Source organism: Mchenga conophoros, linkage group LG13, assembly GCF_057382185.1.
Source record: "Mchenga conophoros isolate Kocher_MC1m ecotype Shallow Benthic linkage group LG13, M_conophoros_male_GT1.1, whole genome shotgun sequence".
In the NCBI taxonomy this organism is placed as follows: domain Eukaryota; kingdom Metazoa; phylum Chordata; class Actinopteri; order Cichliformes; family Cichlidae; genus Mchenga; species Mchenga conophoros.
This window is the reverse complement of record NC_140538.1, coordinates 26,138,433-26,210,521: the sequence shown is the minus strand read 5'-3', so window position 1 is coordinate 26,210,521 and position 72,089 is coordinate 26,138,433. Positions and strand designations below refer to the sequence as shown.

Genomic DNA, 72,089 nt, shown 5'->3' with positions numbered 1-72,089 from the left:
GCAAAGGACTGCATGGAGAGGTAATGACTGATGTCCTGTTCTTTCAGGCTGTTGCTTCAACACTGCTGGCTCAAGGTTTGCCTGAAGGTTGTAAGATTGTGTTTCACAGCCTTATATCTCTGTACACTCTGGCTGATAGACAGTGCCCCCCCCCCCCCCTTTTTACTCGGAACAGCTGATTTATGTCTGGTCCTGGACACTTGTGCTCTTTGGCTGGAATGCAAAGAATTTCAAAGACCCCCCTCCTCTGCCTGTCCCATCCTCACGCAAACAAATGGAGCAGGCGCCTGCCTGGGCAGATGAAAGCCCACCAGTGCTCCCACAGCGGGGCAGGGAGGGAGAATGTAAGGAATGGAAGAGGCAAGAAGAGAGATCCATTCGGTTCAGTCAGTCTGCCTGTTTTTCTTGGATTTTCAGACTTGATTTATCAGTTGACCTTTATTTTAAGATAAAGAAGACGTAAGAAGCTGTACTACAACAGATCTACCCACATTACAACAGTTCTGTTCTGTTATAATGTGTCACATACTCTAAGAACGTCTAATGATATTAGACTACTTGGGTCGGACAGGTCGCTAGCCTGTTGCAACCATCCATACTCACGTTCACGTCTATGACCAATTCTGAATCACCAGTTAACCTAAACCCATCCATGTCTTTGGGTTGTGGAAGTGCATACTCCAAAAATAAAAGGCCTGGATTTGAACTTAGGACCTCTTTGCTGTGAGGCAGCCCTGCCTGTCTTTAATTTACCCAGTAACTTCAATTTACAGTAAGGCATTACTCAATGGGGATAAACTACCTTGTAATAAAATAAAACTATATATTTATAGAAGGCCCCAGTAAATGTATGCTCCTCTGAGCTCAGTGTTTTGTGTCATAATTATAAAGGCTCAAATAATTTTGCCTAATGATACTGAATCTAATTGCACTGCATGTGGTTTCTAATTAGTCCATATTTAATTGTTGTTTGTTTTATGGGCATAGCTGTCTTTGCTCATTAAGTCATGAGAAATATAATTTTTCTAGAATAGTTTTTCTTTTGGTTTTTGATACAAAGGCTTTGTCAGTACATCATGAAATGTACCTTATCTAATCATCTTGGGACTCTACTCTTATTCCTGCTGCTGCACACATTCCCTGTAAGAAAAGATAGCCAGATTACGGGGAAAATGAATTTATTTGTGTTAAAGATTTAAAAACACAAATATGCATAGTGTTTGGTTGTTTGAAATGTGGCAAATGAGTTATGTGACAAACGAAACCGTGCTTTGTTTAACAAACTTGAAGTCACAAAATGCAGTATGTTCTTAGAGAGTGTGAGAATCGAGAGTGAGTGTAAAAAAAGGACCTAAAAGCTGTCATATTTTCAACATAAGAGCGTCAGTCTATCATGTAGCGTTGTTACAGTCATTTAAAATCAAAGACAGAATGGCTGTTTTAGCTGTAACTCAAAAAGCACATGCATCTTAAGCATGCTAATGGCATGGCAAACAAAACAAAGAAGAAGACTCAACACTCCATAGAAGCTAGAATTTAAGAATGCTTAAATGTTTTGACAATAAAAACATAAGCAGCTTTGTCTATTGTAGCTGGTTTTCATCTCAATGATATATCCAGACACCATTTTGATTGCTTTATGAGTCTTTCTCTCCGCGTGGCTATATTTTAATAATTCCCATTCTCCTCTTGGGGACTCAGTGCAGCTCAAGGCCTGCTCTTTGCTGCGGGTTTATCCATTATGTTGAGCACATCGTCCAGGATGGATGGGCCCAGATCGAGTTCGAGGGAGAGGAATGACCCTGTGATCTGGGCTAGGGAATCCTGTGATGTGCTCTTCTCTTTGGTAAACTCAAACTCGAAATCACAAATGCGGCCATCTTCCACCCCACTGTCCCTGTCCACCCACTCTCCATTGTACTTGGAAAGCTCCTGCTTAAAACCAATTGTAATGTCATCGTTAAAGTGTCCGTAACTGTTGCAGTTACCGTTGCCGATGAGACTCCCGCTCCCATCGTAGCTCTTGCCCTGGAAGTCTCCTTTCCCGCTCAAGCTGTCAAAGCTGCTTGTGTTGCTGTTCAAGCTTCCATTAGCTTTACAGATGCTGTTGCTGTGACCATTGATATAATAGGATGATGGATTGTCAAATCTGCTTTCACTCTTGTTTATTTTGTTAGCTTTGGCAACCTCCTTAGAAGGGGACTTATCTGTGTTCTCAAGCAGATCCAAGAGCACGTCAGGCTTTGACTGGAAATCTGTGGAGGGTGATGAGGGCTCATTGTTGAAGATGTTCATGGAGCGCAACAGAGCATCCATCTGCAAGATCTCCACATCTTCAGCTGTGTCAGGTTTCGTGGAAGGTGCCGGTCCCATGATGTCCTCCAATGGCCCTGGTTGCATGGAGAACACGGCAGAAGAGATCACTGGAAGGGTGAGGGCCTGGCAGCCACCGATAGCTGGGAGGGAGATTGCGTTCTTGAGTACTGGTGAGGGAGTCTCGACGAAGGAAGCGTCGCCTGTGCTGTTCGCTCGCAGAAACTCACTCTGGACGCTGTATTGTGGGTGGACGTCTCTTTTTCCCGGTAGGAGCTCATACTGTCCCTGGAGGAAGGACATGTCTCCGAAGGCATCTCTTTCCCCGCCCTTGCCAATGTGGATGGTGTGGCGAAAATCCCCGAGAGGTGGACTGATCATATCAGGTGACAAAATATCTCTCAGGCGACATTTTTTTCCCTTCTTATTATTGGTGGGTTTAAGATATATAGGTGCTTTCGCTGGCATGGCTGTCTCTAAAGAGGAAATCTCAGATATGCAGGTTAGAACAGTTGGAAGTCCTCTATAAGTTCTTGATGTTGCAGTTCCCCCAGGGGAGAAGCTCAAGTTACATTCTCAGTTGCACGCCTCCACACAGGACTCCAAAAATGATCGCAGCATTGATCAGCAACTGGCTTTGCGAGCAGGGCTGGTGATGTTCAGCAATATAGAAAGGTCGAATGGGCGCTTTCCTGAAATCAGAGACAAAAGCAGAATGCGTCAGCATTTTTCTAAAACTTGACCTCAGCAATGAAAGGAAGTTGTTTGATGAGAACTGCAGCTGATACAAAACCTCTACTCAAGAAAAAGAAGTCAACACCGGTTCCAGAAATAAACTCTAATACCAAATACTACAAGAAAATAAGACCCTCATCCACACTTTGCATCTAGCAAGCTAGCACAAAGAAGAGGAGGGCTGGGTCTCTAGGCTTTTTTACTCCTCTATTTGCATTTCCACACGTGAGCCAGCTTTGGCCTCCGCAGATCTGGACGTGCTAATGTGGAACAGCTGGACCGCAGATTGAGAGAGAAGAGGCAAAGGAAGGCTTTAGAAGGATAACAGTCTTTTTTTAGGAGCGAGCTACTGCTCAGACATGCACAGAGTGATGGGAGAAGGTGGAGACCCAGAAGAGGGAGTGGGGGGCGATGAAGGGGTTTAGGGGGGATTGTGTGAATGAGGGAGAGAGCGAGGGATTACACTGTAAGTGGATGTTAAGAAAGAAGATGGTGCACACTGTGAATTGATTTGGCTTTGATGAGGTTGGCTCTGATTAATAAGTGGGAGATAGCAGTTAGGTTGCAGCACATCAGACTGAGTAGAAACTATTAAAGAGATTTTGGATTGGTTACAAAGTGCCTGATTGCATGCCGCCGTTTCGAGAATATCACCACGTTGCCTATCATGTAGTTTGGTGTAGGTAAAAAGAACATTTGAAATGACGCAGGAACCAAGGAGAAAGGGAAAGGAGTATAAAGGAAGGGTGCGTGGGTGATGAGGGGGGTGGGAGGGAGCACCAGTGAGAAGAGAGCTTGCCCATTTATAGACATATTTACTTATGAGAGGTCTGTCAGCAGTGACTGTCTGACAGAGAGCACCGCTGCACAAAAGTGCCTGGGCGGTCAAGTCCACCCCCACTAAAAAAAGAGAAAGAGAAAAAAAGAAACGTCTCACTGACAAAACATCCACATTCCTGCTGCTACCGACGCATACAGACACCCTGCAACAGCCTTATCACAGCCACTTTAAGTAGGCTGTGATTATTCAGGAGGCAAATCAGCGTGCAGCCAGAGAGGCAGACACTTGCTGTGAATTTGAATCCAAACCGCAGCCTGGAAATCACCCGTTTTGACCATGACTTCCTGTGTCTCCAACCTGTTTTGCTGGGTGCAGCATCAAAATCTTTCCACTACATCTTTAATAAAATGTATTTGGAGTACAAGCTTAAATCTTCTTACTGTAGAAGCTGTAATTGGAAGACAAATATATCTATCATCATCTGCAAAACGCTGGTGAGCTATACACAGCTATGACATGTGTGAGTGTGTTAAATGGCAGCTCTGCTCTCTGAGGGTTCTTGTCTTATTTGAGTGCCGGTGTGAGAGTGAGTGTTTGCGCGAGGTGCCTGAGATAGCATTTTTGAATGCATGCCATGTGTTTGAAGAGCGTGTTTGTTTGCTAATAGTGAAGGGGGAGAAAGGGAAGGACAAGAGAGGAGGGAGTAGAGGATGTGCTGCAGTATTTAATGGGGGTGTCGGTGTAGGGGGAGCATGGCAAAATCCTGTACTTGTTTAGCTCAAGCATTTCTCATACTGTATCTTGTTTTCTTCCTTTTCTCTTTTTTCCAGTTTTTTTTAAGCATCTCTCCTCTGTTCGTTCTGACCTTGACAGCTGATGCTCACTGCAGTGGGAAGCTGGGCTCGGGTAGGAAGCGGAACAAATACAGCACCAAGCCAAAAGGCTTCCTGTGCACTCCAAGTGCACAGCACATCCACATGTGTTATACATTTTTTTTACTGCTCTTCCCAAGAGCAGGAGGTCACAGCTGCCCTCCTGGATGAAAACCTTCCTCTCGTACATCCTTATTGATTATTGCACTGTTCTGATTAAATGATTCCAAATGCCTGGCTGTGCTATTCTCTGGACAGCCCGTGCATTGCAGCAGATGATGATGTCGGCCTAAATCAATAGTATGGACAGAAACGGTCTAGCCACAGAGCGGCTCAACACTTGCAACTCTCACAAGGAGACATATGCTTTACATTCTAGTCAAGGTCAACACTTGTGGCCTGTAAGAAGTCAGCTGGTACGGTGAAAGCCTGAAGGTCTGACCTTCACATCAGTCATCCTGCTGGTGGCTCAGTTGGCTTATATGGCAAATATGACTGGAATTTCAAAGGCCACCAGCAAAGTACGAGGAAAAAAATGTCCTCATGTTGGTCTTTCAAGTATTGGTTGCCTGTGCATGCCTACAGTGGAAACTCTATATGGACGTTAACTTAATGAGAAATTGACTAATTTACTATTGATTTGTGTGTATGTGGGGAATCACAGCAATGGTAGGCTAAGCTTGTGTTGGCCCAAGTGGTAATCAATCAATTGCAGCTCCTCAGGGTGTTCCAGGATGGACCCTCATGGGCTCCCAACCTAATGAATCCATTTGTGACTCTGCAGGCTGTTAATAGTTGAGCAGGTATATTCTAGTGTATCTCACAGCCAAGTCTAGATTTGCACCCTCATTTTGGAGCTACTCCAAAAACAGGCTGCAAGGCAAGCATGTGCTGAGAGGTCTGACAACCTTCTGGCGCCACTGCTGCAGAATGCCGACCAGAGCATTTGCACTGCCCAGGAAGTGAGGCTACGATGGCACCTTCCTTTCAGAATAGCTTGCCCCAGCAGCCGGTCATTCAGCTGCTGGATAAAACGACTGTGTCATTGGGTCAGCAACAGCTATCTGTCTGGGCATGAAGTGATCTGGAGCCACTCCAGCCTCTTTAAAAGTAGAGCTTTGCCTCATCAGTTCAAGCGCAGAGGCTTAGATACAAACAAGGGGGCAGCAGAAGGAGCGAGGTGATGAAAATGGGGTTGGCATCTGGTAATTAAACTAACAGCTCGTGATTTGTCTGGTTATTTCTGGACATCTAAAAGTCACGTGCAGTATAACTGGGCCAGTATATTTAGAGAGGCTGTGTAACTTTACTGTGGCCTATATAAATGCTACAGTTTGATGACACTTTAGGGTTCACCGGTGCTCTAAAAAAAGCGGGTGCAGCTGCTTAAAATATGACCGGTATATGACTTCACCTGTTTTTAAAATAGAAACTTGGCATCCCCAAAAATATCCCTCCAGTGATGGGATTACTGTGCTGGCATATCATCAGTGCTGCTTAAAAATAAATAGCATGCTATTAGCAGTTGTAGCTGGTCTCAGTTCCTCCCACTGTCTCTACAAAGCAACTTCATGAAAGTTTGAAGTCTCCACATACTCCTCTGACATCTAACCATGGCCTTGACTTCTATTACGCCTTTGAATAGCAGAAAGACCCTCATTTTGGGGCTGTTATAAAAAGCAAATGCACATACCACACAGGGTAATGGTAGCCTTACAAAATAGCCCGAACTCTTTGTTACATAAAAAAAACACCAAAAAAAACACCCTCAATTATAGGCAAAGGCCTTACTTTCGAGGGGCCTGGTGGTGGTGCTGGGAGTCGGCTGAATAGCAGGGTGGAGTATTTGCTCTGCCCCTCTTTTTCACTCCCCTTGTGCCACCCGCAAGCATGGCCAACACTTGCTAGAGTTATCCTTGGCAGAGATGAGCAGGAAAAGTATGAAACATGAAGAGAAAATAAACACATACTGGCAAAGAAGAGGTGTTTTTTTCCCTTCCTCTTCAATATAACCATAAAAACCTCCTCAAGAATCTGCGTCCCTAGACAGATGAGGGCTAAGCCAGCTCTGCGTTTCACAGGAACATGCCTTAAGCGTGTAGTCGGACTAAAAATGTCTCTCTTGGAAAGCGGCAAGGGTATCATGTTGCTCTGAACAGTTCAGCTCTTGTGTTACATGTATGCCAGACAAATGCTTAACTTACCATGCACGCTTTTACTGTTACCAAGCAATATTTCATTCTGCTACAATTACTCACTCAGACCCCAAAAAACTCACATCCCATTATTGTTCTCCAATTCAGATTACAGTACAGCAAGAGAGTGAGAAATGAAAGTTGAAGTTCCTTCTGTCACTCACCTCAGATGCTTTGTCGGGGGAGATCTGGAGTCTCCTTGATGTCGCTGCGATTCTCCTGAAAGCTGCAGCTCCTGGTTGATATGCGTGCTTGTATGTGTGTGTGTGAGAGAGCTCAGCGGCTGCTGTGCTGCTCCTGTGGCTTGTTGACACTGCCCTAACGTCTCTGCCTCGAGGCTGCACTTCTGTCGACTGGGACGTCTGCCGGACAGCTGTTTTGGAATTGCTCTCCGATTTCTCACTGAAACAAGTCAAGTCTCCTCCCCTGACTCCCACTGCTTCTTCCTCTCTCTCTCTCTCCTCTCGCTGTCTCTCTCCCTCTAGCAGCACCTGTGCATGTCTGTCCTCTCTCCTCCCCCGAGCTGGGATTTTTTAGGCTGCTCTGCGGTGTTTGAGGATCATCCTTGCTTCCTGTTTCTTGGTGGAGCTGCGGTGCTGAGCGAGCGCAAGCTCTGGTCTCGCAGTCCCAAAAAAATTAGCACTGCGTGGAGAAGAGCAAATTCCTTAGGGGATGTCTGGCTGTCTCCTTTCTAAATTAGTCCTCCGTGATATACGCTGGGAGTTTGCGTTCCCCTCACTGCTTTTCTGTCTCTCCATATCTGATAAGAACTCCTCTGTTAACATAGCCGGCAGACACGCTGGCTGTCTCCAGAGCCTCTCTAACCTTATCTGTCTATCACATGTGCACACCCATACTCTCCAATTTTTTCTCTCAAGCTGAAAGCCTGCACTCCAGTGCCATTTTAAAAAAAATTTGTTTATGTTGTGCATAGACATTTTGAAAAAAAAATTGCAGCAGGCTGAGGCAACACCGTGTGACTGAACTAATTACTGCAGAGTGCTGCAACACTGCAGCACGTCCAGGGGACATTTACAGTCAGACTTACAGGAAGCACAAGGACAGCTCTTTTTCCCTACAAAGGTTTTAAATGTGCATAGACAGAGACATGAGGCAGTGTATGATCATTTTCTAACATTATGCCCTAAAGTCAAGGTATTGTTGCCTGTGCTTCCATTTCTTTTAGGTTTTACTCATGTATGGGATAAAACCCCTATCACCTTGGTAACTGGCACAGCTTAGAGGTGGAGAGGTGTGCATCTCTGCTTGTATTACAAAAGAAAAACGAGTGAAGGTAGAGGAGGGAAGGGGTGCTGAAGGCTCAGACAGTGCTTGTGTGTGTCTGATGTTGTCTTCAAATCTCATCATAGCACTTAAAAAACAATTCCAGTCTTGTCTGGAATATAAAGCAGCACATCCTTCTGCAAACAGTCCACTTGTGGTTCCTGGTTAATTTGACTTGGGTAGCTCATTACTCCTTAATCTGCTTTCTCCCTGCTGCTATATTATAAATGATTGATGGAGCATTTTAATAACTAGCCTTGTATACTTCTTTGCAAAGTCTCACACTGAACTAAATGCAGATGGGTTGCGTCTGCTAGCGACCAGCTCACGGTTTGAAAGACACCCTCTATTTAACTTACACAGGCGTTATTTAGCACCAGTTAAACCGCAGTTGTGAATGGAGCCCTGTTAGCGTCATGCTGTCATGTCGCCCCAGGGTGATGTCATCGCGGCATCCGTGTGGCCTGCACATGATCTGTAAGTAGAACACACAACCCTGTCTTTTCATTAAACCATGCTGAAAAAGGAAACAGTAAGTAATTTCCCATAAAAGATAAGTTTCTTATTGGCAAAGAGATGGGAAATTCAGCCTCTGGCAAGACATCCCAAAGACTTTTTTTTCAACAGCAGACATTAAAACTTCAACAAAGGCTTCGGTGTACTAAAATGCCTCTTCCTGCAAGTCATGACAGTGGGACACAGGCAACCATGGTTAATACCAGGACCAATAAACCTAACCAGATAAATAAATGTAGCCAAATATATAGTTTTCATATATAGTCCAAGGATACTGTAACAATTGGTCAAAGAGACTTGAAAAGACTGCACAACACAACGCTGTATTCTACCCCTCTACCTTTCTCAAATAGTCTTCTTCCAAACCAGTGGCAGCATCACAAGCACACAGTGTGCTCTACAGCGTGCTCTGTTGAGTATACAGCATTTGCCAGGAAGATGCATGTCATTTTATTTTTGCTTTTCCATCACAAGTTATGTTTTGGGTTACCCTGTGGGTGGAATTAGGCTTTTAAGAAATTCCAGTTCAAGACTAATTTTCCTCGGTCTGCTTTGGCTCGTGTCTCGGCCTCTTCAACAAGAAGGCTCTGTGAGGTGAAACCTGTTTGGTTTCTCCGTCTGTGTTTAGCTGTCCTCTCTGAACGGTTACACTGATGTCACTTTCCTCCAACGGACACACCACGTACTGATCGTAAGTCAGGTAAACAAGCCTGTTCTTGTCTGCCGAATGAAGGTTTAAAGACGAATACAGAATATTAACATATCTGCCGCTCTGCTGCTTGTAGTACCTCACAAGGAGTAAGACGTTCAACACTGGGTGTGTTTGATGAATTTCTTCCATCTTACAGCTTAAGATTGTTAACACATCACTCTGTTGACACATCCACTGGCTTCACCCTTCCTCCTCTAGCTGCTATGTGACTCGTTTTCACACCCATTATGGTAAATGCAACAGCGTTATCTCTTGCTTAATAAGGGAGGGTAAGCTTCTAAGGCATGCAATTCGAAACACTGACACTAAAGTGATGCTACAGCTGCCAAACAAGCGTGTGAACCCTTTGAGATGTTCTATATTTAAATATGATCGAAAACATAAAGTCTTAACACAATCCCTAAGGTTAAGAGTTCAACAAATTAAATAAAATTAATACAATAAAACATTTATTAAGGAAAAAATATTATAATATCACGATCAGAATTATATCTGAAGGTGACATTCAGGTGCTCTTCAGCATCAGGTGTAAGTGGGCAACCTGGTTTTTAAGAGCACGTGTTTAAGGACGGGAGAAAAAAAATGGAGTTTCTGAGGACTTAAAATGAGAATTGTTTATGTCCACTGGCCTACAAAAAGTACAAAACTATGAGTTTGGATTCCATTAATACGCAGTTAGGCAGATTGTGTTTAAATAAGGGACACAGAAGATTACAGTAAACCTCCTTAATAGTGGACGACAATACAAATATCACTTAATGAGAGTGTAATAACTTTTGAGATGCCATCAAGAGGATAGTAAATTACAATGGTGGGCATGGATTGCAAGGAGAAAGCCACTGTTCTCTAATTTGATTTTAGCTGTATAACGTAGTATCACATATGCCTTCACACTGAAGTCCATCTCATCCCAAACCATCTCGACTGGGTTTAGGTCAGGTGACTGTGGAGGCCAGGCAGCCTGGCACTGCACTCCATCACTCTCCTTCTTGGTCAAATAGCTCTTACACATCCTGGAGGCATGTTTGGGGTCATTGTCCTGTTGAAAAATTAATGATGGTCTAATTAAACACAAACTGGATGGGATGACATGTTGCTGCGGGATGCTATGGGAGCCATGCTGGTTCAGTGTGCCTTCAGTTTTGACTACATCCCCAACAGTGTCAACACCCCACACCATCACACCATCACACCTCCTCCTACATGCTTCACAGTGGGAACCATGCATGCAGAGACGATGCAGTCACCTTTTCTTTGTCGCACAAAGACATGGCGGGTGGAACCAAGGATTTCAAATTTGAACTCATCAGAACAAAGCACAGATTTCCACTGGCCTAGTGTCCATTTCTTGTGTTTCTTGGCCCAAGTGAATCTCTTCTGTTTGTTGCTTTTCTTAGCAGCTATTTGACCATAAAGGCCTGAGTCACGCAGTCTCCTCTGAACAGTGTATGTGTCTGCTACTGGAGCTCTGAGGCTGGTGACTCAGATGAATTTATCCTCAGCAGCAGAGGTGACTCTTGGTCTTCCTTTCCTGGGGCAGTCTTCATGTGAGCCAGTTTTGTCGTAGCGCTTGATGGGTTTGGCTGCACTTGGGGACATTTGGGACAACTTTTAGCAATTTTCCGGACTGACTGATCTTTAGCTCTCAAACCAATGATGGACTGTAGTGTCTCTTTACTTAGTTGATTGGTTCTTGCCATAATATGAATTCTAACAGTTGTCAAATAGTGCTTTTGGCTGTGTACCAACCTGACTTCCCCATTAAGAAGGCAAGAAACTATTTAAACAAGCAACCCATTACAGATATATACATAATACATAAGTAAAAATAAATCATACAGAAACACAAACAGAGAAAGATGAAAAAAAAATGACAATCTTGGATGTAACAGAAGCAAAGGGGCAATATTAATGAAGAAGATTTGCATATGGTGAGAGTGGCATTACAGGGGAATGAGTTTCTTTATTGATCATCAGAGTTTTGGGTGAAAAATTTTCATCAAGGATATGTGATTGAAACAATTCAAGGACAACTCAGTGCTCCAGATGGTGAATGAGTCTTTCACGATCTGTCATATCAAAGGCTGCACTTCAGTAAAATAGGACAGAAACCTTATTAGCATCATAATCGTCCAATTTAGCTGTGAGTTTGAAGGTTTGCACTGCCTTACAATGCCACAAAGGTCAGGAGATAGAGAAACAATGCTGCTGCCCATCTGCAGTTTGCTAAAGATCACATGGACAAGCCAAAAGGCCTAAATAGTCCAAAGTAGAACGTCTCGGTTTAAATGCAAAGTGTTGTCTTTAGAGAAGGGAAAAATAATGCATTTGAGCATCAGCACTTTATCTCGTCTGTGAAGCGTGGTGGTAGCGTAACTGTTTGTTTGGCTAAATCTAGGCCAAAAGGGTTCACCAAGTCACCTGCAGGTGTACTGAATTTAAAGAACATGTTTTTCAGCCCACCAATCAAAGAATAGTTTAAAAAAAAAGCATAAAGTTAACACTGAGAATGGCAAAGTGAAAATCTTCATGAAGGCCAATAGTTCATGTCAAGAAAGCACCAGCATTTAAGGGGTGAAGCTGCTCTGATCTGCAGGGCTGATGAAGTAGTTCACATTAGGTCATGTTTATTCACATATGTTTCTGCTCCTTTTGTGCAGATAACTTGACATATTATTTGAAATGGAAACATATATTGTGGGTAAGATAATAATCCAAACCATGAGAGACATATGATATACGGTTTCCAGGGCCAACTTGAAAGTCTGCTTTTTCCTGATTAAATATAAGGACCACTCAGATAGTTTCCAAAAGGAACAACTCTGAAATAGCAGAAATATTTCTCTAGAACAATATCATTCATCCTTCTGTCCTCGAGGGGGGTCTCAGAGGCATTTGTCAACACATTTCACAACTGTTAATACCAGAACTATGAGCAAAATCTTTTGCAAACAAATCCAAACATGTACTTATCATAGTTTTCCTCAGAAGTGCAGAGGTGCTCATGTCCTCATTATTTTCATCTTGACAGAGAACATTTCGCAATGTTTTCGGCCTCACAGGCAGGACACAGGGAGGGACCCAGTCCTGAGGGCACTGGCCAGCGTTCCAACTGCAGAAGATGTGCAGTCGAGCGGAGGAGAGGATGGGATTGTGGGTAGTCTAAACACTGTCTTGCTCTGTGGCCAGCTCCCAAAATGTTTTTCTGAGTGTGCGTGGGTGACGTGCAATCCTGAATTACAGCAGACCACACACACCAGAGGTAGCTTTTGTGTCTATTTTAGCAACTGTACAAACTTTGCTTAAGGTGAAAGGTGGAATGCAACAGGTCAGAGCTGGAGGTGTCTGACTCATTTTCAGGCTATTTTCAAAAAATAACCTTCTGTAGATGTAAAACACACCTACAGAAACCATCGTTCATGTTCATCACAGTGATAAGAAGCGGCATTGTATTTCTATCGATCATCTTGTGTTTTATAATAATATACTAATCAATGTTTTTGGTTCAACAATAAGTGAAATGACTATGTCCAATAAGTCAAGGCTCAAACAACTAGCCTACAATGAGTCTCAGTCAATCTTCCCCACAGCTCTAATTAGGTGCTCCTTGCTTCGGTTTTACACCCTGCACCTTTAATAAGGTTAATAAGGCTTCATAGTGTGGTGGTTTACACCAAGGTCCCTTTTTAAAAACCTGCCAAATCCTTGGTTCGGTTAGCAAGGTGAGGCACATATTAAGAGGTAATTACACGCTACTTAAAATAGTGCAATCTGTGTCTTCTTTGCTGTAAAATATCTGAAGCTATGCACTACCTAAACGTACTTACAGTAACTATTTCTTTGTATCTGGTAAAAAACCTTTGAACAGACCATAATTTTTGTCTTTGTCCAACGAAGACAACAGCGTAGTTCAGAGGTCCAGATCAGTGACTGGAATTAGCAATGCAATAAAAATTAAAAAGGTAATCTATGGAAAAAAACAAACCATACAAATAGAAGAGCAGTCACATTTTTGATGACTTATAGAGACAAAAATGTTTTTAATATGTAACATGTTTTTTTAAGTTGTGAAGGTAAGCATTTTTAAAATGGATAACAATTTAAGTCTCATCACCCCAGGTTTACAGAATTTTTTTTTCTGGCCTACTGGTGCTAAAATAGTAGCGCATAAACAGACCACTGCACAATGCAACTTCAGTCATGCTGCATTTGGAGTAAAGGGCATGACTGTTTTATTTTCTAGCTGGGTTGCCAACACTCTGAAATTAATGTTATTTTCTCCGGTCATTACTTTTATGCATCTCTCCACCAGCACAATGTCCTACAAACCGCAGCAGAGTGAAGGATAGCTTTCAGGAGATGGAAACAAGAAAACACTCTGGGGGAAAATGTACGAGTAATTTAACTTTCATGTAACAGTTCATCACAAAGTAACTCCAGGAATGCACTGAACATGTCAGATTAATGATAGCGTAGGAGTAGTTGAAGAGCTTTTTTTCCCTCTTTTTCCTCTTAACTTTGCAGAGACATATTCTCTCTTCTACAATTAGGCTATCTGACCGCGTCCACGCTAGCGTGTTGATGTCTGGATCGAATCCGTGGAAAGAGAGCAAGCGATACATCACAGGGCAAGGAGTGAGTCTTCCCACTGGAATTCCAGTAGCTGTGCCACAGGCAACCCTCTTGCAATCAGATTGTGGTTGTCCGTTTCCACCACCATACATCCTGGTCCATCCACAGCCAAAGGACTATTAAGTCTATGAGAACTGGCAGGCTGCCCTCGCCCATATGATATAGGGTTGAGCTGAATAGAATACCAGCTAAAGTCAAGCTGAGGCCAGCAAAGGTCCGACCTGTTTTGGTGAGGGGTTGGGAGGAGTATGCCAGCACTAACAAAACTCACTGTATGTCTCATGTTGTGTTGTTAGAGATCTTTAGATAGGTTAGGAGACACGATGTCCTCAGCAGATCTTTATTCTTTTGCTCCTGGCAGATTCTGGGAAAGTCTTGGAATTTGGAGCATGCTCTCAGCAGTGGTTATATAATTCTAATGTGATTAAATAATATCAGTAAACTGATGTTTGGATGCAATTATGTGGCATCAACCCAGACAGTGAAGCTTTAGTGTTATGGGTCACAAGGGAAACAGGAAAAACTTCAGCATTTCTGTAAGATAACAAGTGAATAGCTGCTTAGTTCTGTTTCTGAACCTGGAGTGTATTACATGATCGACTTTGAGAGTGTCCTCAGCTGAAACCCAACATTGCTGGGCTACCTCCGATCTGATGGAATGATTGCTTCCTGTTTTTCTTCACGCTTCTTCGGATGCCTGCTGGGAATCCATTTGTCGCTTGAGTTTGATTTATAAAACTCTTATCTGCTCACTCAGTAAATAACATTCCCTGATTGAAGAGCAAAATGCTTCGGTTTAAAGCTGACACATTAAATTTATTTGTTGCTACTGGAAGCATCAACTGATGAGATGAATCACTGATCCATAATTATGTTTTTCATTACATTTAGCAAAAGTTATAACACAGATGATTATAATGAGTTTTTATGATGTCTAAAAGCTTTCTTCTGAACTTTACATTATCAGAATAACTGCATGTGTGTGTGTGTGTGTGTGTGTGTGTGTGTGTGTGTGTGTGTGTGTGTGTGTGTGTGTGTGTTGGCCACTTTTCATCAGCTTTACATAGAAGCATGTGTGGTTTCATTTCCAGCAACAGAAATGTGCTTCGTAACATCTGGTGAGATTATCTCCAAAAGCTCGGTTCATTACAGGCGTTGGAGGTTTCCAGCTGCCGACTTAGAATCACTTTGATTGCGCTGATTGCATCCATGCTTCTTTTAGAATTGCTTTATTGTTATTTAAAAATAAGAAACACATTCCTGTGAGATTTTTTAGGGGGGGGGGGCGATGCATTTGGTGATCATTTTAGCGGCAGCTCCGCATACGGCGCACATCCCGCAGCAAAGCACACGACTGGCTCCAAACTAGCGCTGAGCACGGAAAGCCAGAAAGGCATGGGAAGATGTGAGCCAGGACTCCATCTGCTGTACTTATTATCTAAATAGGTTTAATTTGACAATTTCATTCTTTTAAACAGCGAATTTAAGTCAGCGTGGAACTCCTGTCTCTCCTAATAGGCCTAATTTATCACTGTAGTTTATTTTTATTTTTTCCAGAACCCATCAGATAAAGTCATTCACTGCATGTCATGGCCACATGCTACAGTAATTCTTAACATGTTAGCAGACAACTTTACATTTATACAGAGCAGAATATTCTTATCAAGATGTGGAGTCACGGCGTGTTTGGTCATCTGATAATGGATCCAGTATTCCACTGTCCTCTTAGCTTTTCCTTGGTTTCCATTTAACTCTGGAAGAAAATGTCTGAATTCCAAGAAACCACAAAATCACATTGTATAAATAGCATAGCATGAAAATACCATGAGCAAGTTACTCGGCACATCATCATTATAAATTGTGTTTAAGAAGTCAAAGCAACAAAATCTGGTGCTAAACAAAGAAAAGAGAGATGACAGGAAGAAGGATGACTAAACCCCCAGGACTTTGGATTCAAGCAGTGTTGCTTGTTATGGTGACCCTGTGCAGTCAGGCTTCTCTCATTTTTCTCCTTCCAACTTTAGAGATGTTACAGTTGTCCTTATGTTACTTTGCCAAGGATAAATCTCTTTTGGGCTCTTGGTAGCCTAGTTGAAGGAGATGGTGTGAGCTTAACATAATCTTGTTCCCCTTGTCTGCTCCCCTGACCTCTGACGGTGGTTATTGTAGTTGGTGCTGATCTTATTGATTGTTTGTTGAATTGAGAAAACATGCAGTGATGAGTATTTTGTCTATGTTCAAACTGTGTTTCTGAAATGCTACCTGCTGTAACTCTTAGGTAACGTCGACTCTGTAGTTTAAGCGCTGAGTCTGGTGATAGATGCGGCTGCCTGCCCAAACCTGTTGCCAGAAGGCAGGAACACCGCAGGTATTTCAACTTGACACCTAAACACCAAATGAATCCCTCTGACTGACATTCCACTCCACCTCTATTTAGGTGTCCCTTTACTTTATGTAACAATACATGCCGCACAGAGTATCATACTCTGCGTTTCTCAGCTTAAAGACAGAAATTAGCTCAGAAAGGATTGTCTGGAGGCCTGTAATAACGGCTCGCGCCTCAGAAACTCTAGTATGTGTCAAAAGGAGGCAGAGAGGGAGCTGATGTGGGGGCTGCACAAATGCCAGGGATACCTCAGCCTTTATTGTATTCAGAGCCAGTGAGCGTGTGCAGAAGGTTTGAGACACCGAGCGTGTGCAGTCAAACTGAGTGTGTGCCAACAGCCGTGACACAGAGGCCAGAAAAGAGCTGGAAGGGCATTTGATCATTTGGATACAGGAACGTGTGTGGTATCAACTGAGACCATCAAAGAGGACTCTGATTGGAAGGTGCGCTGATAATTAACTCACAATTGCATCTTTCCAGTTAACAAATCAGTAGTTTCTGACCCATTTGACTGATCTAATTATGATCTAATGTTGCCTGTAAGCATCCAATATTCTCGATTAAAGGTTTAGTTAATGAATGTCCTGGAATGATCTGAGTGCTCAGAGCCAGAAGAATACCTAAACATAAAGTCGGTTCTTGTAGTAATGAAATAAAGGACCTTATGTTGCTGTAATTTAGCAATGATCATAGCAGGACAGCATATTTCAGTGAAAAGCTGCTAATAATAACTGAATTGTTTGATTCTTTTGAAGGGTTGATATAACTGAACTAATCAAGATTAAACTTTGGTATCCAAAAAAAAAGAAGATTTTCTGCTGTGTACTTTGGCTAATGTGCTAAAGATCTGCCTGTTAGCACTGAAACATTAGCATTTAGCTGCTACATCTGACTATAACAGCAGTTTTGTGCTGGTAGCATCTGTTTTCAAAACAAATCAGATGAGGTTAGAGGTTGACAGTCCTCAGTAAACTTGCCATCAGAGCAGATTTCTTTTCCCTCTTTAAACCACGTGACTCTCAGCTGAAAATAGTTTACCTTTTGGAATAATGTCAGAGGAGAAAAGTTGGAAAAGATAAGGGTTGTTGCAACATAGTAACAAGCACCAGATAAAAACACTCATTGGGCCTTAAAATGCAACAAACCTGATGGAACCAACTAGCAGAGACGTGGCAGTGACATTCAGTGACTTCAAGTGAAAGTGGGCGAATTAGTGGTGATATAAAGTTGGTGAGTCCCCAGTTTTTCTCAACTTTGAAGCAAGTGATTGAAACAACTGCCAATGAGAGTGAAGGATAGCAGATGGTTAGCCCCCAGCCATACAGGCCTAGAGACTGCTTGGTAACCACCTGACAACGACCGGTATTTAGGTAAAAACAAGTGTTACTTGACTGCTTGCAAGTTGTTGCTTGAGGTTACTGGTGGTGTGAAATGTATTGCTAAAGCTCTAGTTTTACAGGCCTAGAGACCAGTCAGCGTCCTGCTAGTGATCACTGGTCACTAGAGAAAAATATATATTCCCCAACTGGTTGGCGAGTGGTTGCTGGCTATTGGTAAGTGAAACTAGTTGCGATTGCTTTGGTCACTGGTAGATTTCTGCAGTTGCCTATAGTTTGTTGCCAGCTACTACAGCTGTAGTGAAACTAAAAAGAGTATAACATAAACTGAAAATAGAGACCATTTGCCTTCAAAATAAAAGTTGCAAATTTTTGGATTCATGGTAAGGGACAATTTTACTTTGATATCAAATTCCTTGGATTTTTTTAGCTTTCAGTACTGCTTAGCAGTCAGTTAGCAAGTGTTTGCAGACAAGTCAGTGTTCTGACCAGTTACACCCAGCAACAGCTTGTAACCTCCTGCAGTCGGTTAACCGGTCAGAGAATACACCTTTGTCCCTGGCAATCCGAGGTTCCCAGTGTTGCTGTAGGATCAAAGCCTTATAAAGGAAACTGCTGTCTGGACTGTCCACCAATGAACAGCCATCAGCTACAAATCAATGGGTGATGAGCAGATTGTTTCACAACAGTTATGCATATATCCTCATTCAACGGGAACTATGACGTGCCTTTGATGTATAATCCTGGCCTTAGTCATGTAAAGCACTTACTGACTTATTTACTTACTACTAAGTTTGTCTTTGGTGATAAATTGCACTTCTTTTTCCTCTTTGGTACTTTTCCCACCTTTGAGCGACTCACACATTAAAACGACTCATAATCACTTCAAACTGTAATAGTAGTTTACAGGATTTTTGGCATGAACACCTTAAAGACTAATTAGGCTGAAAGCTACTGGAGAAGTAAAGACTTTTGTTCTGTTAAAGAGCTTTTGAGGTAGACATGATAGATGAGTGAGGCTTATCGGTAAGGCTTATGCAATATACTGTACTACAGCATTTGCCCTATACAATGTTGCTTTGATTTAGAAGGCAATAAATTATAGTGATATTAGAGATAGCTGCATACAGTACAGTCTGGGATTTCTTTTATCAAATCAGACTCCAGTCTTCTGTCTCCGGACAGACAGTGACTTTGTATCTATTACAGTTTATTGCAAAACAATGGATGATGATGAAGTAACCTTTTATTCAGCCAGGGCAGAGAGAAACATTTATTTTCACATGCATCTGTTACCATTGCTCAGCCACTCTTTATGTTCTTCTGCTATGATTAGCAGGGATTTTTCATCCTGCTTTGTTCCACTGCAGCACCTTCCTAACCTTACAAGTCAGATCAGTCATGGAAAACCAAACTCTAAAAGGATGAGAGTCAGGCTCAAGTCCAAGCCAACAGCTTTCTTCTGCCCATGGTAGCTGGGTCATACAAAGGCTGAAGACAGAGAAACACCCCATCCCCATCTGGGAATCAAATCCCCCCACAGGGCTGATCAAACGGATATCTACACTTCTCCCATGTGGTATGTATTTGACATGGGGGGGGGTGCAAGGTCAGTGTTGGTCCCCGCCATCCCAATATCAGGGCTGAATCATGTGGGAAGACATATCTGACCTGCCCCATCTGTGCTTGGTTATCACCAAGTTTCTGGAGCCAGGGCTTGTCATCAAATCCAAATCTACGGCCACTGATATACAGAAGTGTCTGAACTGACCATGTGTTTCTCTCAGTGAAAATCAATTTTGGCGGCTCTGTACGTCGCTATAAATGGAAATCTTTTTGTGACTATGAGTCATTCAAAATGTTTGGCCCATTTAAACAAAAATTGTCCAAAAACAATCCAAAAAAAGACCTCAATGCTATTTAGAAAATAAAATATTGATTTAAACATATTTTTGGAGAGCATGTTGGAAAGATTCTGAAGCTCAAACAAATAAATGTTGCCTTGTATGTTGCTCACATCCAACATCTTTCTGAAAATATCATTTTTTTAGAATCAATTCATTTTTATCTATATAGCGCCAAATCACAAAAAGAGCGGCCTTAAGGTGTTTTATATTGTCAGTTAAAGACCTTACAATAATACAAAGAAAGCAGAGAGCCCCAACATTCATGTAACCCCCTATAAGAAAGTGCTTTGGTGACAGTGGGAACGAAAAGCTAAACTTTAACAGGAAGAAACCTCCTGCAGAACCAGACTCAATGAGGGGCAATCATCTGTCGCGACCGGTTGGGTGTGAGGAGCGGAAGACACAACAAAGACATGCTGTGGAAGAGAGCCAGAGGTTAAAATCATTAATAAATAAATGCAAAGTGGTGATTAAATACATAATAAATGCTCACTCTCAGTTAAATCTGAATCTATCAAACAGCTCGATGACTTTATTTTGTGTCATCCTCAGTTTTTAAGGCAAGTGAAGGCTTTTCCAATGTTTGTTGAAGATTCTCTTTTACATTGGTTGTAAGGCCCTATCTACCATAAAAGATCTCCCAGCTGGTCTCTGAATATTCAGCTTCCCTCTAAACAAGAAGAATCTCACAGTCCTTTGGTCTTTTTTTCTTTGGCAGCCTCTTCTCCCCACATTAAAGAAGTGTGGATTAAGGATACTGGTGAGGCGATTATGGATGAGTTCTTGGCAAAAGGACTATAAGGGATAAAACTATGTTCTACGATTGGGTTCAACTCAGTGTCGTATGTTTCTCTTTTTGTTCTGCTACCTGTGAAAAGTCTCTGCTTTTGCTGCAAGCTTATGACTTTCTGGGAAGACAGTTTTCATTTGTACAGCAGCACACAGAGCTGACAGCTAATCCCAGAAGTCTCTGTGATATTGGTTTCCCAAAAACTCCTCCTTTGACTCTTCCCAGAGCACTGCAATAAGACTACATTTTTTGCATGGCTGTCACTTTAGACTCTGTTCAGTGCCCACCCCAGTTTTCTAGAGAACAGAGAATATTTTATTGCACATGTTTTTGTTATTACTATTTCGCTGTATTATATGATCAGCCTGTATTTCAGTCTTGACCTCACTTGGCCTTCAAAGGATCCTACTCCAAGGACATTCTTATGTGCACAAGTATGTGAGTTAACAGTTGGTTGTTTTTTGTCTTTGTGTGTTTCTTGCAGAAAAGAATGAAAAAAAAAAAAAAAGCATTCTCAAAGTTACACATTTATATATGAAAATATAAAAGCAGTGTTTGTGTGAGATGTGAGGGCATGGCATTGGTGCCTGACATTCAGTTATTCTCTGACAGGATTTCTTTTCATTTCTTGGTTGAAATGTGTTGGGTTTGACAACAGGGGCAATTCAGGTTACTAACCCACAATGAGTGGGCCTCTACGGTCCGTCTGTCATGCCTGTAATGCACTCTTTTAGAAATACGGTGGGCCCGGCTGGCGTGCCTCCAGACCAGTAAAATACAGTAAGCCTGTGCATACATTTGTGAATAAAGAGGATGACAGAGGGAGTGAGAGTGTTTGAGTGGGAGATATAGCAGCAATTTAAGTTCTGTACAGGTTTTCAGTCGACACGTTCTTGTGTGTCGAGTATGTGTGTGCGTTTCTGCTTCACCAGGTGTCTGGAATGCATCTAAGCAAACAGGCAATATTTCACTCGTATGGTCTTTTGTGTCGCTGAACGGTGCACATTTAGGCCTGCAAAGAAAGCCTGAGAGTAACAAATGTTAACTTAAGGCCTCCCTGAAACAATGCCTCTCTCTGTACGCATGAAAAATTCCCCAGCAGCCTGCCATTACATTGTTTAGAATTTATATTTCCCAGAGGCGCACTTTGCCGACACATTCGGATACCAAACAAAAAGGAATGGTTTGCATTTCTCTCTTGCTGCCCTGAGGTAGCTAAACATTCATTAGTCACTGAATTAGACTTAATCAGCTCCACATCACTGTGTGATCAGCTGCAGTAACGCCCCAGGAATGTCGGTGTTATCGTTAACGCTGATGACCGACGCTGTGATTAACGGCACTACGGGGTGTGTTTATCCTTTTTCCTCGCAGCACTTACTGTTTCTTTAACATCTAGAAATAGCATTGCGCATTTAACTCGGTGACTATATTTTTCTTCCATTTAAATTTAAATGTTTCCCTCTCCTGAGCATTTTACAGCAGGAGGAGGAAAAAATAGATAAATATTCCTGTGTCACTGGTGTTATATTACAGCACAGCTGCCAAAAATAAGATGGGACTGGTTGAAAACGGAGAGTATGTGGAATAAATGAGCCAACTAACTTTGGCAGAAAGTTATTTAGCTCATAATAAATTATAAAATAGGAACAGGAAAATTTATATTTATTTCTGTTCAGGCTGACACAAAATCAAGTGGAAATTAGGGTAGAGGGCAAAGTCAATCTAGTTATTTTCCCCCTCGGACTCTATTTTCCTCCTACCTTTCATCCTCGTGCATGCTTCCAGTGCATTTTCACATATTTTAAAAGCCTTAAAGGCAGAAAAGGAAGAAAAGAAAGAGGAGGTAAGTCTGTGAAAAAAGAGTAAGAGAAGAGGACAGAAATAGTTGAGGGTGTGTAGGCCCGGCTCTGACCACTGGCATGCATGAGGAAGCAGCCTCCATTCCACAGGCCAGCGGATGGTTTAGAGACACTACAGAGCACACAGCTCAGCAGCCCACATGCAAGTCCACTGGCCTTCCCCACCCTCGGCTATTCTGGGCCTCTTTGCCACTGTGGTGGCTTTCACTCAGCAACCACACAAATAAAGCCTGAGCAAGAAAAACATGAGAAACTAGAGGTAGAGGAGAGGAGGGGGAGGAGATGCATTGTTTACTGTTTATCTTGTTTTTTTTTTTTAATTTCCACTTGCCAACATATGGTTAGGGAGCTGATTTACGGGACTGCGGCGTCGCTAAAACAAAGTCATCTAGCCGGAGTTTACAATAAGCTGGCACGAGCATCTCCCAAAGGTTTAAAGGATAAATCTGCTTTATGTAACTGAAGTCTTATTTTTTCTGTCATGATGTTGTTCTCAGTAAGTGAGAAGGTAAGTACGGGAGGTCAAAGTTAAACTCAAAGTTAGATGATAATCAGTGATTGGCAATCATCAGCTTGGGCCCTTGCTTTCTTTTTAGATACGGTTGTCTAACCGGATGGTTAGTTTTTGAACCTATGCGATCATGTTTCATGTCACTCGTGTTTTTGCTAACAGTATCACCACATTCCCAGTGTCAGCTATCAACTTGGCGAGTACGGTGTCATTAAAGCTTTTACGAAGGATGGAAAGTAAGACTCGGAATGATCCTTTAAAAAGGAAGCACCGCCCAAGTTACAGTTAAATTATGTGAGTCTTATTTTCATTACTCTGCTGTTAAAATACTGATAACATAGCTAAAATTCTAGGATGTGGCGCGATCACTTGTCTGCCCACAGGAAATGAGCAAATCAGATGCTATCACAAGTCAATAGTAGCGGGTGAGCAGTAAAAACTGACTACTTTACCATCAGTAGATTCACTGAGCATAGAGTTTATTTTTTTAAGATTCTTTTAAAAACGTTATTACTAATTCCTGTTAAACTTAAAGGACTAAATTTGATAAAAGAGTATAAAAAGTCACGTCAGAATATTTGTCATGCAATAAAAATACACTCATCATTTCACAATAGTCTCTTAAGTCATCGTATTGTGATATAAAAACCTGTGGCCAATGAATCAGCGTCACCAAGAGCCACTGAGAGGCGGTGCCAGAGATTCTTCTCATTCGTGTTTAATGATTTATCCGTGGGGATGTGGAATTAGTAGTAAATACATGAGTAAATCTGGATGCAGATGTGTGGGATTTGAAAGTGACGCACAACACAAGCATTTGTTTTAACGTTTACCTAAGGAGGAAGTGAAATCCTTGGGATTAAAACTGTCTCGGGCCAAGATATGGTCATGTCTAATGTTTTAAAGTACAATAAACAAACATAAAAAGTAGTATTTCACAGAAGCGAGATGCGAGTGGCAGAATATACAGCTAAGCCCGCAGTTATTCATACCCTGCTTGTTTGTTTTTTGTGAAGCAGTGTCTGTCATTTACCTAATTAATTTGCCAAAGGGCTCAAATACATAATAGTAGAATAGTACGATTTAATGCTTTTTAACTTTTAACATGGACAGTTAAGAATAATGCAAAATGTCAGTGTTTATAATTACACATACTCGTCATAGCAATCAATAGAATATTCTTTTTGCTTAATTGCATCTTCTACTTTGTTATTGTAGTTCATAACCATGATCCTGCATTTAACTTCCTGTATCCTAAACCACTCCTTCTTGCCGTAGACCTCCAGCTGAGTTAGGTTGAAGGCCTTGAATTTCAGCTCCTTCAGCAACTTTTCATTGGCGCTGAGGTCGGGACTTTGAAATGCCCACTTCTAAACCTTCACACGATTATTGGTGAATTTACTGCTGTGAAGTTACGGCATAAACCCAGATTAGAGGTTGAATATCTTGCACTTTCTTCAAGGGTCATGATCATGATCCATTCGACCTTGACCACAGTTCCCACCATCATGCTTCCTTGCTTTTGTCCTCCATACAAAGGCTGTGCCCATGTGTCCAGAAAGCTCAAGTTTTGTTTCCTAAGACCACAAAATAAATAACCAGAAAGCTTCTCCCTTCTCCAAGCGCTGTTTTCTAAATGCCAAATGTGCTTTCAGAAGCATGGGCTTGAGCACAAACATAATGAAGAGTTCACTGAAGTGTAGCCCTTGAAATTTGTATCCACTAGTGACAGATTCTTCAGGATGGCCTTGGAAGTGGTTATTGGATTGCTAATGACTTCCATGCCAAGACTGGGGACACTTTGAACTTCCAACCTGGAACTTTCAAAGTGTCTGAGTGTTCTTGAGCTTCCCATGATGGATTGTACAGTAGCCTTGTGAACTTGGAATCGTTTTGCAGCCGTGTTTTAGCTTTGAACCTCTTTATGGGCAGTCACAAGGTTCAGGTTACTTACTTTAGTTCACAGGAATATTTGGTCTGCAGTAAATAAGTCATTCATCCACATTTTCAAAACAAACACAGACAACCAAAAACAGACCAACATAACACAACACATAAATAAATAATTATAAAAGAGAATCCACGTAGCGTCATGGGGGCTAGCAAAATCTTGACCTCAAGTCAACACTGAGCTCCTCAGTCTTTATCACAGTAACATTTGATATATTGGCAACATGTGATTTTAGAATCATGGTGCAGGAAATTTAGATATTTAATCAAAACTAAAATGTTTTGAAGTTGTGACGTTTATAAGAATTTTTGTATTTTGCCTTAAAATTTGAGGATAATTATCGATGTCAATAAAACTAAAAAAGTGTTTATACCTATTGTACCACCATTACTTATATATTTTTGCAGATAAACATAAAGGATAGACATTGTTTCACAATACATAAAAACAGGGAAGGCGTATGAATAATTGCCAGCTTAACTGTAGGTTAGGATGACCCTCAGCTTAGTATATGTGACAAAGAACAGGCAGAAGCACAGCTAGCATTCCAATAAACAAGAAACACTGTGACTGAGCATTCCAGCTAGGGTCCAGCTTGTCCTGACTCCGACTGAAGTGTCTTTGCTTGTTGTGGAATTTTTGTGGGTGGGTGGGGGGCTTCCTCTGGCTGCTGGCTAACACTGTCAACACTGACTACAAGTACAGATAAACCCTGCTTCTCTTTCTGTCTATAGCCACTTTCTTATTTTCTCTAAGTTCTCTTGATGAGGTTGATTGAATTATTTGTATTTTTAAATCTTTGTTCAGATCTCTAGTAAAATCTTCATAGAGCTACTTTAACTCTTGGTTGGACTACTGGTTGGACTACTGCTCCCAGATGGCCACATATGTGCACATCTGGGAGCCACTTTTCATGTATTTTCTATCCTCTGGTTAAAAGTATCTCACTATGGCCGGACATGAGCTCACAAGACAGAAGAATCAAAGTTTTTACTGTCCTAGCTGCTAGTGTGTAATGATATTGTCGTGACGATCAATGTTGGAGAAAGTCTGACATGGGTTTGGCCAGTGCGAACTAGAATGTAACCTTTATGTCCTCTGATAGCAGCACTTTAGGAAAAAGAAGAAAACACAATGATTTAAAGATTTCAGACAAAGTGTTGGATGGTGCAGCAGTTCAATGTGAGATGAATAAAACATTTGCAACTACATGAAACAAGCTCTTTGTAGTTCCTTTCTTTAATCTTACCTTTTATACTGTGTCTACATTCCCATCAGCATAGAAAGCACGATTTACACCGACTGAGGACAGACAACATTAATAGCTGTGAACTCTGTGATGTTGTGTACGACTCACCTCTTTCTTGCCGTGATAGTGAATTCAGTAGATTGACCATTCCATTTTTTATGAAATCATTAAAGATTGATTAAAAGAAAACAAGGAAGCACTACAACTTCTGTTGCTCTTTGAAGCAACAGAGTCTCCTGAGACTACTGCACATGCTGAATTATTAGCTTCGCACTGTATTTGGCTTCATTTCATTGTTCACACTCTATAGTACAGTCTGCAACTGAGGGCATGATTCCAGTGTAATTAAATGCTATTTAAGTCAGGCTATATTATTACATCTTACAGTTTCTTTTTTATTTTATTTTACTAGTTTACCTGGGTTTTTTCCTTTATTAAATTATGGGGGTATTTTTAGGGGCAAGCTTTAAGATGTTCAGCCCTGATATTGTAATAGAGACAAAACACTTTATGAGGCCAGCTGACTCATGGTAACATAGACATCACAGTTTCAATATGCTTTTGAAAATGTTTCCTGGTCTGAAGAGTCGTGATTTCTGCTGTGAAATTCAGATCTTAGTTTAAGGATTTGATGTAAACAACCTAAAAGCTTGGATGCTTCGATCCATCCTGCCTCGCATTAGTGGTTCAAAAAAATTGGGATTCATTCATGTTATGTTCTCGTTGGCGTATACTGTAGTTAAAGTGTTTCAAAAAAAATTGTTCTCCAAAATTTCGATGATGGAATTATGTTTAAGTCACCACTAAATATGGAATTTGGAACTTCTTTAAAACAAAATGTGAAAACCTGGGTGGGCTTTTGCTAGTAATACAAACGAGGTTAACATCAGCTAGCAGGTTAGCATTCACATTAGCTTAGATGTTAGTGTAATGTTTACTAGCAGCTAACATGGTTATTTAGCAACTTTCTACTCAATTGAATAAATGTGATTCTTATTCACCTAAAGACTCACATATTTATACAGTGTTTTTACTTCCACCTAAACACTTTTAACTAAGATTCCCGCTCTCTCACACAGAAGCACAGAGGCTAAAGTCTGGGCAAGTTTGGGCAAGGTGCTAAACTCTAGGGTTTAGCATCTTGCTCAAGGAGTGTTTGATACATGGGATCTCGGATCAAACTACTGGCCTTCTAAATGGCTCCACCTGATCCACAGCCGACCCAAATGTTCAAGTTCTACATATCTTTTTATTTTTTTATGATGTGGTTGATTTTATTAGACACTGAATTATTTTGGATTATTTGGTCATCTGGGAGAGTGCTATACTGACATCTGTTCCTATATTCTTTACTATATTGGTAATGATAGGCGTAAAAGCTCAAAAAAGATATTTTAAAACACATTACAGACTTGCATGGCATTATGGCTTTGGTGTTTTGTACAGACAGTAAGTGGAGCTTGATTTGCACTTGATAATATCTAATTATCTTATTTTGGTCTACCTGAGTAGAGCAGACATAATGTAACCAGATAGACATGACTCATACTGTCCTCACCTTGACATGCACAAATGCTGACTGGATAATGTGTCTGGAGCTGTCGACATCAAGTGCAGGCTGTGTTTAAGAGCAGATTATCTTGATCTTGGATTTATTCTCTTCTCAGCCACACAGGGCTGTTGTGTCTCAGTCAGCAGAGACTAGTGATGAAACTTAGTTTGTTCTATTAAAATAAAGACTTGCTGAGGATACTGAGGTTGAGCAATGTGTCCCGTTGCATCAAATATCCAGTCCTGACAGTGATCCTCATCCACAGCTCGTCCATCTGGTGCATCTCAACACTAATTCTTTAGGCGCCACCTTCTGGCCACATCTTGCCTACATATAAAAAAAGAAAGAAAAAAAAAAAGCACTTTCACTTTCATTTTACCACTGACTTTTAGCTTACTACATACATGCAGAGTAATTTCAATGAGATAAATAATTAACATATTTTTCCCCTTTACAGCACAGGATGACCTTCATACATAAATTTAAAATACTGACAGCTGAAATGTTGTTGATAGACTGCATTAATCTCTCAGAAGATAAGTGTCATGACCTTGTGTGTTTACATAGTAAATGGAGAGGACAGGGAGGTTTGATCAAAGTTCAAGGACAGCTATGTGCTGCTGTTGTATTTGGCTGTGCTGTTAGGCAATCATGTAGTCCTACCAAGTACTCCATGTTTTGAGTAGATAAACATTTTTATTGTTGTGGACAAAAATCTCAAGAGAAATCTGGCCCACAAATTTGCTAGTGATGTGTATCTCCTTCTGGAGGAATGCTCAGTGTCCGATTGCATGACTGATTGTCACTGCAGGGGAGGATACAAGGAAGGAAGAAATCATTAAACTACGCAATCAAAAGTCACAGAGAGGTCTCTCGATGCAATCGGCCTGTCTTAGGTTTTCCTAGAATTCATAACTTGTTAACCCCAAAAACCCCCCTTAAAGCTGCTGTTGGTTGAATTTTGAAACGATCAGATTAGAAGCCATTGGACCAAATAAATGGCCAGGATGGAAATCTGTGCAACGCAAGCTAATTCACTTTATAACCAATATGAAACGCTGCAAAACTGTGCATGAATTAGAAAACTGGTGTAGTTAATAAAACAACTGTAACACGTTTACCTTTAAAACGCAGTTTTGATGTCATATTGATGATTTGTATAGTCTTTAAGCAACAATCTGACACATTATGGTGTGGTGAGTGCTATCGAAAGTGACTTCGCTTAATATAAGACATGCACAGCACCGACAAGTCAGGTAAGTGAAGACAGTGCCCTAACCCCTTAATGCCTAGTGTGTCATATTTGATAAATACAGGGTTTTTTCAGTTGTTGAGACTTCTACATCAGCAGTGTGATTTCCCCCCCCTGAAAACCTGAATAAATTGCATTTTAAGCAATTAAAAAACAAGCCGCCAGATATCACAAATAAATTACAAATTAAAAGTTATGTATGTAAATTTAAATTTTAAAATAATTTTGTCAGATGGGTTAGGCAATTATTTCAGATTTTAAGCTTTAACAGGCTAATCCTCCAACAGGGTCGCCATTACCAAACTTGACCTGGGTGGATCTCACTTCTGAACCTGGAAGAGGATGCAAATATATATTCTGGCTTCGGTAGAATATGTTTACAGTTTTGGGTATGGCAATTATAATAATTTTTGTTTCAGAACATAGAGTTCATTTATTTCTGTTTGCCACACCATGGTGCAGTGACCGTCAGAGAAGGGAACGGGAGTTTGATTAGACAAGGGAGAAAATGATGTTTCCTGTTTCTACCAAGAAATATTTTTAGGAAAGAAAACAACAGGAAACAGCTGAAATACTCATTTTGTCTGAAGATAATTGAATATACAATGAATTAACATTTTTAAAACATTGTGTTTCTGTTGACTCTTGAGACTAAACTCTGCTGCAGTCCTTTAATCTCCTCCAAGGCTTTAAGTTAAAAAGAGCAGGTCACTTATCACTAACACAAAAAAATTACTTCTAGTTACTTATTTTTGGTATCTTTTTGTTATTATTATCATTTTTATTTTCTTTTTACATTTGCTTTATTACAAGGTTTTGTGCTTGTCATGTCTTGTGTGGCAGTTTTACATATTTTACCAGCTTATGAAGGATCCAATCAAACAACAAAAGAAAAAACAGACTTGGGATTTTATGTAAATGTCCATACAACATCAACATAAAAATGCTGGGGTTATGGTTAACCTGCCATACAGAAAAAAGAGAGCATAAAAAAATTAATGCAAGAAGAGATGATTAATTTGAAAATGATGAGGAGACAGAAGTTCAAGGCCACTTAATGTTCACTTAATCTCTGTTATCGTCTATACTTTGACTGCATTCAGTTAGAACAATAGTAATTATTTGTGCATACTTTTACAGCTCAAGCCAAAATTATGTAGGAAACGGACACTGATTCATTTGGCAATGGGAAAAGGGAAGACAGCTCGCCATGCAAACATGCAGGAATGCTATTCATGCTGCTGAGTAATACCGCAGTTGGAAGCCGCTATTGCAGACTGACGGGAATACTTTTAAACTGGGATCATGTCTTGGAAAAATATTCATGTTTCATCCACAGATGAAGCCTGAAAAACTAATTTTGGTTAACCCAGTTAACCTGCCAGACACCATAGCATAATCCCCCGCACAAGCAGGACCATGACTTTCAGCAGGAAGAATTTCAGTTTAACTGGGATGCAACTCACAGGTTTGTGTTGATTTTTGTTGGTTTTCTAACCTTGGGGGACGTACACATTAATTCACTACAGCTGAGACTCTTGGCAGACCTGAGGATAAGAACACTGAGTGCTTGCAGCTGAGATAGTCATCAGGTAGTGCTGTGAGTTAGACTTCCCCAGCTCCTCACGAACGTGATGTTGTGCATTCTGTTACACAACAGTAGCCACATCTTCATGGCTGAATGAGTCTTTAAACTATCTGTTAACACGGCACGCAACTGATACAGAAGTTTTTCCTCCTACTGAGGTAGGCATGTCATGCACATGAACACTCCTACTACAAGACCGACAGGGAACAATGAGGCTTCACACTGTGGTTTGTGTGTGCAGTTCTGATAGCGATGCCTTATTTCTCCCACATATTGTTTGACAGCTGTGATGAGCTTCTGTGTGTGCACAAAGGCAATTCTGCGATATGAAAGTTTTGGCAGATGCGTGCTGAGTGGATAAAACAAAATCGTTGACAATATCTGCTCATCTCCAAGCTTTGACCCGACGGGAGCAAGGCCATGGCTGGGTGCGCCTCTCTTATCGCCATATCTTCATCTGTGGGGCCAACCCAGAGCTGCTGGCCAAGCTTTGTTGTTTTTTTTTCTTCTCCTTTTTGCACCACCATGCCTCTGGGTTTCAGGTGGGCTTTTTGTTCCCTGTGGTAACTGGATGCAGGCTGTGGGCTAAGGAACAATACAGCTTTCAGAGAGCAAGGAAGAAACTGCACGTAGCGATTCCCACGGCATATTATGCAAGGGAACTTCTCATTACCCCTGTTTTCAAGAAAGTGTGCTTACCTCCCTCTCTATAGGCTAAAGGAAACATCCATTTAGAGATCTCATGTTCATCTTCCAAATCAAATAAACAGAGTAAACTTAGAAAGAAGTCATTTATGTAATTCACCCACTCGTAAGGTCATCAAGGACATTTGTTGGTTGTTTTCTTTTCCCTCCCCTGAATGAAATGTTTCTCAAACCATTAATCATGAACTTGTCTTTATGTGCAGATTAAAAAAAGCATGAAGGAAGAAGAAGATCAGCTAATACTAATGTAAATAAACAGAAAAGGATGATTAAAAAAAATACAAAACTCAATGATTTTTGGCCTTTGCCATAATTCAAGGTCACCTTTTTGGAGATTTGTATTGGACATGATATATGTTGATAACTAGATAACTAGGGAAACTCTATCAGATAAAGCTTGATATCCTTGAAGATCTTTTTTTTAGGCTTTAGTGTTTCTCTGTTTAATCAGACCATGTAAGGACAGTTCCATGACTGCAGAGTGCAGGTCCAAGGTTTATGCAGTGATAATACGTGTGCTTAGCAGTTTTTTTTTAATCCTGGAGGACATTCTGCTCAGGCTCACTGCAGAGAGACACTTGTGTGAGTGAAGCATACACAGCGGTGAGTCATTGTTTGTGCTTATTATTTCAGAATAATTGCTACTAGTTTTACATAAAAGGAATTTTAAAAACTAATTAGATGACAAAGCCTTTGCACTTTCGTTAGAGATTGTAATTGTAAAGAACATAACATTTTGAAGCAGTTATTATCTGTGTTTTCTAAATGCAGTTCTGGCACATTTGCTATTGTAGTGGACCTTGATCACTCTTTGCCTGATTATTAACTCGCATGTTGAAGCCAAGTTGAGAAAAAATTGAAGCGAGGAATGTTTAGAAACTGAAAAATAAATTGACAGATGCAACAAGTAAAGTTTAAAAAAGGTGACTGCAGTGCAAACATTGGAGTGCAACAAGAAGGAAAAGGATCTGAATGGCATATAAGGATGTTGTTTGTGCATTATCCATTTCATATCAAAGCTCACTTTATCAACATGAAGGACATGTTTCACAGAGATAGTTGGAAGATAGGAAAAGGCATGTTCTGTGATTTGTTTTTGTTCTGTTAGAGTGTAGGCCTGTACTGCCACGTAGAGCATATGCGAGCACACGTTCAGCTGAATATACAGTAATGTGCAAAAATCTTTAGTCAACCCTATTTCATTTCTTATTCTTCAGAAATAGTTTTCCAGGATTCTTGAAAGATGTCAAAGCTCTTCTTTACATGTTTGCTGCCTTTTGTTCTGTACTCAGCCAATCCATGGTTGATAGTATTCCATTATGTGAAAACTTTGAAAGCCCTTTAGACAATCTGGAGAGCCTTCAAAACAATATAGTCTGTCTCTTGGGAAGAAAAATAAAAATAGGACAGGGCTAGATCAATGCTGTTGCACACTACACAGTAAGCAGTATTAGAATTGTTAAAATTAGAGCTGGAGCCTGAGAAGTCTCTTCCATCAAAGCCACATCGTGCTCTATGCATGTAAGCACAGTGTAGCACAGATATGCATATTTGACAGCCAACAGGGTTTTAGCTGCATCAGTGGGAGTAACTGAAATGGTCCACCCACATTCTGCCTGGTGAAATAGAAGCAGTGGCTCTTACACCGTTGCTTCTCCCAAATGAACATACTCAAAAGAAATCAGTAACTAACAAAATAAAGTTTCTTGTGCACTGAGGGTAGAGGGTAGAAAGGATTGCTTTTATGAATGGCTTAAATACAGACAGGGAAGCAGACCTAATGTAAATTTGGAGTTTTCTTTCTACTAAACATGTCATTAGTGGCCCTGTGATGCATTAGTGACCTGTGCAGGGAGTATCTTGCTTATCACTCTATGACAGCTATGCCATGAGAACCTTCTGTCCCCTCAGAATAAGAGGTTAAGAAAAGGGATAGATGAATAAATTAATTAATAATTTTAGAAATGTCTCATTGAAATTTAAAATGTGATTTTCAAGAGAAATCTTGTGACAGCAGAAACTGCAGCGGTGGCAGAAATTACAACAGATATATTCTAATAGCTATGCATTAAATATCTGAAGTGGCCAAAAAAGGGCTCAATAAAATATAATGTAGAACACAGATAAGGCACAATAGCGCAGTGACAAAAGTCATTGCAATACAGGCTTTCTTTATTATTATTATTTTCTTTTTTTCATATATATATAGCCCATTCATAAACTCGTCGACAGCATTCTATTTACCAGTTTAACCAAATATATTAAACATAAGCACACAGAACCATCAGCAATCAATTTTTGTTTTTGGCACATAACCGGAACTCTTCCTTTCGGCGCCTGAGCCAGCACGGAATGTTTTTGCTGTCGCACCAGATAGCTGTCAAGCCGACAAGTGCCTCCTTCCCTACCTTACAGTAAGGTGTATATTAATGTCACTTTTCATTACTTTTACGTACATTTTGTTCATGTAAGACCTCGAGATGATTCTCTGTTACTGAAAGCGATCAATTTATGTTTTTGTATCTGTGTGACGTTAGCGTGTCGCTCTGTTTTTAACGTTGGCACGTCGTTTGGTAACTGGCGACTAAGAGCTAGCAGCATAACTTCATGATATTGTAAGCTAATTAACACAGATATCTTCTGTGCTTCTAGTGAAGCTGTGGTATCTCATAGGGTACTGCTAAGGAAAACCGTGAAAGCTTTTAAATTTCTTAATGTGCTCGGGCTGCAATATCTGCTGTTTGACTGCTGGCTGACACGCTCCCTTGAAGATTATGTGTTGATCCAATTATCTGAGGCTAGCCACTACTAGCATGTGTCTTTGTTTAAACACTTTGTTGCTGACTAATGTTAGAAATTTCAGTGCTGGCAGAGTCTCGTTTTATGTGTTTCATATCTGGTGCTTCGTTAATCAGAAAGGGGTTTAAATGCTAAAGTTGGTCGGAAGTGTAATGTGAATTTAAATGCCATGATCATTTGTCTTAAAGAAAGCAAAGTATAGCCTATTATCCAAACAGGGGAATGTTGTTTTCCGTATAGTTAAACTCTCGCTGTTGTGTCCTTGCTTCACTTTTAGTAGACCCTGTGCAGGCAAATCTTTCTGCAAGAACTAAGTACATATTGAAATCAGTGTTGACAATGCTCCTTTCAGACACTGATCATTCATGCAAGTCATGAGACACATGTGAGTGAAAGGGCTTTTGTTTTTCTCTGTTTGCATGGTGGAAAAAAATTATATCATGGAAAATTTTCAATATTTTCCATCATTTTTTTTAAGGATGTGAAAATCAAATATATTTTAAACCCATTATATTGAAGCTATAGTGTTTCAAGCACTTTAAAAGCTCAAAAAATGTAGCAAACTTATCATAACATATTAAACTCATTTTGAGGAAATGGCTGTTCAAACAGTATAAATACAATATATCTCTGAGTTTAGTTCAGTTCACAAAACCACAGTCATGTAGAAGAATGCTGGCATGAGAGCTGCGCTTATGATAATTATAGACACCCTTCATGGGGAGGGTGAGCCACAGAAGGTCAATGCTGAAATGGCTGCTTGTTGGCAATAGTGTTGTATCAAAATGTACTCATGCAAAGCTGACTGGAAGGGAGAAGTGTGGTAAGAAAAGGTGTGAAAGCAAAAGGGATGGCCGCAGCCTCAAAAGAATTAGCAATTCATTAACTACAATCTTCCTTTCACAGCAAAGTTTCTGCAGTCAGTGACCCTCAGGTTGTTTTTTTTCTTCGCGTATCTTCAGGTTTGCAGGATGGCCCAGACAGACAGCAAGGTACTGGTTTTGGGAGCGTTGGCTGGAGTGGCTGGTGTCAGCTTGGCTGTGGTGTGTTACCAAAATTTTAGGTCTCGGCGAAGAGGCTCGTGCCTGGGATTCCAATTTCACCATACTAATGAGCAAGGGTATGGTCTCACGCTGGTGGATGGTCCTGGTCTGCCCAGCGGTCAGGCCGAAGTGCTGGATCGCCTTGAAGCCCTGATTCAGTGTGTGTCAGAGCTGAAGGATGAAATGAAGGCGTTGAAGAACGCTCTGCCATCGCTGCAAGACCAGGTCAGAGAGGAGTTCAGGGGACGTGAAGAGGCACGGCGAACTGGCTCTCTGCACAGGACTACGCCAACACGAAGGAAAAGAACTGCGGCCACTGTCGCTGAGGCCAGAGCTACAGGCCGGAGCTCAGAGGAAGCAGAGAGTGAAGGAGGGTGAGTACTTTAAAAGCTGAAAACAGTTTTCCCTTTTTATTATCTGGTTAGAGATTTCTTAATAATGTCTGAGCAAATGTACAACAACATCAGAATCTTTTCCATTAACAGATTCTATGACAGTAATATGCTTTCCTGAATTGTCTCTCAGCAAGCCATAGAAGTCATTTGACTTCCTCCAAAGCGCTCTTTTGCTCACATACACGTAGATACATATAGACTTAAACTGAAAATATCAGATTAACAGGATTCACACACAAAATTATGCCCAACCTAAACAAATGCTACTTTTTACTTACAATTCCATCCCATTACACCAGCCTCACTAGCTGCAGCAGTTTTGAATTTTGAGTGATGAAGAAGCCGCTAGATCGAATAAATAGATACATCTACAGCACGTGAGGTGCACATATTTTATGTGCACCTCATGTGCTGTTAAGGAACACACACTGCATGTGGCCAATCTGCCAATATCACAGTACTAATGCTGATACGCTGATGCAGGAAGTGCAGTGGCTCAATAATAATGACATATTTGTAAAGTAAGACTATTGTGTCCTTCACTGTTCTTTCTTTGTGAATTATAGAATAGGGATTAAGTGAGTAACACTTAGTTTGTCTCCATAAGTCAGTTACAGACTTCTCTATTGCAGTTTCTGGCTTGGTTTCATAATTGTTACACCCTTAACAAATCTTAACATTATCACAGAAGCGAATCTGTGGTGTAAGAAAAGCATGTGCTGCAAGTAAAGTTAAACAAAAGATAATGCACACTTGTGGTCTGTTTTAAGATGTGGGAATGAACAGGCACTTAAGAAGAATTCTAATCTCACTTTTATTTCATGTTCTGTGAAGGGAAAAGTATATGGTTTTCTGTGGTTTCCTGGGAGCCAAACAGCTAGTTAGATTAAAGTGACGTGAAGTGAGTCACTGAGCAAAAAGGGAACCTGTGATCTGGCTAAAGCAAAAGCCCAAAATGAAACAGAAAGCACACGCAAAAAAAATCAAGAGTTCCAATTTAATACAACAAAACAAAACAGACACTTTGATAAAGATGAAGGGGAAGATGGGACTGATTAGGATTTAGAACCAGATGTGGAAACTGTGACTTACCTGTAGTGATTTGCACTGTTTGCCTGTAACACAACCATTGTTGTGGTTGTGTTACTAAGGCAAACTATAGAACCAGTGTGTGAAATCATATAGGTATCCAGAGGAGTTATCTGCTGCTAATCACATGTACTTGATTATCTGAGCATCAGCAACTGTAAATATGCTGAACGCTGATGTTTTATCAGTTTGCAGGTCTGGAGGCTTCAGGTGTGTTAGTTGCTGAGGAGGACAGATATCAGCTGTTTGTTCAGTCTGGGAAGGGTTATATAGTTGTTTCCTAACAATTTGGAGTTCATCATTTATACAATGAGAAGGATTGAATAACAAGTGAATAACCTTCAAGACGAATATCAATATTCCCAGGAGTGGAAATCCCAGAAAATTCACCACAAGGTCAGGCTCTGCAGCGCTCAAAGAATCTCAGACATAACTCCTCAGTTAGAATGTTAAATATTAGCCATGCCACCGGACAATGATCCCAAGCAAAGTAGCAAATCTGCAAAAGAGTGACTGAAAAAACAGTCCAGTCAAAGTCCAGATTTCAATCTGACTAAAATGCTGTGCATAAGTGAATGCCCACAAATCTCCCTGACCTGAAGCAAGAGTGGGCTTTTATATCTTCATAAAGTATAGAGTATGAATAAGTTTTTATATGGACACAAAGAATCTGTGACATTGTTCCACCGTTTGTCCAGCACACTTCACTCAGTTACACCCCATGAGCCTGTAGAATATAACAGTTGAGTAAAAGGTTTGAAAATATCTGCCTCACTTTATGGTTGAAGAGCAATAAATGTAATTATATTATAATCAGTTTTATGCTAATTATCTATATCCATACAATCATCAGGCTGTAGTCATTTCTTACTGAAAGTAGTTCTAATCACAAAGAAGCAAACAGAAAAATAAACTGCAGATAAATATCTTAACAGGTGGTGAGTGGTAAATTAGTTTCGGGTTAGTTTACACGTTAACAGCCGTATTTGTTGATCATTATCTGCTTTTAGGAGACTTTTGGCCCACCTACTTTACCAGTTAAACCCGCTTGCTGTTTTTTTGCATTAAATTATATATGTGACAGTATGTAGAAATGCCTCAGGTGCTGCAGATAACAGCAGACCAATCAAACACCGCATGCCCAGTCATCCACCCCCTGCCAAGATGTCTTGAACTCATGCCAGCCATAGATAACATGTCTATTGTGAATGGACAACCAGCTAAAATCTCATCTTATCAAAACATTATCAGCAGTTAAATAAGGACGATTAATCCGGGGCCTTAATATTTTCACCGGTTAGGAGCACTTAAGTTTTTGTTGGACCCAACAGAGACAATCTGAACACGCAAACTCTCAAACTTGTATAAACTGTGAGCACCAAATCAGAAAGAGGATATTTTAGCATGCTTTATCCAGCCACTTAACCTGGATTGACCCCCTGCTTTATTTATGGAGGAAGTGGAGTATGTCAAGTGCCATAGAGACATCACAACACTGGGTGCAGCTCTATTCACATCCTAGCCGCGCTCTCTTTAGGTGTGCAGTGAGCCTTGGATCAGAGGTGCATGACTCCTCCCCATCTCTGTTACCATCCTCCCAGTGATTATCGTACTGCCTTGGAGCAGATTTTTTAAAAAACAACTTAAAGTAGGCCAACTGAACATCCAGCGTGCTCTGAGTGTTTAATTAGTGGTGTGCTTGTTGCTTGTGCCAGTAGCGCATGAATTACTTTAGTTGGATCTTATTTAGAAGACACCAGGAGCCCTCTTTCATGATGTATAAACTTTTCAGGTTGCTACCACTGCCCTCCTGATTGGCTAAAGAAACAGTTGGGAGGTGTCAGACTGCCCTCTAGCAAATGTGTTCACAGGTTTTGAGTGACAGCCATCGGCCGCATCAAATGCTCCTAATTACAGTTGGGGTTATTATGCTTTAAAAGACATCACATCACGCACACACCTCCTATAATTAAAGAGCCTTTCCTGCCGCTCTGTTATTTGTAAGAGCAGAGGGTGTGGGGGTTAGCTGGGAACAGTGGAGTGAAGAAATTCCAGCCCCTTAGGGAGTGAGCGGCGTCCCCCTCCTAGTTAAGATTTCTAATCCTCACATCCATTTTCAAAAGCCTCTTCGTGTCTTTTCAGCCGTCTCGAAGCACAATATCTCCACAAATTATCCCCGTAAAACCCACACTCTAAGCATTAAGTAGAAGATATTATGAGTTTGCTGAAATCCAAATCCTTAAGATTAGCAAGATTAGTGCATTTTTTTTCACATAAACATTTCAGGTTAACATTTTACCTCTCTGTAGGGGCAGGGATAGCTCAGTAGGTAGAGTGGTGGCCCCATGATCGGAAGGTCGGGGATTCGATTCCCCTGAACAGCTACCCTGAGGTACCCCTGAGCAAGGTACCGTCCCTACACACTGCTCCCCGGGCGCCCAGTGGCTGCCCACTGCTTCACTGAGTGAATGGGTTAAATGCAGAGAGGGATTTTCCCCACGGGGACCAATAAAGTACACTTTCTTTCTTTTCTTTCTTTCTTCCAGAAAAAGCAGGTGAAAAAGAAAAACTATCTTAATCTTTATGATTTGCTAACAGCACAGAGGAGAAAGAAGCAGGTTTCCAACAGAGGGCATCGTGCAAGTGTAAACAGGACCTTCAACCAATCCGAAAGCAAGCTCTGCTGCAAAACATGATATGTGCACATCGTGACCAGGCAAAGGCACTTTTTTCTACCTTTCTGGAGGTCATTCCTTCAAGTGTAATACTTTTCTGTTTGCATAATTGCAAAGATTATTTTTATGAATCAACTTTGTCCTCTGTTTACAAAGAGACTTCAAGTGTGACCAGTGTTGGCAGTACAGCCTGCCTCCAACCTGAGTGCAATAATGTGTTTTACTCAAACAAGAGAACAATTAGTGTGACATAATGGCAGAGTTACAGAGGGGCGTAGTGTTGATCAAAAGTGGGTACAGGGTCAAAAGTTCCAGCTGTTTACTCCATTCACTGCTCATGTGTCACGGCGACTTCCTCAAAGCTACCTTTCTGCAGGTAAGCAGACCCATCAATCACACTGTCTTTGTGCCAAGCTGTCAGAGGCCTCATTTAAAGGTGTCTTGTAGGAACTTGTAAATCCTCAAACAGTTCCCACTGAGTTTATTCACATCACGTCGCTGTAGCTCAAGGACATTACCACTTCTTTTTTTCCTTTTCCAAAAAAACAAGCATTTATGACATCGGATAGTTGTTGATTTAAGCAGATTTAAGAAGGAGTTTTGTTTAGCGGCGGGCAAGCCTGATCAACACACAGAAATGTTTAGAAAAAAAAAAGAAGTTCATTGTCTGCTTTGTGATTAAAAGATTTAGTCTAACTTCCCTGTGACGTCATGCAGGTGTTGCTTCGCAGCTGTCCATATCCACTACATTCACGTCTATGTCCTCAGATTATTCTTCAATGAAAGGCTATTAGCCAAACAAACACATCTGTTAACTCGAGGAAAATAGTTTATACTATGCACCCATTTCAGCTGTCTGATGCTTTTCTCGTCAAATTGGCTGGTCTCTGACCTATATCTGTTAAGTTTGACCACCCACGTCTCCCTTTTAGGTTGCTTCTTTATAGACCCGATCTTATAAACGTGATGCAAAAAAGGCATTTTTTTCCATTAGCATTTTAATCTGTTAAACAGTTTCAGTCAAACATTGTTTAATCAAGTTTTCGCTGTACAGTATTTAATCCGTATTTATATTAGAGATGGCACAATACCACTTTTTTATGTCCGATACCGATATCATGAATTTGGATATCTGCCGATAGCAATATAAATCCGATATAGGATATATATATATTCATAGTCCACCAACACTGATCAATCTAATAAACTTAAACCTACACCATCCTCCCTATTGTGGTATTTTAAAGAGTACTTAGTGGAAATATTAAACAACCTAACTAATAGGGTTGCCAGCAAAAAAAAGAAAGAAAGAAATAGGGACCCCCCCCCCCCATAATGCTTAATTGACGTAATCAACTTGAATTTAAAGCACGTGTTAAAAAAAATGCACAGAAGTCTATAATTTTTCTACAGTAATTAAATAGATTCAACATCTTTCTTCAACAGAATTGCAAAGGAAAAAGTACAGTAGCTTTCTAGGTTATAAATTTGACTTAATAGTTACTACACTCAACAAAAATATAAATGCAACACCTTTGTTACTGCTCCCATTCCCCATGGGATGGACGTAGAGACCTAAAATTCATTCCAGATACACAATATAACCATCCCTCCCAAACAGTGGTCACAAATCAGTCCAAATGTGTGGTAGTGGGCACATCTGCTATATTGAGATAATCCATCCCACCTCACAGGTGTGCCACATCAGGATGCTGATCTGACATCATGAGTAGTGCACAGGTGTACCTCAGACTGCCCACAACAAAAGGCCACCCTGGAATGTGCAGTTTTGGACTGATTTGTGACCACTGTTTGGGAGGGATGGTTATATTGTGTATCTGGAATGAATTTTAGGTCTCTACGTCCATCCCATGGGGAATGGGAGCAGTAACAAAGGTGTTGCGTTTATATTTTTGTAGAGTGTATATACAATAATGGATTTCTATACATTTTACATCAGATGAAAACTTTGGTTGTAAGATTCAGATAATTATTTATTAAAAGCTAGACATGAGAATTAGAAAGAAAAGTATGTTTTTGTGCCCCTCTTTCCCTGTTAATGCCCTACCTGCCCCCCTGGCAAAACTTTGCTAGATCCTGGTGTAGAAAGTAATCTTAAATAAATTCTAACAACAGCTTATCAAGCTTAAACGTGCTGCTGTTGTTCAGCCCGGTTTCCTCTTTCTGCCGCAAAGTGGGTGAAAAACAAACAAGAGAGACGGGGGTCGCGACAGAAAAGCCGATCAGCTGATTGTTGATCAGTTTCAATTTGAAGTAGCAGCAGGAGAGGGAGGGGGAGAGAGGCAGTCGCTCCATATATCGGTTGTTAAGCTTAACGTGGGAATGCTTTACGAACATTCAGAGATGAACTTACACACTTGCTTTACTTCTCTGGGATAGCTTTCTCCAAAATGAAATTCTGGTTTGGAAGCACGTAGTGAGGCTCCAAATGCTCAACCAGACCGCCAACAGGTCTCGCACGCCACTCTATCACGAGACGCACACCGCTCAGACGTGCTAAGGTCATGACCCGGGTTACGCTGTGTCGCTAGTTTTGTGAGGTGCTTTTGTGATATTTAATGGATCGGATTACATTTTTTATTTCTCTCCGATATCCGATCCAGTAATTTAGGTCAGTATCGGACCGATATGTAATATTGGATTGGTCCATCTCTAATTTATATTCAGATGATGTGGTATAGAGAGTAAAGGTTGATGCTCACTCATCTTAATGAGATCGGTTATTTTGCAGGTGGCCATTAGCACCAACACTTTTGACCAACAATTGCTCCTCCAGATGTATAGAACTCTTGCTAGTTGGCCAATTCACCTTTCAGGACTTTCTAGAATATAATGAATTTTACTGTCGTCATGAAAAAATAAATTTATAAAGTTAAAAAAAAATCGAAATAATTAATAAATTCCATTTAGGTTCTGTTACTAATATAATGAGGTCTTCATAATCAGTCCTAAACAGATGGCCTGTTCTGCTTTTAGTGTAATGTCACTTTTTGCGTTGCTTTTACTGTTTCCACAGCAGAGCTAAGACAAACTTCCTTTCAGCTTTCTCTTCCAAACTTTGCAGGACAGCTGTTAGTAGCTGGTAGCTAGCATTAACGCTCTTGCTATTCGGTGGCATCATTTGGGGGGGGGATTACAATTAGTCAATTTATCAGCAAGTTGATTATATTGGCTGTTATTAGCTACTTGATAACCTATTGGTGTCAGAATTTACAACGGATAAAAAAATGACAGAAACACCCTTCAACTATGTAAGGAGTGTTACATTGTATAGTTTGCCCAATAGAGGGCAGTAATGTTATCGGCATTAAAAATCCTGTATTAATCATGCTCTAGTGTCAAATGATTTATGTTGCTTTGTTGTTTTCTCCTTTAGAGTGAAGCGTTTGCTAATAATTGTTGTGTCATATAATTAGAACCTCTGAGTTTGCTCCATGACGCTCCTGGTAGTCGGTAATTTTGTATGTTGAAACCCTTGAAAAGCCACAGTGGGTGTTTTGTCTATTTTCCTGTTCATCGGTATAGTAGTATTGGAAAAATTCACGTCAAGCTTGAAAAACTGGAATACCGATACTGTTCCAGTTTGCTTCCCAGTACTAATTTTAGTCTGCTTCAGCATTAATAATGCAGAGAGAGGTTGATCAGGACAGTGATTTAGCTATTACAACTAATCAGGTGCACAGAGTCTGTGGGTCAGTCATCATTTCAATTCAACAATTTATGTATATAATCATAGTGTGAATATATCTAAAACTACCAAATCTAGTCATTCACTGACTTCCAGTTTGCTCTGTGGGCTTTATGGGCCTACATGTCTTTCACTGGAAAGCTCTTTGAGCTGTGTTCTTTACTCTTTGCTGTTCTTATTTGTTTTGCTACAAGAACAAAGCAACATTTGGTATTCTCAAGAAACGTGCTGCTGCCACCCTGCTGTCAAATCCTCTGTCACTAGAGTTATGATCCTTCCTAGCTGATTAAAAACCTTTTCCAGCTAATGGAAGCAATCCATCACAACACATCAAACTCAGGAAGTTGTGTAATAAAACACACAAAAAGAGTAACCTGTCGGATAAATTGCTTATTCTATACTCTGTTTCTTATTTACTGTGTATTGCCAAACACTCTGCTGTAATTTATTTTATCTTAAATATCTTTGTGACCTTCTAACAGGTTTATTGGTCACATTGATGACTCTCATACACGTGTTTCTTTCCTGTTTACTTTTGGCGACATTGCAGCTAAATGTCAAATGTGCAGCTGTGTACATCCCCACTTTCAAAACTTGTTTATTCATCTGCTATTTCAGGAACAACATTTTATCATATCCTAATAGAAGTGCTATTTATGGATACACAGTAGAGATAAAAATAACGTGGCTGGAATGAATGGCTCTATTCTTTATTAATGTGCAGTGTCATCTTGTGACTGTGAGAAATGAATGATGCGTTGTTTATCACCCACATCTTTTTCCAGCACAACGCAGGGGGTCATGTTGAGAAAGTCAGTGACGCTGTCAGTTGGCTTGTAGGTCGGTAGGGAAAGTGAAAGGTGACATCAGCATTTTTAGGGGGAGGGATGGAGAATAAATAACTGGATTCGCTCCAGTCAGTCAGGCATTGTTTCACAGCAGGCTTTCATTGGACCTGTCACCAGACTCTGAATAAGCTGAGCTGCATGCTCTTAGGCCCGGTGATGTTGGGATGGTAACTGGGGTTTTGTTTTGAAGGCGGTAACCGTGGAAACTGCCATTAGTAAGCTCTATTAAGAGGTTCCTTCTTTGCCCCCTTAGGCTCTACACACTGAATGATCTCCCCTAGGGAGCACACAGCCTGTTTGAAAATGAAAGTAAAGCTTCAGGAACCATTAACGTTGCAATGGGGAGTTACAGTGTTGTTCACAGCTTTGTGCATGGTGCTGATTACAAACCAAGAAGTTCTCTTTTTACAGGATCCAGTACTGACTGGATAAAATTAATTATGAACCCATTTTTAGGGGGTTTCTTTCAATTAGCAGCATTTGAAACCCCATGCTGTGTTACCAAAGCTCTACTTTTTTTTAAAAAAACAACAAGGGGAGGAGGAGGAGGGGTTGCTGAGCCACTCTGTTTAGGGTAAAATCATGTCGCAAGTTTATTCTTGGAGCAATTCAGCAGGCAAAACAAACCAAGAATAAACTTGTTACATGATTTTTGGCAATTATATTTAGCAATTCCTTTTTAATTAAATTTTTTTATATTGAGCTTGTGTTCACACTACTAATAAACACCTGTTGGATAAACCTCTAGAGCCATGCAGCACTTGCTTTTTCCCTGTATATTGTTATTATTTTCTTTAGGTGTTTCCATATAACAGTAATCTCCATGAATTTAAGCTTGTAAAGCTATTTGTTATAAATTCCTCTTTGTAACACTTCACTTGGACTTGGGCTGGACTTTTAATCTGAATGAGCTGAATGATGTAATCGTAAAGTGAAGACATTATTCACTTTTCTCATTGTCACGCTATATGGGGGTGGCTGTAGCTCAGGTGTAGAGCATCTACTACTTAGAACGTCGGTGGTTTGATCCCTGGCTGCTCCAGTCTGCATGCTAAATAGCCAAGATACTTACCCCAAGTTAGTTTCGGATGTATCCGTATGAATGTGTGTGAATTTTAATTAGAAAGGACTCAAGCATAGAAAAAAATGCATGTATGAATGGTTGTGAATGGGTGCTCAGGTGTATTAGAAAAGCACTATAGAAGAACCAGTGCATTTACCATTTATCATTCTGTGTGATGCTGTGCAAAATCTAATACATAATTATCCATGTTTGCTACATTATCTGGTAGTTATCTGTTAAATGCTTTGACCAAATGGTCAATTTTCAGGGTCATACCGAGGTGTCAAAGATTATGATCGAAGTCAGTCATTGTTTTTCACTAATCTGCACCATGATTATAGTCACAGAAGGTCTCTCTCCCTTTCTCTCTCTCTCTCTTGTAATACTGTTGTCTTTGTTTGTGAGGTCCTTTCCCTTACCCAAACTTAATTAGATTTGTTCTTTCAGAGCTATGCGCTGCTAGTAACACCGCCAACATAATAATGGTTCCTGTACAAACATATGTACATTACATAAACACACAGTAAGACAAATAGATTCTTAGCTTCTTTTTCTTTCAACTCAAGTGATTCATGAACCGTGGAATGGCGTGACAGGAATACGTTGATCACTCAGTACGCCACTGCCTGTCTCTCCACCCGAGAGGGAGTGAGGGAGGGAAAAAGGGCTGTTGAATGAATTAAAAAGACAAAAGGATGAATGAATGAGAGAATGAATGACTAGTGCAGTGAGGCTAAAGATAAATGCAAGGCTTTTTTTTTTGGTGAAAGTTAGTGCAGCGTGCTGTGTTGCAGCTAGACCAAAAAAAAAAAGTAAGAACACAAAAGCACCCACATTCAAATTTTTTTAAGCTGAAATGTATTGGCCAATAAATGATTTGAGCTTCGCCTGCAGGTATTATGGTTTACTTTGGGGTTTAGTGTGCAGAGTGAGATTGTAGCAAGTCTGCCAAAGCCTTGCTACAATCTCAAAATGATGGTATAAAAACAAACGGAGATTAAAATATGTATGAGGCAAAGTCTGGTTTCTTTTGCAGTTACAGAGATTCTCTGTTTCCTGCTAAGCTGCTGAATGTGACAAGCCAATGAATCAGTTATTTAAACTCCTGACTAATGCTAAAAAAATAAAAATCAATCCTGTAGTTAAAAATTTGGACTTTGGAGCAATAAGATTTACCCTTGCTGAAAACACTCTTGCAACCTTGTTTTAAACTGTGCTAACTAATGTTTCTAATGACCCAAGTTTTAATACATATATCTGATTTTATTTTTATTATTATGTATTTATTTAGATATTTGGATATTTGTTATGTGCAACACATGAAAAGCCAGATCCACTAAATGGGGAAAAATATGCTCCGTTCTAAAAACAATCAGTTTATTTCAATATCATGTCTTATTTCAAAAAATAAGACATGCTTTTTTTTCTCAGGAATAAATATCAGCACAGTTGGCAATAAACTAAATAGAGAGCAATTCACATTTAACAGAAATTCACATTCAGTTATTAATTTTGTGCTAAGGAACCTTCCTCTTTTATAGGACTATAACCAGATGCAGCCAGCTGGCAGCCAGCTGAGTTGACGCCCTTCAGGTTGTGTTCATTTAGACTGACAACATGTTGGCAATCTGTCTGCATTTATAAATTATACAGCAAATATTTGTAAACCTTCAACAATCTCTCTGAGATTTATTTCAGTCAGTTCATGTCAGGCTGTGACTATTTGACTGAATGGCTGTTATTTAAATGTATTTAATAAAATATCAACATCTAGTGTCCCTGTACAGATATTGCTGTATGGTTGTGTTTTTTCATTTTCTCCTCCACCCGTAGACTGTTCTGATGTAGAGGTCTTTCACTGTTGCAAAAACTCACGTTACAAGTGCATGCATTTCGCTCACAAATGATAAAAAGTAAGGCAGAGGGGGCATCTGAAGTTAAATGGTAAATGGCCTGTATAGCACTTTACTTAGTCCCTATGGACCCCAAAGCGCTTTACACTACATTCAGTCATCCACCCATTCACACACACATTCACACACTGGTGATGGCAAGCTGCATTGTAGCCACAGCTGCCCTGGGGCGCACTGGCAGAGGCCGGATACTGGCGCCATCGGGCCCTCTGACCACCACCAGTAGGCAATGGGTGAAGTGTCTTGCCCAAGGACACAACGACCAAGGCTGTCGGAGCCGGGGCTCGAACCGGCAACCTTCTGATTACAAGACGAACTGCCAACTCTTGAGCCATGATCGCTCCTAAAGACATCTCGCGGGAAAGAAACCCTGCTCATAGATTCCAGACATTATGGCAAATGATTAATCTTTATGCAGTCCAATTCTCAAATTTATAACAGTGGTAAAAGCGATAGTCCATCCATCCACTTTCTTTCTCTTATCTGGGCCCAGACCTCCCTCTCTACGGCCACTTCCTCCAGCTTGTCCAGGATAACACCTAGGTGTTCCCAGAGGCCTGCTGGGAGATATAATTTCTCCAACATGTACTGGGTCTGCCCTGTGGCTTCCTCTTGGTGGGACCCCAAGATACTTAAACTCTACTGTATGTATTATTGTAGGGTAAACCTTACAATATAAAGCGCCTTGAGGTGACTGTTGTTGTGATTTGGCGCTATATAAAGAAAATTGAATTGGAAAAACTCCTTCACTTGGGGCAGTAACTTGTCCCTGACCTGGAGTAGGCACTCCACCCTTTTCCAGCTGAGGACCATGGCCTCCGACTTGGAGATGCTGATTCTCATTCCTGCCAACCAAGATAGCCCTACAACATCCAGAGCTTTCAAGAACTCTGGGTAAACTTCATCCCCTGGAGTGGATGCCTCCAAGGAGTTGTTTAACTGGCTCAGTGCCCACCATCTGGTTCAAAGGTTACCACCAAGACAGACACCAACCACCTTGTGGCTGCAGCTCAGTGGAGAAACTTCAGCAATTAAGGTATTAAACATGGTCTATTCGGACTCAATGTCCCCATTCTCCCTCGGAATGCTGTCAATGGTGGTAAGAGTTGAAGGTAACCCTCACTATACATTTAGGCACCTGTCTTCACCCAAGTGTCCAGAACATACGGCCTTAGATCTGATGATACGATTACAAAATCTGTCATCGACCTGTGGCCTTGGGTGTCCTTATTTCAAAATCGTGTTCGTTGTGGACAAACTTTGGTTTGCACAGAAGTCCAGAAACAGAACCCTGCTCGGGTTCGAGCTGGGGATCAGTCCACCAGGGTTTGCACCCCTGGCCCCCGCCCAGCACACACTGCACCAGACTCCTACAGCACCTCCTGCGGGTGGCGGGCCTACTGCAGGGTGGGCCCATGTCCCTCATTTGGGATGTGCCTGCCTGGTGTGTCTTAGACTAAGACCCATCCCCAGGCACTCGCCCTTGGGCACCTTCCCCACCTGTCCCGAGGGCAGGGCCCCAGTAACCCTATCCCGGGCTAGGGTGAGATATTCTCTAGATCTTTCACTCATTGGGGTTTTTGAATCACTCTTTGTCTGGTCCCTCACCCAGGAGCAATTTGCCATGGGAGAGCCTACCACGGGGAAAAAGCCCCCCGACAACATAGCCTCTGGGATCCCTGGGAATATAATATTTCTCGGTAGCTGGTCACCTTTCCTACAGTGTAAACTATCATGCACTTAACTGTTTGTATAAAAATATTGATAGGGGTTAAAAAGCATTTTCATTGAAGTAAAATTGATTGAAAAGTGGGAAAAACTCCCATTATTTCAGTGTATAATTCGATTTGTGCACTTGACTTTTACTGTAGTGGCACTTCATCATCAACAGTTGCTTTCTTGGCTAAGGAAAATCTCTGCAGTTCAAATGCCCTCATATTACTCCTGTAATCACTGCACCCAGGTGTGTGTGTGTGTGTGTGTGTGTGTGTGTGTGTGTGTGTGTGTGTGTGTGTGTGTGTGTGTGTGTGTGTGTGTTATGGGGTGGAACTGGCAAGCAGCCCTGCAGCACAAGGCACCTGTTGGGTCCACAGGGTTTATGTCTGAGGCCCGCTCCGACACATCCCTTCAGAACCATGGCTCACAGCCCAAAACATTCTCTTAACCACCAATGACGCATATGCAGCCACTGCCAACACTTAATAGAAGCCTTTCATATTTTTTACCTTTGTCTGTCTTTCATTTTCACCTGCCTTTTTAATATGGGTATTTTTTTTCTGCCATTGCTATTTAAGTGTTAGCTTAGGGAGTCAGTGTGCGTGTGCAGCCATTGAAAGGGCACCATAAAACTTCTAACACAGGCATTGCGTGCCTCACAGTGCTAAACAAGTCTCCTTGTGTTTGTGAAAAAGCCTTCAGGTAACTAAAGTTAGACTTTAGGAATTCCTTAAGAGCTAGTATTTTTAAACAATTAACAGACCAACTAAACAAACCTGGTGCCTTTTTTTTGTGCATAAACAGGCAGTGAATAGGGCTTCTTTATAATCAGTATGTGGCACAGAGTGGCTTGTAAAAATTCTCATGATGACAGGATTTTGATTGATCTGAAAAGCTCAGCTGGGGTGAGTTCACCTCACATGTAGGGCGGTTTATTAATTCTTCTTGAGTTTAGCGTATGCACTTTGCTGATAGCAGGATGGAGACGGTGTGGTCTGCATGTACGCGTTCAGCACAGCTTTCTAATCCACATCAGTAACGTTTAATTGCACATGCTGACAGCAAAATGAAGCTGCACCTCATTCTTTTGCCATTTGTTTGTACTTACAGGTACATGACTGCGCTGACAGACTCAGAGGAGGATGAGCTAAGTGATGCAGAAGAGAGGGATCAAGAGCATCCTATGGACAAGTTGTCTCTCCTCATTGAGCAGATTGACCGTTTGCATCAGGGCTGTGAGTCTGACAAACGGGAAAGTCTTAATATCCTTTTGGAACAAAGAGAAGAGGTGCATATACATTTCATTAATTCGTGTTTGTCTCCATAATAAATACAAAACAGTGTGATGGAGTTGTGTACTTTCATGTACTTCTCTAGTTTGGACAAAATTCGACATTTCTTTGGCGGCTAACCCGAGCTTACTGTGACGTCCATGACATCAGCTTGACTCTGGAGGAGAAGAAGACCTACGCAGAGACTGGTAATTTACTAAAACTTGTTTCATGTCTCGTTTGACTAGCATTCTACGCTGGATATGAGATGTTATCTTATAATAAATCCGACTGTTACACTGGCCAACCCTCAAAAGTCAGTGTCTCATCTGGAATACCCAAATCCAAATGTGGTTTTAAGCAATGTCAGGGAATTGGCAGGAGTGCTTGGCAAGCTTGGACCAAACATAGCCCTGGATTGGTATTTATCTGTCATACTAGCTTGGATGCAACACGTTCATGTATCTTCAGTATCTTCAGTTAAGCATATTGCTTAAGTTAATTACACAACACTTCTAGAAAAATTCAGTTCTTTAAACAGCACTGAGTCACAACTTCTGCAATGACCAGTGCAAAGATCCTTGTATAGTGTTATATTCTAGTCATTTACTCTAATTTCTGTTCAACGTAAACCCCCAAACATTGGTGTCTAGTACCTCATCTTTTTAATTTCAACAAGTCTAGGTTCTAATTCTAATAAACTCAATGGCTGCTTTTAGGTACATCTGTACAGATGCCCATTAACCTGGATATCTAATCATGTAATCAGTAACTTAGTGCATTTAGTAATGTAGACATGATCAAGACAACCTGCTGAAGTTTAAACTCAGCATCAGAATGAGTACTGAAGGTGATTTTGAATGTGGTGTAGTCGTTGTAGCACAGGCTGGTCGGAGTATTTCAGAAACTGCTGATCTACTGGGATTGTTCCACACAGCCATCTTTAGGTCTGAAAACAGAGAATGGTCAGGCTACAGTTCACAGAGGCTCACCAGAACTACACAGTAGAAGATTGACAAAATGATTGGCTGTGTCAGAATTTGGTGTCAGCAGCATTAAAATCTTGGATCCATCCTGCCTTGTATCAAAGGTTCAGGCAGTTGGCGGTGGTGTGATGCAACAACCTATCTGAGTGTTGTTATTGGCCGTGTCCATCCCGTCATGACCAAAGTGCATCTTCTGATGGCTGCTTTCAGCAGGATAACGTGTCATCTCAGTGATGTTAGTGGTTTCTCTAACGTGGCAGAGTTCACTGACTTCAAAATACCCTCCACTGTAACCAGAGCTCAGTCCATTAGAGTGGCTGTGGGATTTCCTGGATTCCTGTGAGGAATGTTTCTAGCATCTTGTTGAATCTGTGCCACAAAGCAGCAATACTAGCAAGGTGTAATCCATGAGGTGGCAGGTGAGTGTAGGCTCAGTGGAGCTAATGGTACTGTACACTTAAATGAAACAAAGACAGTTTTTCAATTGACGATTGGACTGTTCCAGATGAAAACTGACATTTGTGTATTTTTATCTATAAATTAAAAAAATGTAACAACAAAATGTCTCCTATGAGCTACTTTAAGTGTTAAAAGGATTAGGTGACCCTAGCAGCATTTACAATACTTGTGTCTGAAGTTAACTTCAGAAAATTGTCCTTTTATGTTGCCATCTTTGTCCTGTGTACATAGGTAATACGCTCAAAAAAGAGGATACTTTCATATTAACTTAATGATAACAAACACTTTGTTCTTTGACCTAATTTGCTTTATTCTTAATCGTTTACATTTGACCACAGTGGGTTTTATTTTTCCAAACAGAGGCTGTTTTGTTTTTTTGTTTTTTTTGTTTGTTTGTTTTCGTTTTCATACTGGACTGACCTGTTTCTCTGTAATCCTTTCTCATCATTGTACCTCTAAGCAGAGCCAGCCAGGTGCTTCCTGCTAAGGCACCTGTCTCAAAGCATTTGAACGTGTCAAAGCCTTGAAATTTTAAAGTAGCAAAGAATCATGTTTAACATTCTTTTAGATATTAATAGAGTGGACAAAATGAAACGCATTCCACTAAGTGATGAAGGATTAAAAACTGAGCTGTCTTCCTGGATTGCATTTGATGTAACTTCTGTTTTATTGCTTTAATCCAGTGCCCATTGATGCTTCTTGATTTATGTGTGTCCTGTTGTGCTTTCTTAGTCAACACACCCCTTGATTGTACTAATCCAGTCTCTGTTCTTTCGTCCCGTAGAACAAGAATGTCCAGGTTGCAGAGTGTGTGTCAGATTTATGTTTCAGCAGAGGATCGTTATCCGTTTATCTGTCTTTTTCTCTTTCCTCTCAGGGAAGAAAGTTGGCGAGGAAGCAGTGAGCTTAAATCCTACATGTGCTGAAAGTCATCAGTGGTAGGTCTGAGCCGTTTCCTTATGCTTGTTATCATTTAAATGCAACTTTCTTCTGTTCAATAAACTCTTTCTGATTTTCGCAATGAAAGATGTCTGAGATGAGGCTTAGCCTGAATATGAGAGAAGTCCCATTATGTGAGAATCAATGTTATGCAGATTTCTAATCCAGCTAATTTTAAGTTAAATGCTATGAGACCAAATGAAAGCACAAATGCAGGTACTTTCCCCAGATCAGAGGTGTCAGTAGGGTTGAGTGACTTGTTACCCTGGAGCGCCTGTTCCTCTGTGTTTGAATAGATGAACGTCTGACTCAGGCATTTCCTTTGGGTAGCCTACTAAATGCAGCTTGAACAAGAAAAGAGAAAACTCACACGGGTAAATGAAAAAAGCAATTTAAATATGAATTTGTTGGTTTATGCTTTACACCCAACCAGAAAGCCCTGCAATATGTAAAATACGAGTGAAATGGTGTCCTTCAGCAGAGCACTGCCGCATCCTTTGAAAGCATGTATGCTTGTCAGATAGTAGTAGCTTACATCTCAAACATCTCCTTCCTTCGGATCAGCCCCTCATCCACCTGATAGCATCTCATCCAATTTAGGAATGTAAGCACAAGCTTGGCTCAGTTCGACTGACGGTTATAGTGGAGTAACTCGTGTCTGCAGAAGTTGCAACAGTTAACTTTTTCTGCAGGTTGTTAGTTGCTTCACAGCAGTGCAAGTTGTACATGCATTGTTTGTAGCCGTACGTATTCAGCGCTTAGGGATGTGCTGCTGAACAGGTCGCTCCAAGGCATTTATTTTCATTTTACATGTTCTTGTCACAAAACATCAGCATAATTTAATGATACCTTTGTTGAATCTGACGCTAACAGGCAAAATGACTATTATTTGTCCTCTGTGGTCCTTAGTGTAAGTGGCAGTCACAGATTATTCCCGGACAAATTAAAGGAAAGGATATCAGGAATACCTCCTCTCCACTTGTACACCACCCCAGTCAGTCTGTGACTCAAGCAAAAATCCCCTTGCTTTTAATTAGCTCTGCATAGTGGGCCTGATGGCGTGCATCCCGTTTGTATTTGTGCAGGCCCCAATGCATTCCTCCATCTGAAACACTGCTCATGTCAAAACTTGACTGATGGAATCTGTGGCTGAAACGGAGAGATGAAAATTGCACTAGATACAGTTATGATTTCTTCAGAACACACGCGCGCACAGCTCCAATAAAATGCGAGCACATTTATCTAGCTTTTTTTTTTTTTAAACTTGTCCTTAATGGAGGCCATTCTAAAAAACGTTTCCAATTTAAAGTGTTTACTGGTACTTGCATTTCATAAATGAGTGTCCAGTGTAATTGAGATTATGTGGTTACTTTATGTATAGGCACACAAAGTTCTCTCACAGAAAACGGCCCGCTTGCACCAGAAGTCCTATTTGTTCTGTTCGTTAGGGAATAATTAGCATTAGCTCATGCACATACCGCAGCACTCGAGACAGCAGGTGAAAAATAAGGCTGTAGTTGTTTAGCTAATTAAGAGGAACGGCTTTGAAAAAAGAAAAAAACCTTAATTCTTAATCCTGTATCCACTGATGGAATTTGTAAGATTCTTAAACCGAGCATAAACAGCATCTAAGTTGAACGGACAGAGCAAAGTAGGTAAAGCTGCACTTTGGGAAGGGAGGAGGCAGGGAGTGGGGACGGTGCCAGGCAGTGTTGCAAGGAAGTTTATGTCTGAGGTAACTGTTTACTTAGTGTACTGATGCCGTGAGAAAACTTGTCACCTGTTTTCCTGAATGCTGTTCAGCTTGTCACAGTTTCACAGATGTTGATTAAACAGGCTGCCAGTCAGTTTCTGCTCAGCCACTGAAACTACTTATAGACTTTACATACCAGTGAAAGAATGTCTTTTTGGACCTTTTTTCTGCCGTGTGACCTCATTTAAGGTGTTTAAATTGATTGATTGCGATTTACCTGGAAGTCAAAGATGTAAAAGTGATAAACGGTGTAGGCACAACTGAAAATTGAAAGCCCAAATCGTTATTGAAATTGCAGTGGATTTATAAATGGCTGCCAGTAAACTCCTGTCACCCTTGCATCTATGAGTGACAGTCGAGCAGGTTGGGTGAGGGGGACTGTCTAAACAAACCTGCTTTGTTGTATCTGCAGTTTGCATGGCATATCACATAAAGTATGTCTCTAAATACACCTACCCTGGCTTTTCTAGGCCAAATATGCTTCACGGTGGGGTGTGTCTATTGCAGCCAACAGTATTCCAGGTAGTGTAATAGGGCATCATGATTAGAAAGGGACAAATTGCTTGGTCTACTCTAAGTGGTAAAATGATTCAAAAGTCTAACCGAAACATCGAGCCAGTGGCTCACTGAAATGCGTCACAGACAGGATATATACATATCCTGTCTGTGACGCATGAAGGGGCGTCAGTAAATCAAGCCCTGACGGTATAAAATCTGTGTATGCTTTGAGGAAGTCGAAGACTACTTGCTGTCTGCGTACAGAGTGTCTTCCCACACGTGTGTAGTCATTAAAATCATTGTTTGACCAAGAGCTTCTGGACCATGGGTGGTTTGTACTCTCCTTCCTCAATTTTGAACCTTAACATTAGTCAACTGTCTAGTTTACTTCGAAGGACTTTGCCTTTCCCCTTGACAGCAGTTCTAAATGACATGATTTCTCCATCAGGAAATTAAGTTTGGATCATGGAAGAAAATGTTTTGAATCCCTAGTATTCTTTACTACATAACATTTATTGTAGGGAACTTGAAGATAATTCAAAAACGGACAACATAAACAATTTTGTTACCTTTACTGTATCTTTTACTGCTCATGATATAATTCAATTCCAATTCAACTTTATTTATACAGCGCCAAATCACAACAACAGTCACCTCAAGGTGCTTTATATTGTACAGTAGATCCTACAATAATACATACAGTGAAAAACCCAACAATGGTATGACCCCCTATTGTCAAGCACTTTGGCAACAGTGGGAAGGAAAAACTCCCTTTTAACAGGAAGAAACCTCCGGCAGAACCAGGCTCAGGGAGGGGCGGGGCCACCTGCTGCGACCGGTTGGGGTGAGAGAAGGAAGACAGGATAAAGACATGCTGTGGAAGAGAGACAGAGATTGATAACAAGTATGATTCAGTGCAGAGAGGTCTATTAACACATAGTGAGTGAGAAAGGTGACTGGAAAGGAAAAACTCAATGCATCATGGGAATCCCCCAGCAGCCTACGCTTATTGCAGCATAACTAAGGGAAGATTCAGGGTCACCTGGTCCAGCCCTAACTATATGCTTTAGCAGAAAGGAAAGTTTGAAGCTTAATCTTAAAAGTAGAGATAGTGTCTGTCTCCCGAATCCAAACTGGAAGCTGTTTCCACAGAAGAGGTGCCTGAAAACTGAAAGCTCTCCCTCCCATTCTACTTTTAAATACTCTGGGAACAACAAGTAGGCCTGCAGTGCGAGAGCGAAGTGCTCTAATGGGGTGATATGGTACTACAAGGTCATTAAAGGACATTATTTTGAGAAACGTGATCAAGGTTTAATGGACACTAAAGTAGCCTTTCTCACTTGCATCAAAGCCTTAGAAAATATCCACTGTCACTTGGAGAAAAACAATTTCTTATGACAAGATTTGACATTCTTACCTTTCAGATAAAGTACGCACGGCAATGTGAGGAGAATTCTCCAACATAAATGCAAAGTAAATGTTGCTGCAAATTTCTATTGGATTCTTGTGTGAATTTAGTGAAAATGTCAAGATGCTCAAGTTAAATATTTGTATATTCAAATTCAAACTATTTAAAAACATAACTGAATATTTTTTGCCAAAAAAAATCTTCCAAGCCTTTTACTTTTCAGCACTTGTCTCCATCATGACCAAGACTTGGACACATACTGAATCCATTACACAGCTAACACGTGGACAATAAGCAGTATCTTCTAGTTGTCTCATCTTCAATAGATGGGTGTTGTCTTTTTTGGTCAAGCTTTTGAAATGTTTGGACTGCCATAGTCAGAACTACTCCTTATAGAACCCCACCCGTTATGTTACTTCATTCATTACGCCCAGCCAATACTGTATACTCTGAATGATACCAGATCAAAATAGATCTAACGCAAAAAAATTACAATTTGCTGTGTTATGTTTAAAGTTTCAATTAATGAGGTAAGCAAATCCTTACTGTTGTCAGTGTCACCCACCTTAAATAATGTCACACCTGCTGGCATGCTTCAGTATTTCTTCTTCTTCTAGGGAAACTCCCGATTTTTGTTACCTGGTACAAACGGCATGACAAGTAAATCCAACCTGGAAGCTTGGTCTGCCTTTTAATGATGCGTTGACTGATTGTGCCAAGAGTTAAGAGTAGGGATGGGTATCGTTTAGGTTTTATCCGATACCGGTGCCAAATCGGTACTTTTGAAACGGTGCCGGTGCTCAAACCGGTGCTTAAAGACTGGAGAACACAAAATTGGTCCAAAAACCTCTCATGTTCAGCTGGTTTTTTGTAAAAAGATAACAATGTTAGCCTTTTCTGCAGCTATGGGGCATATATGGTATCACTCTTGGCTGGAAGCAGTGCTTAATCAATGGGAAAAAACACAAACTTTGTCCAAAACCTCTCATGTTTAACTGTTTTCCACTTTTTCTTTGGTCATTTTAGCCTTTTTGGCCAGGGTGAAGGGAGTATCTGCCATCAAACAAGAAGACAGCCGCATGTAGCTATGATGGTGTTTGCTAGTTCACCTTACATGCATTAATGTAATAATGTGGTTAGCCTACTAAACGTAAATTACACGCGAACAACATTAAGCTACTCACGCAGAGAAGAACGGCTGCTGCTGCATCATCATCCGTCATCATTTCTGCTACACTGGCAGGGCTAGGGGCCAGGACTCTCCTCTTCGTGTTTTTGGGGGATATTGCTAACTCCGGGTCCGATAACAGGCAACCTACGCACAGTAGATGTGCTCGGTGTGAGGTCTCGCAGCAAGCTATCATACGGCGCATTTCTGGGCTTTTAAAAAAAAAACGCTATGCGGCGCCAGGTGTTTCATCGGATTTGAGGTGTTACCTCCTTTGGCTGCTGAGTTTGCATCTTTTGCTGTGAAGTACAGCCAGACTTTTGACCGCTTCGCCTTGGGCATTTTTAATCTGTAGCTCTGCTCTAACAGAACGTACGTACCTGGCCCCGCCTACTATCCTCGGAAACGTAAAATTATTGTCTAGAAGTGTATCACAGCTCAGGGAAAAAAAGCACCGAAATAAAGCACCGAAATGTGCGCTGCTTTTCGGTCTGGTTACTACCGTTTATGTCAGAACCGGACAGCGGTACCCATCCCTAGTTAAGAGAGATGACACATTCTGCAGAAATAGTAGAAAAACTTTACTGAACTCTTAGTTTTCTGTTTCAGCTTGGTTCACAGTTTCAGTGAAGCACTGTTTTGTGTTTCTGTTTTGTTTTCATTTTTTTTAAAGCAGTGAGACTGACAGTAATGAAATGACGAATGACCAGTGTATCAACCATATCTGTTGCTCGCAAATTGCTAGCAAATATTGGTATATAAGCAAATGTAGTTAGGAATATGTCGGTAACAAGTTATAGATCAAAGGGTCTTCATTGTGTGTATGTTTACATGTGGTTATGTAGAATAAAGTTAATGCTAAAGTTATGACCTTACTATAGTAGCTATACTCTAAAAGCACCTTGAGGCAACTGTTGTTGTGATTTGGCACAATATAAATAAAATTGGAATGAATTGAATAATATTGTTAAAAAATTAAGAAACAACATTCCGTTTTAAAAAAAGAAATCAAGAAACCTCTTTTTATGTGTCTACGTTTGATAACGTTGATGTTGACGTCATCATTACACCTCCATCAAAAACAAGGATTATACTAAAAACAAAAAAAATGACTTCCTTATTTAAAACTATTGTTAAAAAATAATAACTAACCAAAGTTTGGAGACAGTAGGACCTCATACAAGAACAAAACACATCCTCTCTGGGGTTTTATGGTTGTTTAAGGCTTTAAGTGATGAGGTAACAGTGGTCACCTTAGGAGAGATTACACATACTTTCCCATTATGTCATGCAGTCTTTTTGAGTAGAAGGTGAATAAGGACTCTTTTGAAGTTGGATGTGTGTAGAGGCACTTAACTTATTCAAAGAGCACCTCTACCCCTGCATACTACCAGTGTACTCCGCACTAAAATAAATTTTATGTCCATGTCAACTCTTAATACTTCAATTTCTCCTCTCCCAGGTTTCAGTTTTCAAAAGCACTCAGTCTATAGCTATTGTGTCTATTTACAGGGCTAATGTATTGACCACGTGTATGACATTAGATGAATGCATACGCATACGTGTGGGGCTTTGGGGACATTGAGCGTGGAGGCCGGTTTGTGTAATCTGACTGACGGGAGGCGTGATGGCATTCTTGTATCTCTGGCTTTGTATATAGGTGCATTTTCATTGATCCAAAGTAAATCCCCGACTTTAGAGCCTCACTGATGATACAAAGACCCACGGATTAAGCAGGGAGACAGAGGAGGACAGGAGGATGGAGTAACTTTGAACTTTGCAATGACAACCCTAATTTTAAACACGTGCCTCATAATTGGTGGCAGCACTGTGCTGTGTTCCCAGCAGCCTTGGAAAGCCTGTGTCTGCTTAAACTTCACACCTCTTTGTACACCGTTGGAACACTTATCGTGCCATGAATTTCATCTCCCACGCATAGAAAAACAAAATCAACTAATTTTGTCTTGAGCAAACTCGCATACTCTCACACAGGTTAGCCGAAATTCCTCAAGTTTCTCCTCCTGTTTCTGTACGGCTTTTAGTCTGAACAGGTGCCTGATGGTGTAAAGTTCAATGAGCTCTGTGTGTTTGGATGTGAAAGTCAATCTGCTGCTTCTTCCATGCAGCTGAGACTTGGGGCTTTTTGCCAAGTATAGTCGGTGATATTGAGTCTGTTAACAACGTAGGCTGACCTTGCACAATTAAGAGCTCTGTCCTCCTGTTATTGTACTCTTTCCTGATTCCTTTTTCTTTTCTTGCCTTAGAGACTCAAATATGAGATAGAATTTCAACTATCAGTAAAAATGAAAGGATAAACAACAGCAGGTAGACCCTAAGGGCAAACGCACCTTTGTACACCTTCGCATCTAATTTCCTCATACACTCCCTCCACTTACCCTCTGCCCACACTCCACTGAGGATCTGGTGCATTTCAATCCTGTTTTCACAGAGTGACAATAAACCCCAAAATGCCACACTTGATCTCCTGTATGGTGTTTGCAGATTCTAACCCAGACAGACATCTGCTTACTTCCCACAGTCCAGCTGCTGGTCCAATAATGGTCCAATAATTAGCTACTCTACCAAATCTTTTCTTGGGGAACGTGTTAGTAAACACTGTTTGAATTGCTTCATGCTGAATGTTGGTGTTAATCATTGAGTGGGAGGCTAAAATATGTCTTTGCAGTAAGCTGAATGTTGGGCAATCTTTCCCACAGCTGTCACCTGGGAAATAATTGATCTTAGTTGCTCTTCTTTGGTTGTATTTGGTCTCCTCGTGTTGTTACTGTCTAGATTTATTGCATTTAATCACATCAGCATATTGCAACACGTACATAATGCATGTATGTCATTAGAGCCCATTGGACTTTTTGATGTACGTATTTGTAGATAGATTTTCATGGTTAATTATTATTGTCTAAAAGTATTTCAAAAATTGCTGCCACAATGTCAAAACATTGCTTTATAGTTTAATCACAGCAGAATTTAATTTACAGAGATTGGGTAACAAACACCAAAACGGCTAATCCTCATGTTGACACGCTGAAGCAATGACATTCTATTTATAAAGTTACAAAACATATCAAATTGTTGAATTTATTTAATCCATTCAAGAGATTTGAGACATTTTATACAGGAACAATCTACACACATAGCACACACACCTTTATTTTTCAGTACTTCAAGTAGTTTTCAGGAATAGTACTCCATATTTCTTACAGGACATTCAAAGCTCTGTCTTGTTGGTTGCCTTTTTGTTCTGTTTGGGATCATTGTCATGTGGAAAATTAAGCAATCATTGTGCATTGTGGATGAAAATTTGTCAATAATGTAGTCCATGCCAGAGCCTCCACTATGTTTTCGAGCTGACCATCTCAATCTATTCTGGTTACAATTTGAACCAAAAACTTCATATTTGGATTCATCACTCCATAAAACATGTTGCAACTGATTTTAAGACAAGTTATTGTTTGATTAACCGTCGTTCAACCTTTGCTCCGTGTTTCCTTTCCTTAAGAATCACTCTTTGAACGCTGCTTCTCCTGTGAGACCTTTATTGATACGGCTTCAGTCAACAGTAGATGGATAAAATGAAGGGCCAGATGGCTCTCTCAGGCCCTGTGTCAGTGTCTCCCAGTTCTTAAGGACATGGCTTTGAGTTACTGTTTAGTTTTCAGGTAATACCCCTTTGAGAATCATCTTAATGGTCTAAAATAAATATCCTAAGCCTGTCAAACTCTGTAGCATTTTTATAGATGATCAGCTAAAGAAAATGGAACAAATTAAGTGTTTTTGCAACAGGATGGTAGAAACAAAGTGCATAAAGATGCAATTTAAAATTGTTCTTTGCTAAGTTGTCTGTTATCTGTAGACTCAACACTGGGTTATTCCTTTTTTTTGTGCCTGAACGATTCATAGGTCACCGTTGAGCATCTTAAGAAGCAAGGGAGAAAAAAATGGTCAGTTATAAAGAGCGGACTGGAAGTGACTATAAAAGCAGCAATGTCCAACGAAAAACTTTTGCTTTAACTCTTTGCTAACAGTGAACCATTAAATACTGTGAGCAGCTTTTAACTACTAATTTACTTTTTTTTTTTTTTTTAAGTGAAACGGTCACGTGCAAACCAACTGTGTCGTGGCTTGGTTTCCTATCTGCAGATATTTAGTTGCCAGTCAAAGATTTGCTCAAAGCATTTACATCCAGCTGTGTGTTTTCATTGGAAGCCAGGCAGCACAACTGCAGACAGATAGCATCTCTGCTCCTCTGATGTTGTAGAGCGCTCCACTCATCAAGCGCCAACCAGTGGGCGCATGGGCACACCCTGCTCCACTTAAGAAAAATAAACACGTCTTTTTTGTTTAAAGTTACATCTGCCCGTGTTTGGCCAATTTAAAGCATTTAAAAGTGATGTGATTAACGCGTGTCTCATCTCTGACAATTTTCCAGTAAGTGTGAGTAGTTCGTGTGAAGATTCATGTTTTATGATGTTTCATCCAACCATAACCAAAATGATTGTGAATTTATTTTCATCAGATACCGATCAGATAATAGTTGGAACATTCTCAGCTGAATGAAATCTCCTCCTTTGCTCATAAGATTAATCTTTCTGCCGTCATGATCTTAATTTAGTAATTACCTGCTAATCGTGTAGTATACTCTGCAGTTTACTTCATAGCCCCCATCATTTCATTATACTGCGCTAAAAAAATCTACTCACACATACCAGACACTGTAGTACACACGTACAGTTGTAGATTCCATCTCCCATCACCGCCACCGTGTCAGGCGACGCTGTCAGATGACCTTTGCACACACTGATCCTTCATATAACAAGGTGTTTATGTTGCTCGGTGGTGTTTGACAGAGTACCAGCAGGATTAAAGCAGCCGTGCAGTGAAAAGGCTTTGATCAGCTCACTCCTCTCCTCTCCGAACCCTCGGCGTCATGCTGACTTACAGATCCCAGAGCTGAAATCGCCCTTTGTTTCGCTTCCACCTGCCCACTGGTCCAAGGCCAGCGTATTAATTAGAGAGCGGGGGAATAAGGTGGAGCAGCTTATCTTTGCTGGTGCTGTCTAATGAGGAGTCTTTCCACAGACCACTGAGTATGGTGGGTTTTTTTGGAGGCCCTTTGGTTGTTAGTGACCCAAAGAAAAGGTGGTGTGACTGTGAGGTGCTGCTGACCATCTCTGTGCTTCTCACCGCCCCCTGCAAAATATCATTGTTTAACTTCTGTTTTGTCAGAACCGGGGAACCGAGAATGCCTGATGCTGCCGTTGTTTTGCTTAAAATCCAAATTGTGTGAAAAGCTAAAGATGTTAGAGGTTAGGTTTTCCTTTTAAGGCTAGTTTCCTTTCAATCTGGTAAAAAATATAGATAGAAACTGAGTTTTGCTGCAAATAAACCACACAACCTTTACAACAATAACTACATTTTACACCTGAATTTAGTCATGGCCCCTCTGTTGTTTAGAAACTTGTACTATGCCTGAAGAAGCACCAAGCACAGAGAGCCAAGGCTCAAGTTGCAGTGTTATAGCACAGTGGTGTGACAAATGTCCCAGTTGCATGGATGGTTTACGCAATAAAAACAAATACAGAATATAATTAATAAAAATATGCAGTTTGGATCCTAGGATCTGGCTGTTTTCATTCCATTTATATATTTATAAGGGTAGAATGTAATTGTAAAACTTATTTCAGCACCACCTCAAGTTTTTGGGTCTGAGTGTTGGATGACCTGGAAGCACTTCATGAACTTTCATGTTTCCAGAACTCAAAGGTTTTTATTGCACACAACAAATTTGGTGCCAAATAATAAATAAGCAGAAGGGTTAGAAGAATTGCCAATACGGTTCCTGCAACTTCAGTTCCTTGAACCCTTTATGATATCATACAGGCTTGAAAACATTAAATATTAATTTGCTGTTTGGTACGATTTGTTTGTTTAGGGTTATTTGGGGTGTTTCTTCACATAGCTTGTTTAAGAGTAGGATGGCCTGAACCTCTAATAGCAGTGTCTCCCCACAGGTATGCCATCATGTGTGGAATTATGGCCGAATATGACACCATCCAAAACAAGATAAAGAACGGATACGTCTTTAAGGTAAGGCATGTGAACGGAGAGCTAGTTTTGACCTTGCAAATTCTTGGAATGGTCAAATAATAATATAATGCAAACAATGCATTTTACATCTATTTATGCATATTGGGCATTGCATTCTCCATGTGCTTAGGCTAAAGAGGAATGGTCATTTTCACAGTTTAAGCCAATAAGACCCTCCTACAGTCATTAAGTTGCATCAGAGTGTGGAACAGCAGCACGTAGCATTTTATCTTCTGTCAGCAGCCTCTAGCAAACACTGTTTTCCCTCAAAACTCTTTGACAGGTGAAAGCGAGAGATAGAGCCCTGGAGAGGGAAGATATTTAAAAAAAAAAAAAAAAAAAAAAAAAAACAGAAGAAGAATGGAAAGAACGAGGGAGGGTGTGTGACAGCCAGGAGTGTGCGGTAGCTCGACTAGATCGCGTGTGTGAGAGGTGTTTGTGAAATACTTGTGGGTTGGTGAAGCAGGACAGATCAGGTCAGAACAGAAGGCGGTGCAGCTGTGCTATGAATCAACAGTGAAAATCTTCTCTCTGTCTGTCTGCTTCTCTTCTCAGGATCATCTGGATAAAGCCATTGAGCTGAAGCCGCAGGACCCGCTGTCCTACTACCTTCTGGGCCGCTGGTGCTACGCTGTATGTGACCAGTACAGCACATCTCTATCTCTGCTCAATATGATGTACATTTATGAAGGCTAGCGTGTCTGCGTGACCTCCCACCTCCCTATGCTAACCCACCCACGGTTTCCCCTCATTCATTTCCACTGTTTAGGTTTCCTCAAGGTTTGTTTTTCCCTCTGCGATATTCACAGAGAGCGCTATGGGAGGTTAACACCATCCATTGTTAGCTTTAAATCAGATTGTACCAGGGAGATAATTTCATCCTGTTTCTGTTTGGCTCGTGTTCACTCGGTAGCTGCAGTCATTTGGGATGCAGCACGTGATTGTTTCTGTAACTGTCTAGTCTTTTCAGAAACGCACGTAACATGATGAATTGCTGTTGTTTAGATCGAAATTTCCAGACGTTCTGCTTTTGACGGTTCCTGTTGTTTTATGAGCTGCTCATAACACCTGATATTTTCAGGGGTTGTATTTTACGGGCTGTCTACGGGGCATTCATGTTAAACAATGACCTACTGTTCACATTCAGCCAGCATCTCTGTTTGAAATTTCCTGATGTTGCCAGAGCAATTCTACACCTGGAGTTAGATACAGCTCTGATGACTGTGTGAGGCTGAAGCTGCTGCTGGCTGGTGACATTCTTCTGCAAAAGGTGTCAGTAGCAGAGCAGAAGTGGACGGGGGTGCCCGTTGTCATGGAAACACTAGTAAAATAACAGGAAGTTGGCTGTAAGAGTTCTGAAAAATGATATGTAACCAGTCCTGCTGGTAAATGGGTGCAGATTATTTTAATCTATGTTTTAACTGTTACATTTCTTCGTATTTGTTCAGAGATGTCATTTCTATTACATGTTGTGTATATCAGAGTCAAATGAGACCATTTGTTTTGGTCTGAGATGCTGCTGTTTTATACATTATCCAGGGTGTTTTGGATGTCACATACTGAACATCAACATTACCTAAACAGCTCAAGAGATGGCAGCAATACAGCTGTGGTCATACGTTTACATACAATCATCACTGGCATGAATGTCAGGGTCATTTTGGGCTTTTAATGATTTCTTAGAACTGTTCTTTCTCTAGATTTTACAACATTCGTCTTTAATAACTCTAAAAATTAAGAATTGTGTGCGCAAGTTTGACTTTATTCTAGATTTCTATGATCCACATAGGGTCAAAGTTATAAATATTGGCTCACATGTATACATATATACGCACATTACTAAGTGTTCTTTAGAAGTTTGTACCTACACCTAATTCTTTGGGGGGTTTATTTTTGTTTGTTTTTTATGTCAAAAGTCAGAGGATGTGTGAAAGTTTGTGAAAGTTTAATTGTCTTTGTTATTCACAACAGTTCTTTAACTCATTCACTGCCATTGACGTCTATAGCCGTCAATTGCAGTGAATGAGTTAATGGGTTTAACTCATTCACTGCCAATGGCTGGCAGTGAATGAGTTAATTTTCATTCACTGTCAGAAAATAGGCTTTTAAATATTAGCTACAAGGGGCGGTGATGCACTGCTTTTTATGGCTCAGTCACACGAGTCAAAACTGGATGGAAGTTTTTTGCATTTCTTGCGAAGGTTTTCACATAAAATTTTTAGAATCAGACAAAGATAGACGAGCTGAAACATTTAAGTGTGAAAATGTGGAAGAAAATAAGAAATCACAAAGGCGAAAATACTTTTTCCATCACTGTACATTCAGAGTATAGTCGGAACCTGATAGGTATAAAACAGAACTTCAGAAATTCATCCACAAATAGTGACACAATCGCTGCAAAATAAGAGCGGCCCACAGAAACCCTGCTTTTACATAGAAATATAACTAGAATACAACATGCTGGCAACAAGAGTTCAGTCCCCTGTTGCAAAGAGACATTATGCAGATGAGTTGTTAGAATAGTGGCAAAGATTTGCCATTCTATCACATTTAATCGTCATGTCGTAAACGGATTACATGTAAAGATTAATTCAACCAATTCAGCTGCAAACTGAAATTAGACTGCCTCCAACTTGTTACTATTTCATCACTGACTTGATGCCTTTGACTGTAGCATTACCCCTCTCATCCATTAATGTTAAGCCAAGGTGGCCAATTTTCTTCTGATTGGTGATGTTTGTTTTCAGGTGTCTCAGTTATCGTGGATTGAGAGGAAAGTTGCTTCAACTCTGTTTGGAGAACCACCAAGCGCCACAGTTGAAGACGCACTGAAGAATTTCCTTAAGGTACTGGTGTTTTGTTTCTTAAGCTATTCTGCGATGTTTTATACACACACACCCAGCACGCCCCTGCGGGCGGTTTATCCTTCAAGCTCGGGTCCTCTACCAGAGGCCTGGGAGCTTGAGGGTCCTGCGCAGTATCTTAGCTGTTCCCAGGACTGCGCTCTTCTGGACAGAGATCTCCGATGTTGTTCCTGGGATCTGCTGGAGCCACTCGCCTAGCTTGGGAGTCACCGCACCTAGTGCTCAGATTACCACGGGGACCACCGTTACCTTCACCCTCCACATCTCCTCTCTCTCCCTCTCTCTCTCTCTCTCTCTCTCTCTCTCTCTCTCTATATGTATATATATATATGTATATATATATATGTATATATATATGTATATATATATGTATATATGTGTGTATATATATGTATATATGTGTGTATATATATGTATATATATATGTATATATGTGTGTATATATGTGTATATATGTGTATATATATGTATATATATGTATATATATGTATATGTGTATATATATATATATATATATATATATATATATATATATATATATATATATATATATATATATATATATATATATATATATATGTGTGTGTATATATATGTATGTGTGTATATATATACACATACAGATGTGGACAGCAATATGCTGTCCACATCTGTATAAAGTGTTTGAGGCAAAGTCAGAGAGTGGGGTGAAGCACGATGAACTGTACAAATAAGAGCAATCATTTCTGAGCACAAACGATGGGCGTAGCCGTCTGAGGTTTAAAGTTTACCAAGAAAGTTAAGCACATTGAACTAAAGTGCATAAAGTAGGCATGATGGTTATATGTAATATTCAGTCCATGTCCTCAAACCAAGAAGTGAGACTTATTTCTTATTCAGTAGTTTATGTTTTTGTACTTTTTAACTGAATACTTGTTCTGACCTCAGTTATGAAACACTTAAATCACACCCCTGTTTATCTTGTGCTACGTTGCAATTTGCCTGCAGGTTGCATCTGTTCCCTGTTTTTAAAGCCCAAACCCTCTGTATTTAGAAAGGCTTAATCTCTGTTCCTACATTGGAAATGTTTATGTAGTGGGGGAAATTACTTTTGCTTTTGGCCAATATTCCTATGCATGCCTCATCTTCATGTCTTCTAGACCATAAGCTTGATTCAGGTGGTCACAGTTACAACATGTCACCAGTGACCTGGAGAAGCTTTAACTAAAACATTATACACCTCCCCAGCCTTGATAGAGCTTAGTGTAGAGATGCGGCTCCGTTCTTGACATATTTAATGCTGCAGACTAAACTTGTTACTCCTTCTGTGTGAAGATCAAATTCTCAGAATGAGCAAGCTCTGTGAAACCAAAATATTCATGTGTAGTCCAAAAGCACACGCTTCAGTTAGTAACAGAAGCTGTTATTACAGACGTGAATGAAAGTCGTGACAGCATGGCTTTTATCGTTTTTAGACAGTGATTCTGTCTGTGTGATTAGCTTGACACTCAGTTCAGAGGAATTTGCTGATATGTCTGCTTTTGTCTAAGTACTGAGTTGGAGCGCCTCAACTCAACTGAACAAACTTGCATTGTGTTGCATTGCATACATTTTAATGCAATGCAACATATTTTGAAGTAGCTCAACAGTATATCACTATATCTGTGTCAGTGTCTGTATGTAGTCAACAGCTGGCTGTCTTGTGGGATTTTCTGTATTCATGTGCTGAATAAAGGATTTGATTGGCTGAATATCACACGTGTACATACGTTACCTACCATAAGAAAAAAAACAAAGAAAAAGCGGCACAGATTAAAATAGAAAGATAAAGTCTGGTCTGTCAAAATCTAGTAATAGTTCTGGTGTAGGTCCAGACTGTGATGTGAATGTTTTTGACCTAATCTATAAACTGTATATAAAAGATGGACGTTTATTTTGTGGACTTTTATTGTGGTGCCTTATTTATGACTCCAGCATGTGTTTAGTTGTTTGTTTCTTTCACAGTAGACATGTTGGTATTCGAAGTCAACGTTTGTTCTTGGGACTTCTCATTGATTACTAGCTCTGGTTAGCTAATGGGGAAAAGACTTAAGAGGTCAAAACTGTTGTAACCGGTTTTAAAAGTATTTTATTTCTTCTCTGAAATTGGACATGGGCTCATGTGGTGTCTTTGGGGATTGGATTCCTTTTGGTGCTGCTTCTAACCGCTTTTGTTTTGTTTTTTTGCACTTGCACCTTAGCTTTTTATTTCTATGCTACAAATGTTAGCGTCTTTTGCGGTCGTTGGAAAACTATGTCTAACTAAGTCTTATGAAACTTTTCTTGTCTGTGTTTTTAACCAGGTCGAGGAGCTCCATCCAGCTTATTCTAAACTCAACTATGTGTTTCTGGCTAAGGTTAGTACTAAACATATCAGTACTTGGATTGTGAAATATAAACCGTTTTACAGATGCTAATAGGACAAAACAGTCGTTTGACAGTTCTGGGTCTTTTCTTTGGTAGTGCTACAAAGACTTGGGTCAGTGCGAAAAGGCTAAGAAGATGTGTCAAGCTGCTTGTTCAATGAGTGCTGAATCCAAAGAGGTACACTTCAGGACCGTCTGTATTCAGATCTGTTTGTTTTTGCCTCATCTAATCCAGCTAGCAAAAACGCATCATAGCTAGGGATGGGTATTGATAAGATTTTCACGATTCCGATTCCATTTTCGATTCTGTTTAACGATTCGATTCTTTATCGATTCTCTTATCGATTCTTTTTTAAAACAAAGGAGAACACTAAGGTCGATTTGCTTAGAACTTTGTTTTATATCTTCTCTTTGAACAAGGTAGAAATTTAGGATTAGCACGGCTTTACAAACCCAACAGTGAGATCTTAAGAGATCCTTAAGAGATCCAGCCTATGGCTCTTCAGTGGGGTGTCACAGGGTCCCCGGGGAAAAAATTGTAATTGTAAAATAAATATTCTTCTGTAGCAATAACAAAGTATAACATAAATTATTCTGTAGCAATTACACAAGAATATCCAGTAATGTCCTGCCTACAATTAAACACATTCACTTACCAAAAATCGGGGGCATCTGCTGTGGCAAATGGGTGCGAGCCTTTTACCACAAACTTAGTCACTGCTCGGTGACATTCGTCTATCCTGGCCTGAAAGGAGACGCTACCGGTAGACTGCAGCGACAACTGCCAGCATCTGAGCCAACCAGACTCTCTGTCTCATCATGGTCACCTAAATGCACAGTAATGGCAAGTTTGGTAATAAGGCAGATCGCGCTAACATAATATGCACCGTTAGTTGATTATTTACCTGCCGCATTAACGGGAGAGGACGTGCAAACGTTACCGCTGCTGCTGGGTTGAGATTCACGAGTCCGGAGTGGAATTAAAAACATGACATTCATTTAAGGTTATCACGTGTTTTGTGAGCAAATGCTTTTGTATATTCGTAGTATTTCCCCCCTTAAATGAAATATCTACTTACAAGTATTGCAAGTTGCCCTGTTGTCATCCGTTCTCGTAAAGTATAACCAAACTTTTTAGCGTTTGAGCCGCTTAGGCGCCGTGTTTCCTGCCAGGTAAATGACGCTCCGCAACGTGGTGACGTCATTCAGCAGTGTACCAGGGGCATGGAGAAAAGTTGTCGACTGGAATCGATAAGAGAATCGTTTGCGAAAATGTCAAATAATTCCAAGGAATTGAAACAGTGGGAACCGGTTCTCAACAAGAACCGGTTTTCGATACCCATCCCTAATCATAGCCTGCTGTAATAGGCAAATTAAACCAAGATATTTAACTGTTTGAAGGTGTTACTCATTCATTATCATGTGTTTTACCTTCAGAATGAAGAGGCACAAAAGGAGCTGAGTTTACTGTGCCCAGCACTTGGAGTGTGACAGCAGAGGAAAGGTTTTTGGGAATCAGTTTGCGAGTACTGCAGCTGCATGTGATAGACCATCGTGTTATTTCACTCTGTGAGTGTAGATAGCGCCCGTGGGTGTAAAAGGCTACTGCATCCAGATCATCTGTTGTACCTTTCCAGTCATATTTGTATTATGAAATTTTTAAAAGTAGAAACCAATCATCATAAAGGATTCCAGCTAAATGAGTGAGCTAAACCAGTGTTCTTCAGCTTATAGCAGTGCGTAGCAGACATTCTCTGAGGTCCGATTGCTCTGATAGGAAACTTAATTCCAGTGTGTCTCAGGTTGATGACACAGACCTGTCGCCTTTTGGGAAAGTGACAAACAGGGTTTGTTGTTCCGTCCTATCACATCAGACAATGACGCACCCAAACATTTTGCATTGCTGTGACCACTGAACAGCCACCACCACCCTCCCGATACAAACCAGCAATAATAGTCTCTTTTAACATTCACGTGCAGACTTTATGAGATTATTTTCTCACAGATAAATTCTCTGATCATGACTCAAACTCGTTTACCTCCTGCTCCTCAGTTTCTGTGACAGCAGTACCACCAAATGAAGTGTAGTATTGGACAGCAGCAAGTTCTGTGTGTACACCACACACCTGAAGTCCTGTATTTAATGTGCCCTTTTGCATGTTTGCCAGATCATGGAAAAAATGAAACCATAAATGATGTCAGTGACTTCCTCTTAATAGATTCAAAGAGCACCTGTACAGGAACACAACAGGTTTTTTTTGAACAGAAGCACCTTTTACTCCAGAGTTCCTATTCCTGGAAGGTTTCCTCCTCTCATAGGTCACCAAGAACATTTGATTTTCCACGCTTTCATTTTTTTAAACCTTTTAAATTGAGCTCTGACACACTCACATGTGATTAGTTTGAAACATGTTAGGAATTTTTCTGAGTCAGCATTTTTTTTGGAGAGCTATGTAACATGTACCACATGAATCAGGAAACCGAAAAGGTGTTTGATGTATATAGAGAGGTGTCATTATGCTGCATATATAGTACACGTTATTGTACTGGTTACTGTGAAATGGATATGTTTCAGTTAATATGGAAAACCAAATCTGACTTGGGATTCAAGGAACTTAAAGAAAAACAAATGAATCTGGTGTTCATGTAAAAAGAGTCACTGACAGGAAATCTGAGGGTGTGTTTTGTTTTTTTGCCATCAAAAACACAAGAACAACAACAACAAAAACCACAGGGCTGATGGCTGTCCATTAAAACCGATCAATAATGCCAGGTTCAGACTCGTTGTTTATCATGACACAGCACTGAATTCCTGGTTGCTAAAATGTGACCCAATCAGATTGAAATGAAGTTTGAATGTTTCCTTTTATTACTCTTTTACATATTCTCAGCTGTTATTTTTTATTATTATCTCTACTCAATGAAGAAAAACGTGCATATTGATTGAAAACGTCGGTGCTGTTGATACTGGAAATTAGTTTAGGGCTTTTATTTTTTATTTCATTGTATTTTTTAAGTCTACTTACAAAATGAATTATTTTGCTTTGTCGCTTTATGTATTTTTCTACCAACACTACAAATGTTTTTCTTTTTTTCTAATGCCATAACGAGTTCCTCAAGGTTGTATCGCATCGGATGGAGATTATGCATTATACTTGTGCTGTATTTTAGACAGTGTGTGTTTAATGATTGATGGTACTGGAATCTACAATTAAATCTGTGCAATCCTGATCAAATTTGCCAGCTTGTCTGTCTTGTTTATGTTTTTTGAGGTTTTATTGCTGAGAAGTAAAGTTATGTAAGCTGTAACTTATAATTAAGCTATACAGTGATTTATTTGTTTTATTTTTTTTCTTATACTCTAAATTGATCTTAATCCAGAATCAACAGAGTGTAACAAGCTCCTGCTGGAGCCTACATGATTACGGAGACTGTACATTTTGTGCCAGGGCAATTCGGAGTTTGTTACTGGATCACATTCAGGCTAACTTCCCACCCGCCTAGTCATGTTTCAACTTTTCTTTTCTTTTTTCCCGCAGTAGAGCCATGTTAAAAGGGTGCCTCCCAAGTGAGTACAGGTGTTTGTTTATACAGGAATGAAAACTTCACCTTTCCTGGCTGATTTTATGAGCCTCCTGTGCTCTTTAATCAAAAGTCTGAGTTGAGACAGCTGCAGAAATCACTTACACGTTGGTCTGGATGTGTGTGCACACACTAGCTGTCCATTGTTGCATAACAGATTTATAACCTGTTTGTTATCCAGGAAACTGACGGGCTGTCATTTATGTTTTTGATCATAAAACAGACGTGCAGTTTATCAAACTTTTTGTTTAATGGTTTTGCAGACAGGGTGTTGCATTTAGAAGGTTGGAGG

General features: G+C 40.5%; 2 protein-coding genes across 4 annotated transcripts; one reads left to right on the top strand and one right to left on the bottom strand.

Moving 5' to 3' along the window:
* Nucleotides 1-1,161: 1,161 nt before the first annotated feature.
* cdc42ep3 (CDC42 effector protein (Rho GTPase binding) 3) lies at nucleotides 1,162-7,613 on the bottom strand. The gene is made up of 2 exons (XM_085297526.1): nucleotides 7,061-7,613; nucleotides 1,162-3,005 (listed from the first exon to the last, which is right to left on the bottom strand). Exon 2 carries the CDS (start codon nucleotides 2,779-2,781, stop codon nucleotides 1,708-1,710), a length of 1,074 nt encoding a protein of 357 aa, XP_085153652.1. The 5' UTR covers nucleotides 2,782-3,005; nucleotides 7,061-7,613; the 3' UTR covers nucleotides 1,162-1,707.
* Nucleotides 7,614-31,630: 24,017 nt separating this feature from the next.
* On the top strand, nucleotides 31,631-71,869 carry rmdn2 (regulator of microtubule dynamics 2). Of its 3 annotated transcripts, none has more exons than XM_085297525.1 (11): nucleotides 31,631-31,733; nucleotides 34,892-35,346; nucleotides 49,491-49,668; nucleotides 49,758-49,860; nucleotides 51,974-52,034; nucleotides 62,892-62,967; nucleotides 63,523-63,600; nucleotides 65,715-65,813; nucleotides 68,153-68,206; nucleotides 68,313-68,393; nucleotides 69,653-71,869. In XM_085297525.1, the coding sequence occupies exons 2-11, from the start codon at nucleotides 34,901-34,903 to the stop codon at nucleotides 69,704-69,706; spliced, it is 1,230 nt and encodes a 409-aa protein (XP_085153651.1). In that variant the 5' UTR covers nucleotides 31,631-31,733; nucleotides 34,892-34,900; the 3' UTR covers nucleotides 69,707-71,869. The 3 variants fall into 3 exon arrangements, with proteins under 3 accessions (XP_085153651.1, XP_085153650.1, XP_085153649.1); XM_085297524.1 differs by lacking the exon at nucleotides 31,631-31,733 and adding an exon at nucleotides 33,296-33,549; XM_085297523.1 differs by lacking the exon at nucleotides 31,631-31,733 and adding an exon at nucleotides 33,297-33,544.
* Nucleotides 71,870-72,089: the final 220 nt, after the last annotated feature.

Coding starts and splice junctions, on each gene's coding strand:
- cdc42ep3 (XM_085297526.1), bottom strand. CDS start 2,781: ATGCCAGCGAAAGCACCTATATATCTTAAACCCACCAATAATAAGAAG.
- rmdn2 (XM_085297525.1), top strand. CDS start 34,901: ATGGCCCAGACAGACAGCAAGGTACTGGTTTTGGGAGCGTTGGCTGGA. Junction 63,601..65,714: donor TGGGCCGCTGGTGCTACGCT/GTATGTGACCAG, acceptor GTTTGTTTTCAG/GTGTCTCAGTTATCGTGGAT. Junction 68,394..69,652: donor TGAGTGCTGAATCCAAAGAG/GTACACTTCAGG, acceptor TTTTACCTTCAG/AATGAAGAGGCACAAAAGGA.